Here is a 72,089-nt window from a genome sequence, read left to right on the forward strand (position 1 = left end):
TGAGATGGTGACACATGGCACTACACATAAGCTTGCCATTTGTCTTTTAATCATGTAAGATGATCAAAGTCAAGATTAAATGTAGGTTTGACACTTGGCACAATGTGATTGGGTTAATTAAACTAAGAGCCAATCAAAAGATGACATGTGGCAAGGGTTTTAAGTGATGACCTAGCTATATAAGGGAAAGGATGAAAGAACAAAAAAGAGCAATCTGATTTTCTCAAAGAGGTTCCGCCACCCTTGTTGTCTTCGTTATCTCTTCTTCTTCATCTCTCATCAATTGAAAGAGAATTGCCAACATTCTCTTGAATTAAAATTGCTAGAAATCGTTTCTAGTATCCTACATACATCTATAACATCTCTAAAGGCAAAACCTTAATTTCTAATTGATTGGAAAGGCTTGAGAAGCTATTCAAGGGGCTGCCATTGGTGATCTTGGCATGGAAAAGCTAGAGGGACAACATCTGGGGTCCTAGGTGCTTCACAAAGATACCAAACACAATTACAGTGCATCAAAAGGTTAGTGCACATGTTCTTGATTTAATCTAGGGTTCTAATGAATTAATCTATTAATTCTAAAATCTTAAATGAAAAACATAGATCCAAATACATATTAAAAGAGTTTTAATATGCAATTGAATATTGAAATCAATAGGTAAAAATTGAATCTTGCATGATGCATGAGACCCTAGAAGAAAATTTTTGAATTCAATGTTCTAAACTAATAATTTTTCACGCTTCCACTCATTCAGAATAATCATTGATAAACAATATATGTCTAAGATAGTTGTTCTATTGGCTTTATACCTGCCTATTGGCCATTGTGCCTGATTTTATTACTGGCTTCATGCCTGCCCGCTGGCCTTGTGCCTGACATGACAAACATATACATATTAGACATATAGATGTTTAACTAGTATACTCCGGTGTATCCAGTCTTTATTGTTTGTTATAGGTTACTTGGGCACAGATCTGAGTAATAAGATTTAAAACGATATCAATGAATAAAGAAGATCTTAATAACTAACTTGCTTCCAAAATTTCATAAAACAAGTAAAGGATTTAGAAATTTATGAAATTACACTTAGAATAATTATTTTTAAATTATTTAGTTATTTTCTTTTATTTTATGCACCACTAAGCATTATGCTTAGCGCGTTGGTTTTTCCATCACGTAGCTATAGGAAAGCAGCAGCAGCAACATTAGTAGCAGTAGTGTTAGATAGGATCCTGATCAGATCTGCTACAGAGTGGTTGTCACCTCAGACTGTTATTTTAGTAGGGCTCATGTATAGTTAAATTTTGCATTTTGGTTATTGTATGTAAGTAAACTATGTACGTCATTTTGTGAATGTAAATAAATTATAAATTATTGTTAATAGTATGCCCTAGAGTATATCATTTAGTATGTATCTTGTACATGTTTTATTAATAAAAAGGCAATTTCACTTTTCCATTTACATAATATATTTATGTGTAATAGAAAAGGTCCATTGATATTTTGTTAGAAATTCTATTCTTAAGTTGTTAAGAATATGAGTTACAGTATTTCTAGTACAAAGTATCGTAAATTGGTTCACAATCGAGGATACATCACAATAAGGATATGACTTATCCAGAAAGATTGTAATCATGTTTGTTCTCAAGTTATTTATATGAGATGCAAATAAGATGGAATGGTGAGTCTCATGCCATATAACAAACATAATAGGCACTTATGCATGATATGTAGGCCAAACTAGTGACACTTATGAGAAGCACGTGGAGTTTACTCTTATCAATGCATTGTCATAAATCATATCAGTGCATATAATCTTTAGACCTGAGATAATATAGTTATCTTGTATATAGGTGGTTTGAGTTTGATACTGCTTTCATACTTATACTATGTATGGGTATATGGGCATGTGTTGGCTCCTATCAGTTATATATGGAGATAAGTGTTGATCAAGATGGAATCTATTACCTTAAGTAAATAGGGATAAAATCCTATGTTCATTTAATTGTTCTTGATGTTTCAAGTTCTTAGCCAGGACAGACATATTTAATCCGAAAAGAGTTTCTGATGAGAAAATCTTTTTAATCAAGAATTGGAATTAAAAGAGAACATAATATTCACAGCAAATGGGGTTTGACATAAACCATGACTCTAGATCGAATTGGGATTTTATAATAGGGAGATTCTAGTGCATGATAACATATGATTATAGGTTCATTTAAGGCATTCCTTATTACTGATTGGGTGGCCATGGCATGCTATGCTAGGTGTTAACCATGGTCTATGAGGTGCCTAAAATGATTTAGAGAAATCATTTATGGTAAGAAAAAGTTCTGATAATATTAAGAGTTGATATCATATCTCATTGCCAATTAGTGATGAGCCTAGTGAGTCACACACATACACAAGTAATCACCAAGTTAAATGTAATTTAATTGATTAATTAAAGAGTTTAATTGATTAATTAAATAGGTTTGGTTTGCAATAAGATTGCAAAGTCTCTAGCATGGCTTGAAACCAAATCTAGGTTATTGGATGTATAGTACAAGTTAAATTTATATTTAAAGTATTTAAATATGAATTTAATTATGAGAAATTAATTAATGGAGATTAATTAATTAATTTATATTTTATATAAATTGATTAGAAGAGAAGAAATAATAATTTTGAGTTGAGAACTCAAAATTAAAACACAAGGGTAATTTGGTCATTTCACAGGCTGACATGTGGCACCATGAGATGGTGACACATGGCACCATATAAGCTTGTCATTTGTCTTCCTATCATGTAAGATGATCAAAGTTAAGATTAAGTCTAGCTTTGACACTTGGCTTAATGTGATTAAGTCAATTGAAATTTAGATGCAATGTGGTGATGACATGTGGCAAGGGTTTTAAGTGATGACCTAATTGTAAAAGGGAAAAGAAAGAAAAATTCAGCTACTCTCTCCATTCTCTCTTATGTGTGGTGGCACCTATTTTTCTTCCTCTCCTCTTCATCTTGTCTCATCAATTCAAAGAGAATTGCCCAAATTTATTTGAATTAAAATTGCTAGAAATTGTTTCTAGTGTTCTATACACATATACAACCTCTCTAAAGGTAAGAAACCAATTTATAATTGGTTGGCAAGGCTTGAGAAGCAAGATTGGGGGCTGCCCATTGGTGATCTTGATGTGGACAACCTAGAGGGACAACACTTGGGGTCCTAGGTGCTTCTTAAAGGTCCAATCACATCCATAGTGCATCAAAGAGGTTAGTGCTCTAACTCCTCTTTTAAACTAGGGTTTAAATGAATTAATTTATTAATTCACAATCTTGAATGGCAAACATAGATCCTAATACATATTAAAAGTATTTTAATATGCAATTGAGAATTGAAATTAATTAGGCACATAAAGTATGTAGTATGATGCATGTAACCCTAGAAGAAAATTTTTGTAATTCAATGCTCTAATGAACAACTTTCATGCTTCCGCTCCTTCAATCATTGCATACAAATTTTATATGAATGTATGAAGTTTATATGAATGAAATCAGATTTATTTTCTTGAAAATTATATGAGCTATGATATAATAAAATGCCTGGAAAATTTGAAATGAGCAACGAGATGATGTATGAAAGTATGAAAATGATATAAAATTATTTTTAACAGGTAAATAAGGAAACCCACCATGCACTAATAAAATAGAGGAGACTCTGTCTGTGTCTCCATAAAAATGAAATGGGATAAAAAAAAAAATTTTCTATACATAAGATAATATAATTAAATAGACATTAAATTAATATAATACATGACAAGATAGGATAGGGTGCTCCGACACTGAATGTAGCGCACCTTGCCCGACTACACTGTACACGGGTGAGGGGTATTACACAAATTTACTTTTAATTTCCTATGCCAATTTACAATTTTTGTACATATTTACTTTTCAAGCGATCCACCCATTTAATTTCCAATGCTCAATTTACTTTTTTAGCAATGATTTAATTTTCTCAAAGCAACCATTTACTGTCACACTTTATCCCTTGTAAGGTATGACATGTTCCTATAGCATACCTAATGAATTACCGAACTATAACTATCGATAACCCATTAAATATACTACAAGGAATTTTGAACAAATCATAGCTTTTTATCTTATCTTTATTTTGCAGAAAACTGCATGGTGATAGTTAAAACTTTAACAAAACCCAAATATATAACCTGTTGAAAACATAATATAAGTTAAGTAAAAGATTTCCTTTAACCTATTTCACAAGCATAATAAATTCAATTATATTTCAAGTAGACATTTATTAGAGGAAATAAACTTAATATTACAAAAGTTTCATTTACATAAATCTAAAAATGAAGTGCAAATATTTACAAACTCAAAATGCTTTAGCAATGTAATGCTTTTTGATACAAACTGCTCAATGTCTGTATATTATACATATAGCTACAAAATATATCAAAGGAATTACAGGGGTATACCTAATATAAATACCCAAAGACAATACAAAAGCTGCTCCCAAGTCTCTCACTTGGTAACCTTCTCCTTTCCTTTACCTGTAACAACATAAATAAGCTATCGCTGAGTATATCACTCAGTGGTGTACAACTAATAATTTTAAAACTTAAAGTAAAACATAACTTGTCAAAATATAACAAATCACATTTTCCATAATCATGAAAACATCACCATAATCTCTAAGTCCATAACAACCATTCATTGAAATCACCTTTTTCAATGAAGAGATCATAATTTACAAATCACAAATCACAAATCATAAGTGTTTCCAACATCAACACACAGTTTAGACCATGACATAAAATTTCACGATCAATGCCATATTGTACACCATGACAAAGCAAATCAACTTCACTAACCGTTATTAATGAGGGAAGGGCTAGCTAGCTAATGAGTACTCATATAATCTCACCCCACTAACCGTTATTAATGGGGGACATAATCATAATCAAATATCAAACCCCAAGTAGCCGTTACTATTGGAGAGTTCCAAAAGGGATTGTCATGCTAACTGTGGTTTTAAAACAAAATTTAAAAGTTTCTCAATCAACAATCACATTTGCAAACTAATAAATGTATTCAAATCATCATAAAACCCATATAGAAGTGGCAACACCCAAATTTCTCAAATGCAAGAGAAAAACCATATCTCCTTCAAAATAAACTCATTCAAATCAATTTACAAAGTTAAAAACAAAGAAAAAGGCTAGTTGTGCACAAACCTTCAATAATTCTCCTTTCTCGTTACTTACTTCTCCTTGTCTGTTCTAATCTCTTTTTTTACTAAAAACACACAATTAGAATGTCTCAATACTCACCTCAACTGTTGCCAAGCATTTATTACATGAATGTCTAATGCATCCCTAAGTTAGTTTTGCAATTTCAATGAGTTTTGATTTTCTGGACAGCTTAGTGCTCTAATTTTTGAACCCAATTTTTACCTAGTTCCAAACATAATTTGATGAGGTTCTCTTTATGAAATTTGTTCTTCTTGGTCTCAGCTTTATTTTCCTTTTTGAATTACCTCATTTAGAGTTTTGTAGCTCAAGTTATGATCAAATTACTTTTACTATTCACGTGAACAAATTCTATAGATTTCAGGTTTTCAGAATTTCTGCCAATTTTTCATCTAACGTCCCAGCCTCTTATGTTTATAATTTGATCTAGGTCATTAAAACAATATTGTAGGTTTCTGTCTTAGGTTTCTAACCAATTTTGAATCAGTCCAATTGGAGTTTTGTAGAGAAAGTTATAATCTAATAATCCTGCTGGGGTCATAAGGCCAATCTGCTGAATTTCAGGAATTCCAGCTTTGTCATCCTAATTTTTCCTAACAATTTCTCTAAGTTGCTCTAGGATATGGGTTTTGGTCAAAACACAAAAATTGTAGTTCTATGTGTTATGAGAATTTTGGATTTGCAATCATTGCATTTTCAATTTTTTAGACCAAGTTATGGTATTTTTACCAAAACTGGTTAGGTATGCAAAAATTCAAAATTTCCAGGTTTGGTTCTAGTACAGGGCATATTTGTTAATTTAATTTTATCTAGCAATTTGATTGAGTTAAGTTCATAATTTGGCCTCAAGTTCTTCATATGAAATGTTCTCCTATGTTTCAGGTTTTCATAGGTTTAAGAATCACCTAATTTGGAGTTTTCTAGAGTGAGTTATGACAATTTGAATATTACTATTCATGTGGTCACTCTGTTAGGTCTAGAATTGCCACTTCCGGATTCAAAGCTCATTTAGGGCAACTTATGGTCATTTTCTGGGCACGGTATCTTCATGAAAGTTCTATTCCTATGTCTTAAGTTGCATTTCCAATTCATTTCACACCAATTGGAGTTGTGTAGCTCAACTTATAAGCTACCAAGCACACTGGAATTAGTGTTCCAGAATTTTAGTAGCTCAACACACCACCCATCCATCAATTCATCTCAACAACCAACTTCAATTCATAGTCAATGTACATCAATTAGTCAAAATTGGGATATAAGAACATCAATTTCAAAAAATGGCACAAAATCCCAAATTTTCCAAAACCCTATTTTTCAATTTCCCCAATCCATACCATTCTATTAATTCCTTTCATCAATCCAATGTCAATTCATACTCAAGAAACTTCAAATGACCATAATTAGGTCTTATAACCCTAAATTGCATAACATATCACAAAAGTCCTAATTTCTCATGAACCCTAATTTTCTATTTTCCAATTTATGTAAATCCCATGTAATTTCACTACCCCCAAACATGTATACCACTTAAATTAAACTTGAATTCATCATCAATTTAGCTAAAACACATCAAACCCTAGATTCCCCCCTATTTAGCTGAAAATCATCCCTTCCTATACATGTAAGATTTCTTCAATTTCTTAAGCATATTCCCCATAACTAAACTTAATTCAAGTAATTATGCATGTGATTAAGCTTGGAAGAGAGTTTACCTCAATTGACAACTTCCCTGCTTCTAAGTTTCTTTAATCCTTTGCTTCCACTCTTCTTATCTATGTCCAAGATTAATTTTTTGTCCTAGTAACTATGGGATTTATGGAGGAAATTCAAGGAAAATCAAAAGCTTGGAAGGGCATCAATGGTGGAAGAAGGAAGAAGAAGAAGAAGAAGAGAGAAAGACAGGGAGAAAGGAAGTGTGGCGGCACAATGCGGAAGAGAAGGAGAAGTGCCTTCTTTTTATATTTATCCCTAATTTTAAATTTCTTTAATTCATTAAATTGAGTTGTCCAAAGCCCATTGGTCATTAATTTTTAATTAGGTCATAATAGAATTAAATTCTAAGTTTTCATTTCTTTTATTTTCCCTTACACATTTTTATTTGAATTTTCCTCAAAATTTCTTCATAATTTGATACATTATTTATCATTTAATTTAATTGGCATTTTGGTCAAAAATCAACTCTTGAAGTGAATTGATCAAAATGCCCCTCATCGGGTTATAATCCATCTCTTTCATAATCCCCGATGAGTCCTTAGTTCTTTGATTCACTTGAATTTTTATTGTCTTTATCTCAATTAATTTTTCCTTTATTTTTGATCCCCAAAGTGGCTTTGAATAGTACTATTTACGGACAAAGAATAATACTATTCAGAGCTCGGAGGTTCGGGGTGTTACATTTACTCTTTCATGCACATATTTATTTACCCAAGCGATCAATTTACTTTTCTAATGCACTAATTTTAATTTTCTGCAAAACTCTAAATTTATTTTTTTAATGAAGCACTTAATTTAATTTTTCAATGCAATCTTTGCATTTTTCGCAATGATTAATTTACTTTTTAAGCATAATTTTACTTTTCAATGTATGAGCCTCCTTTCAAGTTTTCTTAAGCAACCAAGTTCTCTTCCATTTTCATAAAAGCTTAACGAGTAAAGAACCTTACGAAGTGCATCCTAGTGGAGTTAAGGAACCTAAGGGAAAATTAGGTCATTTCTTTTTTGCCAATCATTCTGTTTTAAAAGTAAGACTGGTGCACATTTATTTCACATTGAGATCATACGCATCCTTAACATGCCTCCAATTCAGTTCATTGGCAAGGAAAGGCCATACGTGTCTTTTACACATGTAAATTGAGTAAAATCAATTTCATGGAGAAATAGCAATTTGGCACATCTTATGGGACAACATTTCTCCTTAAATGTCAACATCACAGATTTTACACCACTGTTCTTAGCCAAAATGCTGCAAACGATAATTTGGCATGCCTAGTGGGACATCATTTTGGCTTTCTTCTTTCTATACCACATTCCCAAAGATCATAGTTTGCACATAAGTATTTTGGTCATTATGCCCAAAGCAAGAAGTTTTGTGAAAAAGAAGCTATAGGGTCAGACCTTGAAGGAGTAGCTGATGAGGTGAACTCAATTTCAATGAGAATGAACAAACACATGACAACAAGTCACTCACAGAACAAGAACTGGCTCCAATCACATTCGACATAGCCAGCATTGGTGCTCAAATTGCTCAATAAGTCACGTAACAAATTGGAGCCAATATCAAGGTTACTTTTGAAGCTGGTTTCAAATCTTTGTTTGTTCAACTAGAATGGGTTAGCAAAGGGTCCTGAAGAAATTTACTTGCAGTTAGACCACCTAGGGGAAGACATTAACTTTGGTTAGCCAACTATTGGTTAACGAACCTAATTCCAATGAGGTGCAAACAACTCCAACCCAAGAGGAGTTACGCTACCAGCCACTTCATAGGAGAGAAGCAACTCTAATAACTATACCTACTCAAGCAACAAGGTCATCCATTGGTCACCAAATAGGTAATCTATCTGCTAATACTAATTCTAACACTCACCTACATGTATATAATGTTGCACATGTAAATACTATTCTGAATAATACAGCTAATAATATGGAGAATGCTGGGATTAATCATGTAGCACTACCACCACCACCTATGCATGCACCCATAATTCATCACCCAAAACCTCATGTTGACCATGAAGCCCTTAAGACTATAGTCTAAGAGTTGTATGGACCTAATCTCCGACAGGTAGGCCATCCCGAGTTTCACAAACCCTATCTCACCTTGGTGGATAAGAATAATCCCTACCCTAAAAGTTATAAGATTCTGAGTTCACTTTGTTCTTATGAGATGGGATACAATCTACTTTAGAACATATTGATAGGTTTACTATTCAATGTAGTGAATTTGCTAATTATGACACTTTTGACATGTTTAAATTAAGATTGTTTCCCAGTTCCTTAGCTGCAATTGCTGTAACACCCTTTACCCAGTCTACAGTGTAGCCGAGCAAGACATGTCACACTCTATGCCAAAGCATCTATTCTTATTTTACTGCATTTCCTAGTAATAGTATTTCCATTTTGTTAATTTAAATTCAATTATTCGAACGGAGAAACTGACAGAGTTTTCCCTATTTTATTAACATTTTGATGATTTCCCACCTATTTAAAATCTCAACAATAATTTCAATAATTTAAATTTATCACAATCTTAACTCTATCTCATATTTTTCAATCAAATATTTCATCTCCCTTCTCAATTCAAATCCATAATATCATTCAATCACACTTATTCATAAACAATTCATACATGTAATTTTCAAATATTATTTATTTATATCATGTACAAAATTAATGTACAAATTTATGATTTACATTACATGTCCATAATTAATTACAATGTCTAAAAATAAAATACAAAGCTAGCAGACCTTACCAAAATATGCATTATAGAGAGGTGACTCTGGACACTGTGCAGATCAAAATCTCCAACTCCCAGTCTAAGGTCTATTGGGCTCTCTCTCTTGGTCTCTAGTACTACGCATAGCAAAAAGCGACGCACTAAGTATAACACTTAGTGGTGCAATAATAATATAAAAATAAACTAAATAATTAAAAACAAAGAAAATTTTGTCATTAAGCCACACATGATGTATTTTTGTGATAATTGTTTGAAGTATCTTTAATTTATTTCTTTTTCTATTAGTTATTTATTATTGAATTGTCAAAACTTATTTTAATGCCCAAGTAACCTATACAGATTGACTGGAGTAGATAAACGGGTAAACTAGTACTGGGTATCAAGTACCTTGGGCCGTCACACCATCAGTCACATAGTGTCTGCCAGGTGTGCAATAGAATGACTAAAGAGCCATAACGTCAATTGGGCATAAAGCCATGTGTATTAAAGAGTAACGGAATGGTTAGAAGCCATAAGTCACAAAATGGCAATAAAAGCCATAAATCACAGAATGGGATGTAGCCATAAGCAGTAATACAAATCAGAACCCTATTAGCATGCCAACCTATCCAAACCAATCATAAAACTAGGCATACATGGGCACATTAGTATCTTAGGCATTGGTTCTTTACATTGTGTCATAATGGTTACTATTCATAATACTATTTGTCGCAAAGGGATTTTGCGGTCGCCTGGACGATCACTCACCGAAGTGGGAAAAGTGAGGAGTCGCCACCTTAGTTTTGAGGGAAACTAAAGAAAACCATTTGGGGAGATAAATTAAAAATGAAACCACTTCAAAATAGAGATTCTAGGTTCGGGGTCCGTAAACGGGTGGGGAAGGTGTTAGGCACCCCACCTCGTCCCTTAATAAGGGTAAGTAGATTTAATTTTGCGTTCTTTATAAATTAGTTAGGAGGGCTTGAATGGGAATGTTAATCCTTTTGGCTAAAGGAACATTTGATTTCTCACTGAATTTGGATCACCCAGATACACAAGTAAATGAGACAACCTTAGTGAATTGACGTTACGAATTTTTTAGTTTTGAGATTATTTTGCGTAGGGGTTAAGATTTGGTGTGAGAATCGGATAAAAACCCTCCTCCGATCTCTATTTAATAGTTATTAAAATTTTGAGTTGAGACCGGATAAGAACTCTCCTCCGATCTCTATTTAATGGTTATCTATTAAAACTTTGAGTGGAGGCCGGATAAGAACCCTCCTCCGATCTCTATTTAATAGTTATTAAAATTTTGAGTTGAGACCGGATAAGAACTCTCCTCCGATCTCTATTTAATGGTTATTTATTAAAACTTTGAGTGGAGACCGGATAAGAACCCTCCTCCGATCTCTATTTAATAGTTATTAAAATTTTGAGTTGAGACCGGATAAGAACTCTCCTCCGATCTCTTTTAGATTAACAGGGGCCTGAAAGGGACTTTTCCGATCTCCCGGATTTTAGTTTCAGCTACATGACATAAGAGCCTAAAGCTAAGGATTCTGGCATTCAAAGATGCTGGGGATAAGGCTTCTCGATACCTTTTGGCTAGATGGGGAAAACTAGACTTGATTTACCGACCTTCCATGTATTCATTTTACCAATATCTATTAATGACCGATATATTCTGTTTTGTTTATTTTGGTTTTATTCCACTTTATGACCTCTTTATCGAATTGCTGTTTTACGTCAGCCTAATAGTTTGGCTATCTTCCTGACGCGTTATTCAGGTTCTCTCTTTTAAAAGAGACCCCTAAGTTGCAGTTACCTACGTCTTGCCTGACCATTTACACGCTACTAGGAACCAGAAAAACTTGCATTCAGAAATGACGAAGATTAATAAAATGACGGACTAATCACTAAAGAGATAACTCGAGAGTAACATTCTTTTGGGTCCTTTTGCACAACATGAACTTGGAGAAAATCACATACGTAAGAAGAACAAAGAAAGTGCAAAAAATAAATGTAAACACTTAGTAAAACAACAATATGAGCTCTTACCTGTGAGGAGCCAAATCTACTGAAATAGCTACGGGGTGGCAAATAGAGATAAGACAGTGGACTGATTAGCCTGAGAGCTGATGTTCGTCGGGAAGTGAAGGGAGCTTAGCTAAAATATAATCAGATTAAGATAAAAGCCGAGTGGAATGAAGTTTAGCTTAGACAGTGGGAATGAAAACAGAGATGATAAAGGGCTGAAAGTGAGGGTGTGACCAGATAATGAACAAACTGGAAATGTAGAGTTCCAGTATTCAGAATCCTTTTCAAGAAACACTTCAGAAAACTAGTTTCAAAAGTTTTTCCAATCAACACTTCAAAGTAGCGGAATAACAAACTGAATGAAGTTTTCAGAGTTCTTCCGCTATAATAACAGCCTCTCTTTTTGTCCGTCCCCTTTTAACAGTTTTTCATGCAGGTATTTATAGGAATCGGGCGCTCCCCGTGGAGGGTCAGGATTTATTTTGAGGGAGATGGAGGGTCAAGATTTCGAAGGACATGATCGGATGTCCAGGAATTAAAGAGAATCAAAATGAATGGCTGAGATCCCTCTTCAGAACGTTTGTCCTTTTCTTCTTTCAATCTGACGGTCCCAGATCTTCTTGTCCGGAACGATCTAAGGGCTAAGAGCGAAAGATGCTGGTATTGTCGTCTTCTCTCTTGATCCAAGGGTTCCGGGTTTGTCCTTACAAGTGGGATCAACGGTGGAGATTGGGATGTACAGGACTGTCATGACATACCGCACCGCCAAAGATTAAGGCGATTCTTAGGCGCGGTGGAGATCTTGTCTGCAACGCTTTAACTACCTCTACCGATTCTGACGACGGTTATTTGGGATTTGTCTTATTCTTTTTGCCTTCCGATCCCTCCTCTTTTTGATCTCTTTCACATGTTCTTTCAGATCTTTCATGCTGGTCTCCCATCTTCCGATCTATTATTCTGATCTTTCCCTTCCTTAGGTCCGTGCGGTCAAAGCATTAATTGCCCTCGATTCTCGAAGCCTCGTTTCGCTTCAAAGAATAAATGCTCATTTTCCCCTATATATACCCCTGATGCAGACATTTCCTTCATCTGATTTTCCTCTCTTCCTTTCTTATTTTCCCTGTTCTAGCTGCTCCGGTGGAAGTTCCGGCCATGATTGTGGTTTTTGATCCCTTTCCGATGAGCTTCTTTAACCACCGGCTGAAAATTTACGATCCCGGTGATCGCATAACCCTAACTGACGATGGTGAGAGAACTGGATTTGACCGATCTGTATTGCGGACCTCGGTTGTACCGATCTCGAGTTGCTCAACTGAGTTCATTCGGCTTCTCATCACATTGAGTGTTCCGACAGCAGATGAAGCATCCGGTCGGCAATATCCTTGGGATCAGTTATAAACTGATCCTTAGATCAGCCTTTTGATATAATCAGATCTCCAATGTATTCTGATCCTTAGAGATCGCCCAGATGATGTAATCCGTTAATGTAATCAGATCTCTAGAGATCGCCCAAATGATGTAGTTAGACCTTTATTGTAATCCGATCCCTAGAGATCGCCCTAATGATGTAATCCGATCTTTTGGAAATAAAAGTCTTGTTTCTCCAATTATTATCTTATTGATTATTTTTCGATCTCTGATATATTTGTCCGATCTGGTTCCTAACAAAACGACTCTTAACTGATCCTTCATTCAAAACATTCAACTTATTATGTCGATCTCCAGTTAACCGATCTCGGAATGTTCGAGAGACGTGTCAGAACAGCTGGCGAATCCCGTTAACCGATGCACTGCATGGAACCTCGTGAGCATTAAATGCTCGGACTAGTATAAATAGGGATGGGGGGGGTTAGCCATTTGCTCTCTCATTCCATTTTCAGTTTCTTGCTCACAACTTCGAAGTTCTCTCATTTTTCCCAAGTTCTTCCGACGATCGACTCCGGTAAGGGCTTTGATCTTCTTTTTAGTTTAAGTTCTTTATTTCCTTTGAAAATGAGCGGTGTCGAAGGTCAGAGAGCGGTGAGCCCTCCTTCCATTCAGTTCTCATGGTCGTCCGATGAAGAAGAGGTAGTCGGGCCAAGCACGCAACCTGAACCCCCTAGGGTCTCCGTTCCAGCTCGGGGGCGGATCATACCATCAAGGCGTGCACCTGTTTCAGGGAGGGAGACTCTCCCTATAGACGAGCTACCGCTTCTTCTCGAGAATCCGATCTGCAATCGTTTAGCCAAGAATACAACATTCGGCCTGATTCGTACGAGCTAATCAAGTGCCACGGCGATCTTCGTGTCGATCACTCCTTTGAAGAGAATGACATGGTTATGGTGTACGAGGAACAGTTAAAGGCCGGTCTTCGGTTCCCTCTAGATGACTTCTATAAGGAGGTCCTAAAACTTCACCGAGCGCATTGCTCAAATTCACCCTAACTCGTGGCGGATCTTGGTAGCCTTCGAGGTCTATGCCGAAATGAGGGAATCAGACCTACGGCTAAGGTGTTCGCCGAAATGCATGCACTAACTCACGAAAGGATGACGAACATCGGTTCTTTCAGCGAAGCCTCATTGCGGGCTCTTTCCGATCCGCCTCATCCCTTAAGAATTGGAAGAACCGCTTTCTTCATTCCGAGGAGCAAAGATCCGAGCCGCTTTGAGGACTTCCTCAGAGCCGGTGGTACCAGGGCCTTTGCTTCCAAGCATATTACCTGAACCAGAGGAAAGCTTAATAGTGATGGATCTCAAGAGTCGCCGCCACTCAAAAGTATTCTTGTTTGGATGCGTGGATCGCCGAAATGCACCATTGGACTATTCAATCGCCACCGCCAAGACCGCGAACTTCCGCTCTCGACTCGGCATTGGTATTTTCTATATCTCACTCTCAGACCTTAGCGATCTCACCGACCTTTTCTTTGTGCAGGTATGGTGGGTGGTGAGGGTTCTAGGAAGCGGAAGAAGGACAAAGAGATCTTCCGGAAAATAAAGGAGATGAAACGTTCGAAATGCTTCGAACACCTGGTCATGAATCTAGGGAAGTACAAGGGGACCCGCCAACCTTCTGGACCGCGACCACCAAGCCGTCCGATCTCCTCCTAGATTGGAAGAGCAGCCTCCGCTCTTCCATTGTTCCAAGCACGGAAAGGGGTCCTTCTCAATCTTCTCGGGAGGACCTCTTCTCGTGGCGCCAAAAGCTAATCGAGTCCTCAAGAATAACCGGACTGTTCGAGAACCCTGTTTTGCCCAAGTCTTGGGGTCTTCCATCTTCCTTCGGGAGGATCGGACAAAGCTATCCTCGAACAGCCTTGATGATATCTTGACTCAATCCATGAGCTTAAACGTGGAGTGCCCGTGAATCGGACCATGGTTTGGGAAAAGGTTCGTGCAGGTAAGGAGATCAGAAGAAAATCAGAAGTGGCTTCCTCCGATCCCAACTCTCATCCGCCGGGATTATATATCTCAAGTTGAGGGACCGGGCGAAGTACTATGAAGACAAGTCGCCGAGCAGTCTCATGTTCGCCGAAAGGGATCGGGCTCTCGGAGAAGTCCAGCGCTTGTGCCAACGGCTGCTCAGTTGCTCAACTCATCGAGGAACTCAAGGAGAAAGACGAGGAGCTTAAGGAGAAAGATGAAGAGATGGTGACGGAATAGCCGAGCCTATGTGAATGCTCACAAGGATCTCTTGGCCGAACTCCGTGCGTTACCCGTAAGAAGACTTCTCTTGGATGGCCGACTGCCCCGAGGGCGATGAGGACAAAGGAGGAGGAAGCCGAGGGTGAGAGAGAGAGTGAGCAAAATGTAAATCAGTCAGTGACCCTCCAAATAATAGCTTGTACAAAAAAATGAAATCAAAAGGAATGTCTCTTTTGTTCAATGAATGGATGTGATTGGAAAATCTCTGAATTGCCTAAGTATTTGATTGTATGAGCATAGCGAAACAAGAACTAAATGCAATTATTAATCTAAGTATAAGAGATCAGAAAGCACAATAAGTATGAGATCGGTGGGGAAGAAATGCTGAATGGGACTTGATTAAAATTGAAAATTTAACTTGAACCCTTAAGATCGGAATCCTCATTAAACCGAACCAAAACCTTAGCTCTTAATCTTTCGAAAAGGAGATCGGCAATAAAACTGGTAAGAAAAGATCTAGTGCCAGTTCATTTCGTTTATTAGGAATATACTTGACGGGTCCTGAGTTTCGACAATGGGTTTGAGAGATCGGTGAGCGATAGACTGGTAAAGCTTTGACTGATGCAAGAACTTAACAATTTGATTTAATTCTTTGCGGGGAGAGATCGGAATTGTGACAGCCTATCAAAGAGGGATCCGAAATGTGATTAGCTGTCCGAAGGAGACTTAGTACCGGGGATCGGTTTTAAAGTTTTATTGATTTTGGGGATCGGCCAAAATATGGTGTCGACACTATTCATGCTAAATTTTGGTTATGTCATAAATAATGGGAACAGAAGTCCCAAATTCATGCTCATCCCACATTCGGTTCATTAAGTTGTTGGCATTAATTGTCAACCACACATCAAGTCATTCTAAGAGTATTTCAAAAATTTCAGATTTTGTAACCTAAGTTCACTGTTACATTAGGCCAATCTACAGTGAAAATTTGGCTAAACTTTCTTCATCAAAGTTATTCCTTACTATTTTAACTTTAATTCCCTTTTTGAATCACTCCATTTGGAGTTTTGTAGCCCAAGTTATGGCATTTTTACCACAACTGGTCGGATTAGTCAATGTCCAAGATTTTCTGGTCAGTTTGGTTCTGGCAGTTTTGTTAAGCTAAATTTGGTTAGCAATTTGATTAGGCTAGGGTCAGAATTAGGGTTCCTGATCTTCATGAAAAATGTTCTACTATGTCTAACTTTTCACAAGTTCAAGAATCAGCTCAATTGGAGCTTCCTCCAGTGAGTTATGCCCATTTGAACATTCACTATTCATATGGTCATTTTTTCCAGGTCTAACATATAGTTACCCGGATTCAAGCCAATTTTAGGTCACTTTGTGTTGGGTTTCTGGATAGGGTCTCTTCAAGAAAAATGTGGCATTATGTCCTAAGTTTCACCTCCAATTGACCTTACACTAATTGAAGATATATAACCCTACTTGTGATTGCCTAAACCTACTAGACTCAGAGTCCAGAATTCCAGCACAAAGGAGCACTTCTCTTCTTAGCCTTTTAACTCCAAAACCAACTCTATTTTAAGGTCAAACAATATCAAATGGTCATTAATTGACCTCAACAACATTAATTCAATAACAATTTAATAAACCCCCAATTTTCTCCTCCAAACCCTAGTTCCCAATTCAAGATTCATACAACACATACCAATTAAGCATACTAATCATACTTATCATCATACTCAAGTAAGTTTTCAAGTTTATTTGCACTTAAACACTTCCAATCCTACTCCTACAAGAGCTAGCCAGATTTCTTGTTAAGCATATATCCCTCAATTTCCTCATTTATCATGTAATTTTATTGTAAGTCACTTCATTTTGACCATTAGAAGAAGGAGCAAGAGTTTAGCACTAACCTTAGTTGGTCAATCTTCCAAGGCTTCCCAACTTCACTCTCCTTCAAGTTCTTAGTTGCCAAACACTTCTTCAAGACCTAATAACTAATTTTTATATTGGGGATTAGGGGTTTTGTGGTGAAATTGCATGGAATTTCAAGCTAGAAATGAAGAAAAATGGAAAAGCTCCACTCCCATGGTGGTTCAGCCAAGATAGGTGAGGAAAAAGATGAGTTTAGTTTTTGTTTTATTTAATTTCTTTTATCCTTTTATCAGTGTTTATCTTATTTTTATTGGTTAAAGATTTTAATTACATCACCATGACATCGTGCATATGTCATTAATTAAATTTTATTTTCTTTTCTTTCTTTTCCCATTTCTATTTCACACTTTATGATTTTAATTCATTCTTAGGGTTTTAATCTCTCCAATTTTAATTGACATTTAGGTCAAAATTCATCTCTAAGGGTGAAATGACCAAAATGCCCTTCATAGTGTTCATTGCATCTTAATTACCTTTACCAATTGGCATAATTTTTCTTGCATTCCCATGACACTTTTATTATCATTAAACCTCATTAATCCTTCAATTAAGTCCCAGATATTTATCTCACAGGGTTCCCTACGAGTTTGGGGTTGGCAATTGTATTCACAATCGCTTCTCGTTAGGTCTACCTATCGCCACAGCCTCGGCTCCTTTAACTTCTTTGCATTTCATTTCTTTAATGTCTAATAAATTTTTCTTATTCATTATTTATGTTATTTATGGCTCCTTACTTTAGTCTAAGTATAGTTCCAGATACTCTGGCTGTCCAAATAGACATTAGTCATCGAAACAGTAGAATATACGGACTACCTAAAGTGAGGGCGTTACAGTTGCTTTTTCTTAGCATGTTTCATTACTTAGAGAATCTATGCACACTTGGCAAGATATGGAGTACTTATTTTACACACAGTTTTATAAAACTGAACATGAAGTTCTATTGCTAAATTATTTAAGATTTACCAAAGGTCAGAAGTGTAACACCCCTATTTGCATAGCCTAGTGTATTTTACTGTTCTGGTGACTGGTATCAGTCCAGACAATTAAAGGGATTAGAATCACATCAAAGACAACTAGATAAGCCCTGAACACAAATAATTAGTAATTTCCAAATAGTTAAGTATAAAGAAGAAAAACAAAGCATAAAAAGTTAAATGAGCCAGGAGTCACAGCGAAGGGTGACCTTCCCGAGAAATGACTGCGAGGTCAGTCTAAAGTCAAATTTCGAATCGAAAAATGTGACACCATGGTACTTGGGACTATTACGAACACAGTGGAAAAGAGAAAATCATGAAAAAGAATTTTTAAGTAGGTCAAATAATTAGGTCAGGTATCCAGAAGAAATATCGAATTATTTACAAATCGGATCAGACTGGCGAGGGGCGATTTAGTCAATTTACCCCTAGAGCTGACTCCTGACCTAACTGTCCAATAAAATCTGAGAAATAAAAATTTTGAAATATACATTTAAATTAAAGAAGTGTGAAGAAAACAAAATAAAAATAAAAAAAATGAAAATGGAATTATGACATCACCCAAGATGACATCATGCATGACCATAAAAACAATTTCCAATTAATCATATTTTTGGACCAAGTCAAATAAGAGATAAGAAACAAAAATTTAAAAGAAATGAAATTGGTCTTCTCTTCTTCATTTTTTGCCGTGACTTCCTCTCTCCTCTCTCTCTCTTCCTTCATCTTCCACCATTGTTAAAGAATAAAAAGCTTAAATTTCTTTGGTTCCCTTCCATAAATCTCCCAAATCCCAACACTAAATCTCACCCTTAGACCTAGATAAACTCTTTGGGAGCAAGAAGGAAGAGAAAAATTGGAGAATTGAAAAGCTCCATATGAGGTAAATCTCTCTCCTAATTTAAATTGATTTATGCTTATAGAATTAACAATGAACAAGTGAAAATTACTTAGAAAAGTGAAGAATTCATGCTTGTATGGGAATAAAGAAATTTCAGCAGCCATGGTACCCTAGGGTTTTGATGGTGTTTAGTTAGATTAAACATGAAATCTTGGTGAATTGATGTTGTATAGGTGATTGGTATGTTTAAATTGCATGAATTGAGGAATTTAGAAAATTAGTGTTTTTGACTTAAGGTTGGAAAAGAAAAATTAGAAAAAAAGTTGAGAATCAGTCAATTGATGTAAATGACCTTATTTGAGTTGAGAAATGGTCAATTGTGACCATTTGTGGTGTGTGTGAATTGTTAGAAACAAGTTTCAATTCGGATTGGTTAAGGTCAATATGACAGCTTAACCTAGGTCCCTTTTAGGGACTAAAACTGAAAATTTACCAACCCAATTGGTGTGAGGCCAATTGGGAATGAAACTAGACATAAAATGGCACATTTTGCATTTAGGAATCATGCACAGAAAGTGACCATAACTTAGTGAACAATTAGACCAAATCTGGAATTAGGCATACTGACCAGTATAAAAATGACTAAATGAACACTAGTTACGTAAATGACCATACCTTGGTCTAGGAAGGTCCAAATGACCTAAATTTTATATCGATAGAAATCTAAGACATAGCACTACAACTTTTATGAAGAACACAAATCCAAATTCTGACCATAACCTATTCAAAAAGTCACCTGCAGTTAACCAACAAAAACTACTAGTATCCAGAAAATGCCCAGAATTCTGGGTAATACCAAATCTGGCTAGTCTTAGAAAAATAGGCATAACTTGGGTTACAAAACTCCAAATGGAGTGATTCAAAAAGGAAAATAAATTTAAGACAATAGGGAACAACTTTGATGAAGGACACTTAGCCAAATTCTCATAGTAACCAGATCAATGGAACAGTAGAATACAGGGGACCAAAACTGAAAAATTGTAATTTCTCTGAGGAGACTTAGAAATTCAATTGGCAATCAATGCCAACAAAATTGACACCCAAAATGTGATATATGGGTGCAATTAGAACTAATAAACTTATTAAGTATGGAAAAGTCAACATTTTGACTTGAATAGTGCCATGAATAGTGCCACCATACACAAAAATGAGAAAGACCCAAAATTTATAAACCGTAATAGATAGGATAAGTCTGCAAAAATATTATTGGAGTTTAAATATTAGAAATGGACACTGAAGCACTTTAAATTTATGTGTTTCAGTTGGAAAGGGATCTTCGAAAGAGAAATGAAACTTTGAGTAAATTGAGTCGACAAAAGAGGTTTGTGCACAACTAGTTTTTAATTAAATTTGTTTGAATATTTTACGTAATTAAATGATTTTAGTTTTCCTTATGCACTATGTTATCAATTATGGGATTTATTTCAATGATTATTGAAATTGGTATAGCAAGCATGAGTTTAGTTTTGTGAAATATTATTTCAACAATTATTGAATATTGTTTTGGACTAGATAAATTATGTTTTGAATTGTGACGAGCAATTTGCATGAATAAAATACAAAATTTTATTTTAGATTGTGATGAGCATAAAAAATTGTGGAATAATGGAATTGATCTTGAATTAATATTGTGTTGTGATTTATGCTCACAAAAAGGACAAAGAAATGCATGATATAGTTTTATATCTCACTATAGATGCTTGACTAGGTTATTACCCGTCTCTCTCATTTGTTGGGGAGACAATGGAGTTAACTTTGTTTTGTTTTGAATCCCATGGTATGTGCATAGGCTTAGATCCTCCTCTTATTAGAGGTTAGATCTAAGTAATTGTTATGGTCCTGCCAGAAGTTTAATTATTGTATTGTGTACTGTTCATGATGATTCGACCTCCCCAACCATAAAGAGTTAGAATCACCCCGAAAATGGCCCTTTCAGATTAGTCTTGCATAGTTAGTGAGATAAAGAATGGATTTTGATTGATAAGAAATTGTGATTCTAAATGAGATTGTGCATAAATGATTTTGTTAAAATAATTGTTTATTTCCATAATTGCAGGAATTATTTTTATTTTTCAGTTGAGATTTTATAAATTGAAATTTTGATCAAGGTCATTTTAATAAGTGACTATTATTATTAACAATGAAATTTTTGACATTTGGAAATTGGTTAAATTTTGAGATTCCATAATGTTTGGTATAATAATTGTCAATGTATATTGTATTACATTTTAAATTATAGTTGTGCACCACTGAGTTCACCACTCAGCGATAGCTTTGTATGCTGTCGCAGGTGAGAGTAGAGATAGAACAGTTGAGTGAGATCCCTGCAACTGCACTTTGAAGACTGCTTGTGACTAGCATCGGGTATAGTATAGGTATACCCTTGTATATTAGATTTTGATTATGCATGTAAATATATGTGTGTAAATTATTTGAGCAGATGTATAAAACTTTTGTAACATTATTTTGGTATGTAATAAAATGCAAATTATTATAATGTTCAAACTTATTTTTGAGTTTTGTAATGAATGTAAATTAATTTTTCTTTAGTGGAATATGAATGAAGTTATGTAATATTATTTCTGAAGATGATTGAATTGAGAATTGTTTTGAATTATGGAGTTAGGAGAAATGATGTTGATTTATGTTGTGGTAGTGGTTGATTTTGATCAAATAAATTTTTGAAAGTGTTTCTACAGGTGTTTGAAGAACTGTTTTTCCCAAATATATACGGCACTCTGCCGAAAATTTTCTAAAATTTGCGTAAAAATAAAAATGTACAAAAATTTTAACTAGCCTTTAAACTTCAAGTAAAAGTTTTTAATTCCTACCAAAAGTGCTCGCCACCTTTGAAAAGTAAGAAAATTATTTTAAAATCCCTTGTAGTATATTTAATGGGTTACCGGTATGTGAAGTACGGTAATTCATTAGATGTACTACGGGATCATATTACATCTTACTAAGAGGTATGGTGTGACAAGCAGAATCTATGGCCTTATACATGGCTAGGTTAAAAAATATGCACATAGGTGCAAAATATTTTTACCTGAATGTGAGTTTGTAAATTTGGCCTAGGTGGATTAGATATTGAGCTTAGGAAAAAGTTTTAAGGCATAGAATTCAGGGATTTCTTTAAGCTTGCTATGAATGTAGCAGGCTATGAAGAACTGTTTAGGGGAAAAAACTAGAAAAAAAAAAAAAAAACCTTCATGGGCACATAATTTTAGGAAACATTTCATGATTTGGGTATTACTGATTTTATTAATATAGGAAGTTGTGTCTGTCTTGTTTTATCTAAACCAGTAAAATCTCCAAAGCCATGGAGAAAAGCCTCTTCTAACCCTTTGCTACCCCAGCAATAGTACTCTTTTGACATAACAAGGGCAGAAGAGATTTTTAATTTTCTTTTGTAGGAAAAGTTTTTCACTCTTCCATAGGGATACAAGATGCCATCCAAAGAAGAGGTGAAGGGTAAGGATTACTGTAAATACCATGATGTTTGGATCATCATACTAACTACTATTGGGCATTAAAAAATTTGGTACAAGACAAGATCAATAAAGGTTTTATCAAATTCTCAGAGAAAAGTGAAAACTCAATAGTGATAGATGAGGACCCATTTCCATCGATGGCAATGGTCAATATCAATAATGTTAATCTGAAGGCGCTTTTAGGGATTAGGAAAACTGGAAATCAGACACAGAAGGATTCTGGACCAAAGCTAAAGTTGGCTTAGGTGCCTAAATAAGAAATTTATAAGGTTCCTTATAAATAGCAAATTAGACCAATAAGGAAGGTTGCACCTGTGAGAGAGTCTATAGGACTTAGGCATCAAAAGCCAAATGCAACAGAAGAAAAGGTTTAATTTATGGTGTCATCTAGGGGCAAACCTATTGGCAAATGGAATTTGGTTTGACACAAAAAGTTTCCTAAGCCTCTAACTAGGACACAGAAAATAAGGTTACAGTGGTTGAGGGCCAAACAGTGCTACAAGAGGGACTTTGGTACTAATGACAGCACCAAAAATCAAAATCAAAATAAAAAAGAGCCTCAGTTACTATCAGCTCAGGAATGGGATTTGCTTGGTTAACCATCTAGTAAGTTTGAGTTTTATGTCAAATACTCCAAACCACCACCAGCTTACATACCACTTGAATCAATCCAGCCTATAGGATGGGGTGATGATGATGGTTCATCCGAAACTCAATAAGATTAAGAGACACTTAGATTGAATTGTTTAATGGTTGGCAAGATTCTTGTACCATTTAGCTGCATGGTTGCTTTAATCATGTTACCCACATCATTTCAGGTACTTCTAAGGAATAGTTTAGAGACTTGAGGGATAGAAAATAAACAAGAAAAATTAGTTGGAGAGACTGTTAAAGATAAGCCAAATGGGTACATGAGCTCAATTATAGTTCAAAACATGGAAGGAGGCAATCCGAATAGAGTTTCTATAAAAGATAGATGCATGGTTGGCCAAACACTTAAGGCCATTGTACATCAAGGCTCATATTAATGGCAAGCCAGTTTAGAGGATTCTAATGGACAATGGCTCTGCATAAGTGTGATGCCATGAATAATGGTTTGGGTATTAGGCAAGTTAGAAGAAGACCCAGTGCACACAGAAGTTACACTGTCTAGTTTTATTAGAGAAACAACAAAGGCAATTGGAGTTATCACAATGGAGGTCATAGTCAATAACAAGATCAGACTTGCCACTTTCTTTATTGTGAATTCTGAGGCAAATTATCATTACCTACTAGAAAGAGACTAGATCTATTCCAATTTTTATCTCCCTTCTTGCTTACATTAAATGGTGTTGTTTTGGAATGGAGATGATGTGGAGATCACTTCTACAGACCACAGACCATTTGCAATCTCCTTCAGCAATATGGAAGCCAAAAATTATGACATAAATTTCAGCCCAATTGAGATTTTAAAGTAGGCTAAGGGCCAAAAAGGTTCCAAAAAGGACATTATTAAGGACTAGCATGAGTTCCTCAAGAGGAAGGCTTTAGAACTCTTAAAAGCCAATTCTATCATGCCATATAGGCCGATGAGCATTCTAATCATTAAGGAGATCCATGACTAAGCTTTTTAAGGAAGAGGAGGTAGTGGTGGTTGTTGCCATTGCCAAGTTTAAGTTAGAAGCAATGTTTGTCAAGCTGATATCAGAAGAGATAGATGCTTTTAGTTTAGAAATGATATATGATGATGAGTGCTTTGAAGCAAAGGAGTTCGAATTAAAATAGAAGTTACAAGTAGAGGATCGTTAGAAATCATCATCCAAGTTGGATGATGAAAGGGCTGAGGTTTAAGATCCTTTGGAAGAAGTTAATTTAGGCACTACAGAGGACCCAAGGCCCACCTACATTAATGCCTCTTTGGATGAAGTTCTAAAAAAGTAGTTAATTGCACTTTTAAAGGAGTTCAAAGATTATTTTGCTTAGAGCTATAATGAGATGCTTGGACTAAGAAGGGAGGTCGTTAAGCATAGGTTGCTTATTAAAGAGAGATTCAAGCCATTCAAACAGCCTCTAAGGAAGATCTCAACTGAGATTTAGCTTAAAGTCAAAGAAAAGATCAAGAAGTTGCTTAAAGTAGGCTTCATCAGGCTTACCAGATATGTAAAATGGCTTTCCAACATTATCCTTACAATGAAAAAGAATGGGTAGCTATAAGTCTGTGTGCACTTTGAAGACATTAATGCTGCCACTATGAAATATGTGTATATGATACTAGTGGCCGATATGCTAATTAATGGGAGAGTTGGACATGAGTTGCTATCATTCATGGAGATGTTCTCCAGCTATAATTAGATTCCAATTGCAAAGGAAGATATTTCAAAAACAACATTCAGATGCCCAGGGGCAATTGGCACTTTTGAATGGTTGGTGATGCCTTTTGGACTGAAGAATGTGGGAGCTACTTACCAATGGACAATGAATACCATCTTCCATAATATTATTAGTCACTAGATAAAAGTATATATTGATGATGTGGTGGTTAAATCAAAGAAGGTGGTAGATCATTTGAGCTACCTAAGAAAGGTCTTGAAAAGAATGAGATTGTTTGGATTGAAAATGAATCCATAAAAGTATGCCTTTGGCATAAAGTAGAGAATTTTCTTGGATTTTTGGTGCACCAAAGAGGCGTGAAGGTGGATCATAATAAAGCCAGAGCCATCAAAGAAGCTAAGCCACCAACAAATAAGAAGAAGCTACAACGGTTCCTTGGGTAGGTGAACTACCTCAGAAAATTCATCTCAAACCTAGTAGGCAAAGTCAAAGAGTTTAGAGATTTGTTAAAATTAAAGAAGAAGGATGAGTTTTTCTGGATAGATAAACATAAAACTGCTTTTAAGAAAATAAAGTAGTATCTCACCAAACATCCTACACTTATGCCACGAGTTGAAGGCAAGCCACTCAAACTTTACATCTTAGTTGTAAAAGAATCAATTGGGTGTTTTCTGATCCAAGATAATGACCAGGGCTTTGAGCAGACAGTCTACTACCTAAGTAGGGTTCTTTAAGTAACTGAGACAACATATTAGGGAATTGAGAAAATGTGTCTAGCTCTCTACTTTACTTGAACATAACTGAGGCCTTGCTTGATCAAACACTAAGTGTTCTAGATGTCCCATACTAATTTGATCAAGTATATGCTATCAAGGCCACTCATCACTGGAAGAGTCAAAAAGTGGACCTTAGCTCTAACATAATTCTCTCTGGCCTACCATCTTCAAAAGGTAGTCAAAGATCAAGCATTCATAGATTTCTTAGTAAACCACCCTTGCTTGGATGTGAAGAGGATTGAAGGTGGTCTGGAGGTGAATGAGATTGGGATCAATCCATGGGTTCTAAAGTTTAATGGCTCAAACATAGAGACATCCAAAGCTAGAATTCTTATTGAGTCTCTTATTGGATCTAAGACAGCCTTGTCTTTCAATTTGGATTTCGAGTGCACAAATAATAAATGGAGTATGAGGCACTTTATTAATTAGCCTAGAGATCTTACTGGAATTGGAAGCAAAGCAAGTCAAAGTTATGGGAGATTCTGAGTTTGTGCTCAAATAGCTTTCAAGGGAATACAAATGCAATAATATTACTTTGGCATCTTATTTTGCAGTGGCTATTCAGCTGTTAGAAAGTTTTAAAGAGATGGAGTTTGAAAACATACCTTGGGAAAGTAATTGGGAGGTAAATAAGCTAGCTCATACCACCTCTGGTTTAAAGATTTTGAATATCTAGCCTATCGAGTGCTAGTAATTAAAAAAAAAATGCAGCATTCATCTATTCATGAAAGGGGGATGTTGGCAGAAGTACTCACAAATGAAGAGTCGGATGATTAAAGGTTACCTTTCATTAAGTACCTTAAGGACCCTAACTTTAAGGGTCCTTACAAATTGAAGATATGATCCTCGCATTATCTGTTCTTAGAGGGTGAGTTGTTCAGAAAAGGCATTGATAGGTTGTTTTTGAGGTTCTTAGGAATTGAAGAGTCTATCAGAGTGCTTGCCTAAGTTCATAAAGGTATTTATGGAGTCATCAGGATGGGATTAAGAAGAGGTGGCTAATCAGGAGGCATGGTTACTTTTGGCCATCTATCTTAAGAGATTATATTAGTTAGGCTATAGGGTACCAAGCTTGCTAGAAATATAAAGCTATTCAGAGAGTCCCAACATTAGACTTTCATCCTATTGTGATGCCACGACTATTTAGAGGATGGGCCATTGATCTCATTGGCAAGATTCATCCAACTTCATAAAGGGACTTAGCTAAATTTTGGTGGCTATAGACTACTTTTCTAAGTGGGTAGAAGCAGTTCCTCTAAAGAAGGCAAATCAGATAGATGTTCTCAAGTTCATTAAAGAAAACTTGATCCATTAGTTTAAAATTCTTGAGACAATTACTACAAATCATGGTACTATGTTCACTGGAAGCATGGTCAGAGATTTTGCATAAAATTATGGGATCATGATGTTGCAATCTTTACCATACTACACCTAAGCTAATAGGTAGATTGAGTTATCCAATAAGATCATTACTGGTATTTTGGAGTGGATGTTGGAGACTAGTCCTAAGGATTGGCACAACATTCTTTTAGAAAATTTATGGGCCTACAGGACCTCTAAGAGGTCAAGTACTGGAGTAAGTCTATTTTCTTTGGTTTATGGTCATGATGCTATCTTACTTATGGAGGTGATAGTGCCATCCCTAAGGGTGGCACTTCAGCATGGTTTGATTCAGATAAGTGTAATGAGGCTATGGTTATGGAGCTGGAGGATTTGGATGAGGCCAAAATGGATGTTTTTAACAGAATGGTGGCCCAAAAGAAGACAATGGCTTGTGCTTATAATAAAAGGGTGAAGAAGAAAAGCTTTGTGGAAGGTGAGTTGGTGTGAAAGTCATCTTGCCTCCAAGGACAAAGGATAGAGAATAGGGTAAATGGTCACCCAGCTAGGAGGGATTATTCAAGGTGCACGTAGTTCTAAAACATGATGCATACTGGCTAGCTAGCCTTGGCAGAGTTCCCCACAAAAAGTGCATCAATGGACACTATCTTAAGAAGTACTACCCTTGTATCTTAGAGATGGCACAATCTAAAGCTTAAAAAAAAAAAATAGAGCAAGGTTATTAATTTAGCTAACATGAGGCTAGCCTCAAGACCGCCAGGTCTGTGGAATCATCAAAATCAATGTAATAGTATAGTGGGAAAAGTTTTCAAGAAGCTATTCTATTATTCTTATTATGCATAAACAAATTAGACAAAGCATGTAGAAGGGCTTTGAAAAATATTGGGTACTTACTGAAAAACAATTCATATTCAATGAAGTGGGTGATAGTGGCATATCAAAGGGCTCATCCCTACTCAGCAGTTTACAGCAAAGAATAATCAGGGCTCAACCCATCCATTAACAAAAATTAAGCCAAAATCCAAAAGCCAATCACATGGCTATACAAATCTACAAAAGAGATGGGAAAAATAGAAACAAGCATGGCAAAAGGTGGACCTCAACTCAATCATAGGAAACTAACATTCAAAGAAGTTTGGTGGTGTGCTTTCTTCTTTGCCTGGCTATATGTTGGCTCCGTGAGAGCCACTCCTTGGCTTGGTAGCAGCTAGAACTCAGAAATGCTGCTAAGCCCTAGAGATAAGTTTCTTCCTCTAATCGAAGCTTGGAGATGTGGACCAACTTAGCCATGGTGTCATGAGCCTTAACATATTCTTTCTATAGCCTGTAATAAGCTTGACTATCTTCTTTTCCTTGGTTTGGAGTTTAGTTTTGAGCTAAGCAATTATGTTATTATAAGCAAGAATTACAACTTCTACCTGTTCAGCCTCTATCTTACAATTCTGAAACTCTTTCAAATATTGTTCTAAGGAGCTATCCTCAGAAGTGACTCCTTGATAGCTCTTAAAGAGATGTGCCAAATATGTATGGAGAGTGCATAGATAGGCTCAATCATGATCAGATAAAGGAATTCGAAGCAGAAGTGTAGTTAAGCTATCATCATGAGCAAGCTCATCAGCAGATAGTCAGTCCAAAGACAGAGTCAAAAGTTGATAGAGGTTTTATTAAGCTTCCTAGACCTCAGCTAGATCAGCCACAGGATCTGAAGATGGTAAAGTAACTGTCGAGGTGGACAAGAATGAGTGGTTTAATATGGCCAGTGGACTTTTAAACGTGGACAACTCTGGTAATCTAATGGTAGAATGTGGAAAAAAAGGCATCATCGAGACCTGTGAAAGACAAAGACAAAATTAACAATTGATTATTTTAAGGAAAACTAAAAAAGTGAAGGAGATACTTGGTGTTAGTAGTATGCTCTAGAGTATATAATTTAGTATGTATCTTGTACATATTTTATTAATAAAAGGCAATTTCACTTTTCTGTTTATATAATGTATTTATGTGTAATAGAAAAGGTCCATTGATATTTTGTTAGAAATTCTATTTTTAAGTTGTTAAGAATATGAGTGACAATATTTCTAGCACAAAGTATCATAAAATGGTTCACAATCGAGGATACTTCACAATAAGGACATGACTTATCTAGAAAGATTGTAATAATGTTTGTTCCCAAGGTATTTATATGAGATAGAAATAAGATGGAATGGTGAGTCTCATTCCATATAACAAACATGATAGGCACTTACATATGATAACTAGGCCGAACCAGTGACGCATATGACCAGCACATGGAGTTTATTCCTGTCAATGCATTCTCATATATCATATCAGTGCAGATAATCTTTAGACCTGAAATAACATAGTTATCTTGTATATAGGTGGTTTGAGTTTAATACTACTTTCATACTTGTACTGTGTATGGGTATATGGGCATGTGTTGACTCCTACTAGTTATATATGGAGGTAGGTGTTGACCAAGATGGAATCTGTTACCCTAAGTAAATAGGATAAAATCCTATGTTCATTTAATTATTCTTGATGTTTTAAGTTCCTAGCCAGGACAGATAGATTTAGTAAAAAAAGAGTTTTTGACAAGAAAAATCTAATTAATCAAGAACTGGAATTAAAAGAGAACATAATATTCATAGCAAATGGGGTTTGACATAAACCATGACTCCAGCTCGAGTTGGGATTTTGTAACAGAGAGATTCTAGTGCATGGTAACATGTGATTAATGGTTCATTTAAGGTATTCCTTGTTACTAATTGGGTGGCCATGGCACGCTATGCTAGGTGTCAACCATGGTCTATGAGACACCTCAAATGATTTAGAGAAATCATTTATCGTAAGAAAGAGTTCTGATGATATTAAGAGTTAATATCATATCTCATTGCCAATTAGTGATAAGCCTAGTGAGTCACACACATACACAAGTTAATCACCAAGTCAAATGTGATTTAATTGATTAATTAAAGAGTTTTATTGATTAATTAAATAGTTTTGGTTTGCAATAAGATTGCAAAGTCCCTAGCATGGCTTGAAACTAAATCTATGTTATTGGATGTATAGTACAAGTTAAATTTATATTTAAAGTGTTTAAATATGAATTTAATTGTGAGAAATTAATTAATGGAGATTAATTAATTAATTTATATTTGATATAAATTGATTAGAAGAGAAGAAATAATGATTTTAGGTTGAGAACTCAAAATTAACACATAAGGGTAATTTGATCATTTCAGAGGGTGACATGTGCCACCATAAGATGGTGACACATAGCATCATATGAGCTTGCCATTTGTCTTCCTATCATGTAAGATGATCAAAGTCAAGATTAAGTCTAGCTTTGACACTTAGCTTAATGTGATTAAGTCAATTAAAAATAAGATGCAATGTGGTGATGACATGTGTCAAGGGTTTTAAGTAATGACCTAATTATAAAAGGGAAAAGAAAGAAAAAATTCAGCCACTCTCTCCATTCTCTCTTATGTGTGGTGGCACCTATTCTTCTTCCTCTCTTCTTCATCTTATCTCATCAATTCAAATAGAACTGCCTAAATTTCTTTGAATTAAAATGACTAGAAATTGTTTCTAGTGTTCTATACACATATACAAGCTCTCTAAAGGCAAAAACCCAATTTATAATTGGTTGGCAAGGCTTGAGAAGCAAGATTGGGGGCTGCCCATTGGTGATCTTGGTGTGGACAAGCTAGAGGGATAACATTTGGGGTCCTAGGTGCTTCCTAAAGGTGGCAATTACTTCACCAGTACATCAAAAGGTTAGTGCACATATTCTTCTTTCAAACTAGGGTTCAATTGAATTAATTTCTTAATTCAAAAATCTTAAATGGCAAACATAGATCCTAATACATATTAAAAGTGTTTTAATATGCAATTGAGCATTGAAATTAATTAGACACATAATGGATGTGGCATGATGCATGAAACCCTAGAAGAAATTTTTTGAAATTTAATGCTCTAATGAACAACTTTTATGCTTCTGCTCCTTCAATTGGTACTAGAGCTACTATATTTGCCATTTAGATTGTTTAATATGAAATTTAATTGTGTGATTTAACCAAATTTTGATTGATTCGTGTCTGGTTGGAATGATATATGTGGCGGTATGCTTTGTGCACTAATGGTGCGCATGGTTTGGGTTACCCCAAATGGTGTGCATGGTTATGGGTTTCATTGTGCAATTATTATATGATCTAAGGCCCATAATTAGGCCCATACTTAATTAAATTATTTAATTAAAAATTTTAATCACACAATTAAATTTTGATTCAATTGTTTGAATGAGAATCAAATCTGAATTTTTAAATTTGTTTGAATGAGATTCAAATCAGAATTTTTTAAATTTATTTGAATGAGATTCAAATATGAATTTTTAAATTTGTTTGAATGAGATTCAAATTTGAATTTTTTAGTTGAATATGAGATATTCAATTTAATTTTATTATGTATGTTTTATTTAATTGTTAAATGGTAATATGCATGATGGATGATCATGGATAATAAAAGACCAATGTGATTGGATTTATTTCTTTTATTTTTCTTTGGGTTGTAAAATAATTAATTTTATTTTTAGTGGCATGTATTATAAGTGTTGTAATAATGTGGGTTGTAATTTCATTTATTTAAGGACTTTAAAGTCCATATTCTTGTAAATTCGCCTCAGTATGCCGAGGATTACAATGCAATTGGATTGCAAGAAGATCAAGGAGGTCAAGAGCATTGGTGGGACCAGTGGGAGGAATTCAAGATCAAGTGTTAATTATGTACTCCTTCAGTAACTCTTATAAAATGAATGAATGAAATGCACCTAGAAATGCCCTGATTCAATTCTTGGTGGCTCAGAATTGAATCCTTTAGAAAGTCCATGATCATACCATATTTTATGTTTATCCATGTATGCATGAGATGTATGGAAATATATGCAAGTATATGATGTATGCATGCTAATTGGATAATGTGCAAAGTGAGACCATAATAGTAATTAAGCCGACCACTAAATCTTCCAAACAAATGATTAAGTTGGAAATGATATAATTAAGATAATTATATCATGGGCCCTCCATTGAGGTAATTATTTTAAGAAATTTTAAATACTTGCATATGATGCAATTAATTTAAGAGATTTTCTTTAGAATAATTGTTAAGCATGAGATGTTGTAAATATGTAAATGGTTTGGTGGCCAATAATGGATGTGCCTGAGGACATTAAAATTATTTGTATGTTTACTGGCTCAATGAGATCAACTTAACTAATGCAAGATAAGTCAATAATGGATATGCTTGAGATTTTGAGCATTAGGGGCTAGGTAAATGATTGAACCTCACATGAGATGTGATGGGCAAGGAGTTGCTCACTTACAGTTTATTGTATTTCTAATAATGGATGTCACAGAGGATGATCAATTGGACTATAAGAATTCAATCACCCACTAGAAATTCATCCAACTAGGATTTCCGTTTTCTACTTTGGAAGTGTAGGATTCGCTAAGTTAGTGGGAGGACCAATTTGATTAAAAGACCATAATTATTTTGATTAATTACTTGATACATTTACTAATTAATCTAGTTATTTTCTGCAGTTATTCTTCTGATAATAATGAGCACACAACAACCACTACCATCCAATATCCTTGCAAGCATACTTGATTACAATAGGTTGACGGGACCTAATCTTTTAGATTGGCTAAGAAATTTAAAACTTGTTCTGAACCTAGAACATATTGGATATGTTTGTAACACCCTCCCGATAACAACTCCGTACATTCTACTGTTCCGGTGACCGCTGTCGGTCTGGACAGCTAGAATGTCCGGAAAAATAATTAAACTTAAGTGAGGGACCATAATTAACTCAAATATTAATAAGAAACACTTAGTAAAATAAAATACAACCAAGTCAAATGAGCCGGTGCCCAAGCGATGGGTAACCAGAGGGAAGTTGCGGTTCTCGCAACGAGGAGCCCTAGACCCGGGGGAAAAATTAGAAAATAATTTTTGGGACTCCAGAGAAGGGTTATTGAGGTTCCCATGGCATTAGAATGCCAAGAAAATACCTAGAAAAATTTTTCAATCGGTACAGACAATTTTGACCCGTTAAGCCAAACGGAGGGCATTTTGGTCATTTCGCCTTCAGAGGTGATTTTTGGCCGACTTGTCCAGTTGAGTAAATAATTAATATGACATAAAATATGAATAAACATTACTAGAAATTAAATTGAAATTGAGTAGTGATGAAAAGAAAAGAAAAATCAAAGAAAAGCTTATTTATGACATCATTGTGATGTCATTTAAAACTCACCAACCAATCACAAGCTAATAAACTTTCTTAAATACTTAAAAGAGACAAAATTAAGACCAAAATAATTAAATTGCAGCTGCCTTCTTCCTCTCCAATTCCAGCCGAAATCTCTCTCTCTCTCAACCTCCATTAAACCTCACTTCCCAAGCTCCCTTTCTCCTTTGTTTCCACCACTAAACCCTAAACCCCTTCATTAAAACTTAATCACACCTCTTGGGGAAGTGTTTGGCAGCCTAGAAAGTGAAGGAAAGTGAAGTTTTAAGTGGGGAAAAATCTGCCCTATTCAAGGTTAGTGCATATATATACTTAAATCTCCTTTATTCCATGTTAAAGCCTTAAAGTGAGCAAGATTTTGTAACTTAAATGAATGAAATTTATGTTTATGCATGCCTTGAATTTTGGCAGCCCTAATGAGGAAACAATAATGGAGTGTCTTGATGATTTTAATGGACTTAGAATGAATTGGAGATTATGTTTAAGCTATATATTTACATAGATAATGATTTAGTGTGCTTAACCAAGGTGCATGGGTAAATTGGAATGGAAACTAGGGTTTTGAGGGTGAAAAATTGACTTGCTTAGGAAATTGTTAGAGAACATTTTAATGGTAAATTAGTGACCATTTTAGGTAAGTTGACCATCAAATGGACTGAAAAATAGGATTGCAAAGTGAAGTTGCAGGCTGCCCTAGGACAAGAGTGTAAGGACTGAAAATTCAGTCCACTTGCACTGCCATAACTTTGGCTGTGTTGGTCCAATTGGTGTTTGGCCAATTGGACATGAAACTAGGCATATAATGGCACATTTTTGCTGAAGAAACCATGCCTAAAAGACTAAAGCAAGAGTACCAAAACTTGGCCCCAATCCGGACACTCTGCAACAGCCCCTGTAGAATTGACCAAATGAATAGTAACTGTTCATTTGGCCATAACTCACTGTAGATTTGGTCAATTGACCTGAAATTTTTACAGCAACAAGTTAAGACATAGACAAACAACTTTCATGAAGGAACCTACCCCAAATTATGGCCAGAACCTAACCCAAATTGTTCATTTGGCCATAACTCACTGTAGATTTGGTCAATTGACCTGAAATTTTTACAGCAACAAGTTAAGACATAGACAAACAACTTTCATGAAGGAACCTACCCCAAATTATGGCCAGAACCTAACCCAAATGGTAGTGGCGATCCTTTGCTCATGTTCTATAGATATGGTAATTTCTGCAGAATGCAAATCCGGCCAGCTGTGGTTTTTGGACCATATCTGAAGCTACAAAACTCCAAATAGAGTGATTCAAAAACGGAAATTCAACTAGACAAAATAAGGAACAACTTTCATGTTTGCCATTTCTTCAAATTCTCACTGCAACAGTGTCCAATGGAACAGTGAAGTTGGGTCTCAAAAACTGAAATTTTCTGCCCTCTTGGTTTTAAGTTAGAAATGGTATTGGTGACCAATTCTAACAAGTTTTAAGTGTAAAATGTGGTATGTTGGGAGTGCCAAAGTCAATGTACATATTTTCTATCCAAAAGTCAACATTTTTGTTGACCAAAGAGGTGAATAGTGACACCAAAACTTGAAATGCACAAATTGAAGAATTTAAAAGTTTCAAATGCCCTAGTATACCTAACATGATTGGTTTGGATAGTTTGGCATGCCAATAGGGTTCCGTTAGCAGTACTGCATATGGCAATATGCCATTCTGTGATTTCATGGCTTTTAGCCATTCTGACTTTGCATTGAGATTTGGCCTTGTGCCTGAGATTATTCTGACTTGGTAGCGCATTTGCACTGCCGGAGATGCATATGTGACCGATGGTGTGACGGCCCGAGGTACTAGATACCCGGTGCGGTTACCGTTATCCAGCCCAGTCGTCTAGTGTAGGTTACTTGGGGCAACCAAATGAATAAAAGTGGACAAAGTAAACAATATACAAATACCAAGCAAATGAAACATATACATTCACTACACATTTAATTTATTGCTATTTTCTTTCATTATATTATTGCACCACTAAGCATTATTGCTTAGTGCGTTGCTTTTGCCACGCGTAGGTACTGGAGATACAGATCGTGAGCCCAGTAGACCGCAGACTAGGTGAGTCCATCCTGCAGTTCTGCACAGTGTCCGTGTCACCTCATCACCTGCAGTGCATTGGTAGGACATTAGATGTCATTTTGTCATTTTGTAATTAAATATTTGTTTTCTCATATGTATTTGGGATTTATGTAATGTATTCTGAGGTTCATGTAAATAATAAAGATTTATGGTTATGTATGGAAATAATTTGAGTATTTAATTGTTGTTTATATATGAGAACCCTGAGAAATGGATGTTTGAGAAATGAAAAGGTTGTTGAGACCTGAAATTGAAAAAAATGTTGAGATCTTGATATTGAGCTTTGTGATGATATTGGAGTTGAGAATGAATGAATTTGTTCATTGGAAGTGCTTTTAACAGGTTCCGAAGAACTGTTTTCTCCATATTTAGCCGGTACTCTGCCGGATTTTCTTTAAAATTTACGGAACCTCTAATAAATTATGATTTTAATAAATGACTTAAATGAGTTATATTTTACAAGTTATATTCAAAAGCATGATATAAATTAATTAAGGAATATTAGAGTGTGTCGGTACACCGTGTGGCATTACTTACTCGGGTATACTGTACACGGGTAAGGGGTGTCACATTTAGTGGTATCAGAGCACGGTTTAGGCATTTCTGGGCCTAGATTGAGTCCATACCATGCATTGCATTTGTAAGAGTCGAGGTGACACTAACGCAGATCTGTTTATCTTTCTTATTTTGAATAGGATATGGATCCTTCATCTCAGAGAGCCGTTGAGGAGGAAGTGGAGAGTCATGCTCCACACCGCAGTGAGGCCTGGGGCATGAGAGAATGCGCTCCGCCACTCAAGCGAGCTCACCTTTCAGCCTCCACAGGCCATGTTCCAACAAATGGCCGACTTCTTCAGACAAATGGCCGGGGTAATGCCAGCACCACCACAACCACTAGCTCCACAGTAGAAATCACACCTGGAAAGGCTAAGGAAGTTTGGAGCTGTGGACTTCTATGGCAAGAGAGAAGATGACTCTGTTGCAGTCGAGAATTGGTTGAACAGAACAGGCAGAGTACTAAAACAACTTCACTGCACTCCAGAGCAAAACCTGGAAGCTGCCATCTCTTTACTGCAAGATGATGCATATGAGTGGTGGGACACCGTGTCCAGTGAAGTGCAGATAGAAGCTGTAACTTGGGACTTCTTTCTTTCAGAATTCAAGAAGAAATATGTGGGTACTGTATATCTGGAAGAGAGAAGAAGAGAGTTTATTAACTCGAGGCGAGACACAAGTCGGTGGCGAATATGAGAAGGAGTTTGTTCGATTAAGCCGTTATGGAAGGGAGATAGTCCCTAATGAAGCTGAAAGGTGCAAGAGATTTGAAGAGGGACTAAATGACAACATCAAGATCCAGCTCACTGCCTTGGGAATCATAGAATTTACCAAGTTAGTGGAAGCTGCAATAAAGGTGGAAAAAGTAAGAATCAGTGAGCAGACTAGAAGAGAGAGACAGCAGAAGAGGGTCCCGGGTCAGTCTAGTTCAGCCCTGCAATTGGGAAGAAGTTCAAGGGTCCTCCCGCACGAGTTGGGTCAACCACAGGTCGTGGTCGATCTCGGGGCCCAGCCACGCTCACCCCTAGGAGAGGTCGTCCACACCATCGGTGGCGCTCTCGAGGATGGGGTTCAGGGGACAAGCCCCAACATATTCTGCATGTCCGCATTGCCTGAAATGGCACAAGGGGGAATGTTCGAGAGTAACTGGTGCCTGCTTGAGGTGTGGGTCAACAGAGCATCAGTTGAAGAACTGTCCACGCAGAACTACTACAGTTGTTCCAACACAAGCGCATGCACTGCTCTGCACCACCAAGGGGTAGAAGGTCCGTAAATCCAAGCCGTGGGACCATCTCGAGGCTCGCATCCGAGCCCAGAGAGGCGGATAACAAACCACCGTAAATTATGCCTTGAGAGCTCAGGAGGAGCAAGATGCCCCGGACGTCATCAGGGGTACGTTCTCCCTCTACACTACACCTGTGCATGCATTGATGGATCCAGGATCCACTCATTCCTACATTTGCATCAACCTACCCGTAGAAAGGGGGATATTGGTAGGGCAGAGTGACCAAGACATTCTGGTCACTAATCCATTGGGCCACAGTGTGGTAGTGAACAAAGTATACAAGGGTTGCCCGTTGAGGATTCAGGGATATGAATTCTTGGTAGACCTGATTGAGTTGCCTTTCCATGAGTTTGATGTGATTTTGGGAATGGACTGGTTGTCACGTCATCAGGCAATAGTTTATTGCAAATTGAAGAGAATTTCTCTAAAAACTTCAGAGGGTAATGAGATCACAATTGTGGGGGAAAGGACAGATTTCTTGTCCAATGTCATCTCAGCCACAGTTGCAAGAAGAATGATGAGAAAAGGCTGTGAAGCCTACCTAGCACATGTGGTGGATACTAGGCAGGCTAAGCCAAACCTGAGTGACATACCCACAGTGAGAGACTTCCCAGAGGTATTCCCTGAAGAGTTGCCTGGTTTGCCACCAGAAAGGGAAGTTGAATTTGCTATTGAGACACTGCCGGGTACAGCACCCATTTCCATTGCTCCTTATAGGATGGTACCCACTGAATTGAGGGAGTTGAAAACTCAGTTGCAAGAGTTGCTGGATAAGGGGTTCATACGCCTCAGTGTGTCACCATGGGGAGCTCCAGTGCTGTTTGTGAAGAAGAAGGATGGGACTTTGAGGCTATGCATTGATTACCGACAGTTGAATAAAGTGACAGTGAAGAACAAATATCCGTTGCCTAGAATTGATGATCTGTTTGATCAGTTGAAGGGAGCAGGAGTATTTTCTAAGATTGATCTTAGATCAGGGTATCATCAGTTGAGGGTAAAGGATGTAGATGTGCCCAAGACTGCATTCAGGACCCGGTATGGGCATTATGAGTTCCTAGTGATGCCCTTTGGCCTAACAAATGCACCAGCGGCATTCATGGACCTTATGAACCGTATCTTTCATTCACACTTAGATCAGTTCGTAGTGGTCTTTATTGATGATATTTTGGTGTATTCCAAGACCAGGGAAGAACATGATGAGCATTTGAGGATTGTTCTGCAAACCCTGAGAGAAAAGAAACTGTATGCTAAGTTGTACAAGTGTGACTTTTGGCTGAATGAGATTGCATTCCTTGGACACGTAGTGTCAGCTGATGGGATTAGGGTGGATCCCAAGAAAATAGAAGCAGTGCTGGAATGGAAGCCTCCCAGGAATACAACTGAGGTCAGAAGCTTCTTGGGGCTAGCTGGGTATTACAGAAGATTTGTGAAGGGATTTTCCCTAATAGCTGCTCCAATGACCAAGTTATTACACAAGAATGTCAGATTTGACTGGAATGACAAGTGTCAGACCAGTTTTGAGAAGTTGAAGGCTATGTTGACAGAAGCACCAGTGTTAACACAGCCAGTGTCAGGAAAGGACTTTGTGGTCTACAGTGATGCCTCTCATAATGGGTTAGGGTGTGTATTGATGCAAGAGGGGAAAGTGATCGCCTATGCTTCCAGACAACTAAGGCCACATGAACAGAACTACCCTATCCATGATCTAGAGCTTGCAGCAATTATCTTCGCACTGAAGATATGGAGGCATTACTTGTATGGGGAAAAGTGCTACATTTACACAGACCACAAAAGCCTGAAATACTTGCCAACCCAGAAGGAGCTTAACCTTAGGCAGGCGATGGATTGAGTTCTGAAGGATTATGACTGTAATTGACTACCATCACGGGAAGGCAAATGTAGTTCTTGATGCTTTGAGCAGAAAATCCATGACACCTTGAGATCATTGAATGCCCGTCTATCTTTGATTCGAGATGGAGCTATTTTGGTGAGTTGCAAGTGAGGCCAAACACCTTTCAAAGATTTTAGATGGGCAAAAGCGGATGAAAAGTTAATGGCCATTATGAGCAAGATCTCGGAGGAAAAGCAAGCGATTATGGGGTGAAAGCGGATGGGTGCACATGTACTACAAAGGAAGGCGTGTGTACCGGATGATGGGGAATTGAAGACCGTATTCTAAAAGAGGCACACACGGTGTATATGCTATGCACCGGGAAGTACAAAGATGTATCATGATCTGAAGCTTGATATTGGTGGCACAGTATGAAGAGGGATATAGTGACTATGTGACTAAATGCTTGACATGTCGACAAGTCAAGGCGAACATCAAGTTCCATCGGGTTTGCTACATATCGCATACGAATGGAAATGGGATCGGGTCACCATGGATTTTGTAAGTGGTCTACCTCTCACCCGGAAGAAACATGATGCAGCATGGGTGATAGTTGATAGATTGACAAAGTTAGCACACTTTCTGCCAGTTAGGACTGACTACTCACTGGAGAAGTTAGCAGAATTGTACATCAGTGAGATAGTTAGACTACATGGAATTCCACTTTCCATCATATCTGATCGAGACCCAAGGTTTACATCGAGATTCTGGAAGAAGTTGCATGAGTCCTTGGGTACACAACTCCATTTCAGCACAGCTTTCCATCCTCAGACGGATGGGCAATCAGAAAGAGTAATCCAGGTAAATAATTGAAACCAATGAAATTGATACAAATATTGAATTAAAATGATAACAATAACGTGAAATATATGTCAGGTCCTTGAGGATATGCTGAGGAGTTGTGTCATTGAGTTTGAGGGAAGTTGGGATAGATACCTCCCACTGGCAGAATTTGCATACAACAATAGCTACCAAGCTAGTATCCAAATGGCCCCGTATGAAGCGCTGTATGGGAGAAAATGTATAACTCCAGTGTGCTGGATTGAATTGAGCGAAGACAAATTGGTGGGGCTAGACCTGGTGAAACAGACTGAGGAAAAGGTAAAACTAATCAAAGCAAATCTCAAGGTTGCCTCAGACAGACAGAAATCCTATGCCGACCTGAAGAGAAAAGAAATAGAATATGTGATTGGCGACAAGGTGTTCCTCAAGGTGTCACCATGGAGGAAAGTATTGAGGTTTGGAAAGAAAGGTAAGTTAAGCCCTAGGTTCATTGGCCCATATGAAGTCATTGAACGTGTGGGTCCAATGGCTTATAGGCTAGCTTTACCACCAGAGCTGGACAAGATCCACAATGTGTTCCACGTATCCATGCTCAGAAGATACCGCTCAGACCCTTCACATGTCATCTCCAGAGAAGAAATTGAAATACAACCGGATTTGACATATGAAGAAGAACCTCTACGAATCCTAGCTCGGGAAGTAAAAGAGTTGAGGAACAAGCAGATTCCACTGGTGAAAGTGCTTTGGAGGCACCACAACACCGAGGAGGCAACTTGGGAAAGTGAAGAGACGATGAGGCAACAGTTCCCTCAACTGTTTGCATCAGGTAAATTTCGAGGACGAAATTTAAATTAGAGGGGAAGAGTTGTAACACCCTCCCGATAACAAATCCGTACATTCTACTGTTCCGGTGACCGGTGTCGGTCCAGACAGCTAGAACGTCCGGAAAAATAATTAAACTTAAGTGAGGGACCATAATTAACTCAAATATTAATAAGAAACACTTAGTAAAAATAAAATACAATCAAGTCAAATGAGCCGGTGCCCAAGCGATGGGTAACCGGAGGGAAGTTGCGGTTCTCGCAACGAGGAGCCCTAGACCCGGGGGAAAAATTAGAAAATAATTTTTGGGACTCCAGAGAAGGGTTATTGAGGTTCCCATGGCATTAGAATGCCAAGAAAATACCTAGAAAAAATTTTCAATCGGTACAGACAATTTTGACCCGTTAAGCCAAACGGAGGGCATTTTGGTCATTTCGCCTTCAGAAGTGATTTTTGGCCGACTTGTCCAGTTGAGTAAATAATTAATATGACATAAAATATGAATAAACATTACTAGAAATTAAATTGAAATTGAGTAGTGATGAAAAGAAAAGAAAAATCAAAGAAAAGCTTATTTATGACATCATTGTGATGTCATTTAAAACTCACCAACCAATCACAAGCTAATAAACTTTCTTAAATACTTAAAAGAGACAAAATTAAGACCAAAATAATTAAATTGCAGCTTCCTTCTTCCTCTCCAATTCCAGCCGAAATCTCTCTCTCTCTCAACCTCCATTAAACCTCACTTCCCAAGCTCCCTTTCTCCTTTGTTTCCACCACTAAACCCTAAACCCCTTCATTAAAACTTAATCACACCTCTTGGGGAAGTGTTTGGCAGCCTAGAAAGTGAAGGAAAGTGAAGTTTTAAGTGGGGAAAAATCTGCCCTATTCAAGGTTAGTGCATATATATACTTAAATCTCCTTTATTCCATGTTAAAGCCTTAAAGTGAGCAAGAATTTGTAACTTAAATGAATGAAATTTATGTTTATGCATGCCTTGAATTTTGGCAGCCCTAATGAGGGAACAATAATGGAGTGTCTTGATGATTTTAATGGACTTATAATGAATTGGAGATTATGTTTAAGCTATATATTTACATAGATAATGATTTAGTGTGCTTAACCAAGGTGCATGGGTAAATTGGAATGGAAACTAGGGTTTTGAGGGTGAAAAATTGACTTAGCTTAGGAAATTGTTAGAGCACATTTTAATGGTAAATTAGTGACCATTTTAGGTAAGTTGACCATCAAATGGACTGAAAAATAGGATTGCAAAGTGAAGTTGCAGGCTGCCCTAGGACAGTAGCAGAAGGACTGAAAATTCAGTCCACTTGCACTGCCATAACTTTGGCTGTGTTGGTCCAATTGGTGTTTGGCCAATTGGACATGAAACTAGGCTTATAATGGCACATTTTTGCTGAAGAAACCATGCCCAAAAGACCAAAGCAAGAGTACCAAAACTTGGCCCCAATCCGGACACTCTGCAACAGCCCCTGCAGAATTGACCAAATAAACAGTAACTGTTCATTTGGCCATAACTCACTGTAGATTTGGTCAATGGACTTGAAATTTTTACAGCAACAAGTTAAGACATAGAAAAACAACTTTCATGAAGGAACCTAACCCAAATTATGGCCTGAACCTAACCCAAATGGCAGTGGCAGTCACTGTTCATGTTACTGTAGATATGGTAATTTCTGCAGAATGCAAATCCGGCCAGCTGTGATTTTTGGACCATATCTGGAGCTACAAAACTCCAAATAGAGTGATTCGAAAAAGGAAATTCAACTAGACAAAATAAGGAACAACTTTCATGTTTGCCATTTCTTCAAATTCTCACTGCAACAGTGTCCAATCGAATAGTGAAGTTGGGTCTCAAAAACTGAAATTTTCTGCCCTCTTGGTTTTAAGTTAGAAATGGTAATGGTGACCAATTCTAACAAGTTTTAAATGTAAAATATGGTATGTTGGGAGTGCCAAAGTCAATGTACATATTTTCTATCCAAAAGTCAACATTTTTGTTGACCAAAGAGGTGAATAGTGACACCAAAACTTGAAATGCACAAATTGAAGAATTTAAAAGTTTCAAATGCCCTAGTATACCTAACATGATTGGTTTGGATAGTTTGGCATGCCAATAGGGTTCAGTTAGCGATCGCATATGGCAATATGCCATTACGTGATTTCATGGCTTTTAGCCATTCGACTTTGCATTGAGATTTGGCCTTGTGCACGAGATTATTCTGACTTGGTAGGCATTACATTTGCACTGGGAGATGCATATGTGACCGATGGTGTGACGGCCCGAGGTATTAGATACCCAGTGCCAGTTTACCCGTTATCCAGCCCAATAGTCTAGTGTAGGTTACTTGGGGCAACCAAATGAATAAAAGTGGACAAAGTAAATAATATACAAATACCAAGCAAATGAAACATATACATTCACTACACATTTAATTTCTTGCTATTTTCTTTTATTATATTATTGCACCACTAAGTATTATTGCTTAACGCGTTGCTTTTGCCACGCGTAGGTACTGGAGATACAGATTGTGAGCCCAGTAGACCGCAGACTGGGTGAGTCCATCCTGCAGTTCTGCACAGTGTCCGTGTCACCTCATCACCTGCAGTGCATTGGTAGGACATTAGATGTCATTTTATTCTTTTTGTAATTAAATATTTGTTTTCTCATATGTATTTGGGATTTTTGTAATGTATTCTGAGGTTCATGTAAATAATAAAGATTTATGGTTATGTATGGAAATAATTTGAGTATTTAATTGTTGTTTATATATGAGAACCCTGAGAAATGAATGTTTGAGAAATGAAAAGGTTGTTGAGACCTGAAATTGAAAAAAATGTTGAGATCTTGATATTGAGCTTTGTGATGATATTGGAGTTGAGAATGAATGAATTTGTTCATTGGAAGTGTTTTTAACAGGTTCCGAAGAACTGTTTTCTCCATATTTAGCCGGTACTCTGCCGGATTTTCTTTAAAATTTACGGAACCTCTAATAAATTATGATTTTAATAAATGACTTAAATGAGTTATATTTTACAAGTTATATTCAAAAGCATGATATAAATTAATTAAGGAATATTAGAGTGTGTCGGTACACCGTGTGGCATTACTTACTCGGGTATACTGTACACGGGTAAGGGGTGTCACAATGTTCTAGACTCAAATGTTCTTGGTCTCTTACCTTTAGAGGCCACTCAAGAGAAACATGACACTTTGGACAAGTGGAAGGAGCATGATATGAGAGCCAAGTGTTACATGCTTGCTTCTATGAGTAATGAGTTACAGAAGTAGCATGAAAACATACAGAGTGTAAGTGAGATCCTTCTTCACCTACAAGAGTTGTATGGTGAGCATAGCAAGAATGCTAGGTATGAGATATTTAGGCAGCTATTTCGAATGAGGATATCTGAGGGACAGAATATTGGGAATCATGTCCACAAGATGATTCGGCTTATAGAGCAGCTGGAACATCTTGACTTTAACATGGATTTCCAACTGCAGACGGATTTGATCCTTCAGTCCCTACCTGAGTCATTTGGGAATTTTATGACAAATTTCCATATGACTAAGCAGGAATACACCTTGGCTGGTTTACTTAACATGCTTGTTATTGCCCAAAAGAATTTGCCGGGTAATAAAGGAAAGGAGGTAGCTTTGATTGCATCTTCTTCTGCTGGAAAGTCCAAAAAGAAGAAGGGCAATAAGAATAAGAAACCTCAAATTCTTGGACCTTCCAAGAAGATAGCCAAACAGAAGGGGAAGACCAAAGCTGATGGAGGTAATGGAAAGTGTTTATACTACCAGAAGGATGGGAACTAGAAAAGGAATTGCCCAGAGTATCTTGCTTCTCTGAAGGATAAGAAGGATACACCTTTAGAAGGTATGTCTATATCTTATTATTTAGATGCTGATGATGCTCATAGTTTATCTACAGCTTGGGTTTTAGATACTGGTGCCAGTTATGCAGGAACTAGTAAATAGTAGTAGCTTGCTTTTTCGAGATGTTAGACTTCGAATTGGCGATAGCTCAACTGTTGAAGCTTTAGCCATAGGATCTAAATCTTTTTACATGTGTGGACATGTTTTGTGTTTAAATAATATTTTGTATGTACTTGATGCTTTTGAGAACATTATTTCAATATCTAGTTTGACTAGAAATGGTTATGAATTTCAATTCACAAATAATGTTTGCAATATTTATTTTGGAAATAAATATGTTGGCTTGGGTTATATGCATGATGGACTTTATTATTTGGATAGTAATGATAAACACAAATTGAATGCAAGCGATCTAAATGAATGCGATGCCATGATGAAAATAAACTCAAGTTTAAAATATATTTAGCACTTAAGATTAGGTGATGTTGTAGAAGATAGGATTGTGAAACTTGAGAAAATGGAGATTTTATCCTCATTGGGTTCTGAACCTACTCCAACTTGTGAATCCTGCCTCCAAGGCAAAATGACTATATCACCCTTTGTTGGACAAGGACTAAGAGCTGAAAATATTTTAGAGCAAATACATAGTGATGTATGTGGTCCATTTAAGGTTATGGCTAGAGGTGGTTTTCATTACTTTATTACATTTACTAATGCTAAATCAAGGTTTTGGTATTTGTATTTGATGAAATACAAACATGAATCCTTTAAAAAGTTCAAAGAATTTAAATCTGAAGTAGAAAATCAAATAGGAAAAAATATTAAAGCTCTTCGATTAGATAGTGGAGGTGAATACTTGAGTATTGAATTTGATGAATACTTGAAAGAGCATGGCATTGTTTTCCAGATGACTCCTCCAGGAAGGCCACAGTTGAATGGTGTATCTAAAAGGAGAAATCGTATTCTATTAGATATGATACGTAGTATGATGAACTATACTGATATGCCAATCTCCTTTTGGGGATTTGCATTAGAATCAGCTTCGCATATTCTGAATAGGATTCCATTAAAATCAGTTTCTTCCACACCTTATGAGATATGGCATGGAAGAAAATCAAGTCCTAAGTATGTTAAGATTTGGGGTTATCTAACTTATATCAAAAATTTGAACACTGATAAATTGGAAACCAGATCAGAAAAAGGTCGATTTGTTGGATATCCAAAAGAGAGTTTTGGATATTATTTTTATTTGCCTACATCACAAAAGGTTGTGATAAGTAGAGATGCCACATTTCTTAAACAACAGTTTATTCAATAAGGAGGCAAAGGAAGGCAAATAGAGTTAGAATTAGAGAATTCTGACCAACCAACAGATCAAATGGATATAGATCCATCTAGTCAACCTACACCCATTGATGACTACAGTTATTCCTCGCAGACCAATTAGGATATCTCACCCACCAGTGAGATATGGTTTTCTTCTTGAAGATGAACAAGAGTTGTTTACTCATGAAGAAGTAGATCATAGAGATGATCCACTTACCTATGAAGAAGCTATATCAGATATAGACTCTTCAAAATGGATTGAAGCTATAAAATCTGAAATTGATTCCATGTATAAGAATCAAGTTCGGGATCTTATTGACCTACCTGAAGGTATTGTACCTATAGGGAATAAATGGGTTTTTAAGAAGAAAATTAGTTCTGATGGAAAGGTAGAGACCTATAAAGTAAGGTTAGTAGCGAAAGGGTTTCGCCAAAGGCAAGGAATCGACTATGAGGAGACTTTCTCACCTATTGCCATGCTTAAATCAATTAGGATTCTATTAGCAATAGCTGCATACTATGATTATGACATTTGGCAGATGGATGTCAAAATAACTTTTCTTAATGGATACATTGAAGAAAACATTTTCATGGAACAACCTAGGGGTTTTGAATCCCAATATGGTTCCAAGGTATGCAAGCTAAAACGATCCATTTATGGGTTGAACAAGCTTCAAGGAGTTGGAACATCCATTTTGATGAAGCCATTAAGTCATTTGGTTTTATAAAAAATATGGATGAACCATGTATATATAAAAAGGTTAGTGATAGTGCTATCACTTTCCTTGTCTTATATGTGGATGATATTCTGTTGATAGGTAATGACATAGGTATGTTGACGGTTGTAAAGTTATGGTTATCAAATACATTCTCCATGAAAGACTTAGGGGAGGCAACTTATATTCTTGGAATTCACATCTATAGAGATAGAGCAAAAAGAATAATTGGTTTATCCCAAAGTCTATACTTGGAAAAGGTGTTAAAGAGGTTTAACATGCTTAATTCCAAGAGAGGATTGTTACCCGTGAGACATGGTATCCACCTTTCTAAAGAGATGTCTCCAAAGACACCTAAAGAAAGAGATAAAATGGCCAAGATTCCATATGCTTCGGCTATTGGAAGTTTGATGTATGCAATGATGTGTATTAGGTTGGATATCGCACATGCTGTTAGTTTGACTAGCAGATTTCGATCCAATCCAGGTTTGGACCACTGGATAGCTTTCAAGAATATCCTTAAGTACTTGAGAAGAACTAAGGATTTATTTTTGATTTATGGAGGTGGTGACTTGCAATTGGGTGGTTATAACGATTCTGATTTCCAATCAGATATCAATGATAGAAAGTCTACCTATGGGTTTTGTTCATTTGTAATGGAGGTGCAGTCTGTTGGAAGAGTTCCAAACAGAGTACGACTGCTGATTCCAGTACGAGTACATTCCTGCATCAGATGCTGAGGCTATTTGGATATAAGGAAACCTGGTCTCACCAGAAATCCAAACACATAGAAAGGCTCAGAGAAAAAGTTGGGCGAGGCGATGTAGCCATGCAAAAAATAGCATCAGCTAAAAATCCAGCTGATCCATTCAAGAAGCCTATGTCACAAGCTCAGTTAGACCGACATCTTAAGAAGATGGGTCTAAGATGTTATAAAGAATGGTTCTAGTGCTAGTGGGAGATTGTTAGTAGTATGCCCTAGAGCATATCATTTAGTATGTATCTTGTACATATTTTATTAATAAAAGGCAATTTCACTTTTCCGTTTGCATAATGTATTTATGTGTAATAGAAAAGGTCCATTGATATTTTATTAGAAATTCTATTCTTAAGAATATGAGTGACAGTATTTCTAGCACAAAGTATCATAAATTGGTTCACAATCGAGGATACTTCACAATAAGGACATGACTTATCCAGAAAGATTGTAATCATATTTGTTCCCAAGGTATTTATATGAGATATAAATAAGATGGAATGGTGAGTCTCATGCCATATAACAAACATGATAGGCACTTATACATGATAAGTAGGCTGAACCAGTGACGCATATGACAAGCACATGGAGTTTACTCTTATCAATGCATTGTCATATATCATATCAGTGCATATAATCTTTATGTAACACTCTTATTTGCATAGCCTAGTATATTTTATTGTTTCGGTGACCGGTGTCGGTCCGGACAATTAAGAGGATTAGAACCATACTTAAGACAACTAGATAAGCCCTGAACACAAATAATTAGTAATTGTTAATTAGTTAAGTATAAAAAAGAAAAACAGAACACAAGAGGTTAAATGAGCCAAGAGTCACAGCGATGGGTGACATTCTCGAGAAGGACTGTGAAGTTGATTGAAACTCAAATTTTGAACTATAAAATGTGACGCTGCGGTCCTTAGGACTATTGCAAACACAGTGAAAAAGAGAAAATCACGAAAAAAAAAAACTGTTAAGCCAGTCAAATAATTAGGTCAGGGATCCGGAAGAAATATTAAATTATTTGCAAACTGGGTCGAACTTGCGAGGGGCAATTTGGTCAATTGACCCCGAGAGCTGACTCCTGACCTAACTGTCAAATAAAATCAGAGAAAAGAAAATTTCAAAATTGGGAATTAAATTAAAGAACTAAAGAAAAATAAAGGAAAAAGAAAAAAAAAAGAAAAAGAAGAAAATGAATTATTACCTCACCCTTGTGACATCATGCATGATGCAATAAAAGAATAATTAATTAAATGGAAATTGAATAAGTTAAAAAGTAAGATAAATATACAAAAATTGAAAGAAAAACATTATCATCTTCCTTCCCAATCTTGCCGTCCTCACTCTCTCCTTCATCTCTCTCTAGAAACTCCATGAAAGCTCATTTTGAGCTTCATCAAACCCTAAATCCCACCATAGAAATTTAAACTTCCATCATTAAATCTTGAATTCAAGTTTTGATAGAGAACTTGACAACAAAAAGAAGAAGAAAGGAAGAAGTTTTGAAGAGGTGAAAATTCAAAGTGAGGTTAGTAAGCTAAACTTTTAATTCCTACCAAAATGCTCGCCACTTCCAAAATGTAAGAAAATGGTTTTAAAATTCCTTATAAGATACTTAATGAGTTATCAGTAGGTGGAGTTCGGTAGTTTATTAGGTATTCTACTGGATCATGTTATACCTTATAGAGGGATAAGGTGTGACATGTTTTAGTGGTATCAGAGCATGGTTTTTCAATAAATTTTGATTACGTGTATGAATATTTCTTTGATAAGTACAACTGCTCAAATGTCTTTAATTGATACATATAATATATTTACATAATGAATATGCACTAACAGAGGTCAACCTCCTTGTGTTGTTATCAGAGAGTAGAAAATTTCTGGAAAACGGAATGGAAGAGGGATATCATTCCGTAGAGCAATCTGTCGAGGCTGAGGCCCGAGGAGAAGCCCCAGCACTCCAGAATGTGAGTGGGTCAGCCACTCTAGCTCCTCCTCAAGCACCGTAGTTCCCTGCTCAGTTTGCACAGCAGATGGCTGCGTTCTTTCAACAAATGGCGGGAAATGTGCCACCACAAGCTTAGATGCAAGCACCTACAGCACAATCACAACCTCTGGCTCGGCAATATGAAAAATTAATAAAATTTGGTGCCACCGAGTTTAAGGGCATTGTGGATCCACTGGAGGCAGAACAGTGGTTAGAGAGAATGGAATGGGTTTTTAGAAAGCTGCAGTGTGTAAAAGGGCTGAAGTTCGAGTACTCTATTTCTTTATTGCAAGGGGATGCATATGAATGGTGGAAGACCATCCCTAATAGCCTGGTTGAGCCACCTGTGCTGACCTGGTTAGACTTTTTTGAGGGAGTTTCGATAGAAGTGGGTTCCCGATGCTTATGTAGATATAAAATTGCAAGAATTCTTGAGCTTGAAGCAAGGGGACATAACCGTGAGGCTTATGGCCAAAGCGGACAATTCCTCTAGTGGTTGGAGCCCGATCGTTACACTTTAGACCTGAGATAACACAATTATCTTGTATATAGGTGGTTTGAGTTTGATACTGCTTTCATTATTGTACTGTATATGGGTATATGGGCATGTGTTGGCTCCTACTAGTTATATATGGAGGTAGGTGTTGATCAAGATGGAATCTGTTACCCTAAGTAAATAGGGATAAAATCCTATGTTCATTTAATTATTCTTGATGTTTCAAGCTCCTGGCCAGGACAAATAGATTTAATCACAAAAGAGTTTTTGATAAGAAAAATCTAATTAATCAAGAACTGGAATTAAAAGAGAACATAATATTCATAGCAAATAGGGTTTGACATAAACCATGACTCCAGCTCGAGTTGGGATTTTGTAACAGAGAGATTCTAGTGCATGATAACATATGATTAAAGTTTCATTTAAGGTATTCCTTGTTGCTAATTAGGTGGCTATGGCACGCATACTAGGTGTCAACCATGGTCTATGAGATGCCTAAAATGATTTAGAGAAATCATTTATGGTAAGAAAGAGTTCTGATGATATTAAGAGTTAATATCATATCTCATTGCCAATTAGTGATGATCCTAGTGAGTCACAACATACACAAGTTAATCACCAAGTTAAATGTGATTTAATTGATTAATTAAAGAGTTTTATTGATTAATTAAATAGGTTTGATTTGCAATAAGATTGCAAAGTCCCTAGCATGGCTTAAAACTAAATCTAGGCTATTGGATGTATAGTACAAGTTAAATTTATATTTAAAGTGTTTAAATATGAATTTAATTGTGAGAAATTAATTAATGGAGATTAATTAATTAATTTATATTTCATATAAATTGATTAGAAGAGAAGAAATAATGATTTTGGACTTAGAACTCAAAATTACAACATAAGGGTAATTTGGTCATTACACAGGGTGACATGTGGCACCATGAGATGGTGACACATGGCATCATATAAGCTTGTCATTTGTCTTCCTATCATGTAATATGATCAAAGTCAAGATTAAGTCTAGCTTTGACACTTGGCTTAATGTGATTAAGTCATTTAAAAATAAGATGCAATGTGGTGATGACATGTGACAAGGGTTTTAAGTGATGACCTAATTATAAAAGGGAAAAGAAAGAAAAAATTCAGCCACTCTCTCCATTCTCTCTTATGTGTGGCGGCACCTACTCTTCTTCCTCTCTTCTTCATCTTGTCTCATCAATTCAAAGAGAATTGCCCAAATTTCTTTGAATTAAACTGACTAGAAATTATTTCTAGTGTTCTATACACATATACATGCTCTCTAAAGGCAAAAACCCAATTTATAATTGATTGGCAAAGCTTGAGAAGCAAGATTGGGGCCTGCGGATTGGTGATCTTGGTGTGGACAAGCTAGAGGGACAACATTTGGGGTCCTAGGTTCTTCCTAAAGGTGGCAATTACATCACTAGTGCATCAAAAGGTTAGTGCACATATTCTTCTTTCAAACTAGGGTTTAATTGAATTAATTTGTTAATTCAAAAATCTTAAATGGCAAACACAGATTCTAATACATATTATAAGTGTTTTAATATGCAATTGAGCATTGAAATTAATTAGGCACATAATGGATGTGGCATAATGCATGAAACCCCAAAAGAAATTTTTTGAAATTCAATGCTCTAACAAACAACTTTCATGCTTCTTCTCCTTCACTTGAGAGGCAACAATTGTAGAGTCAAAAGGATCCTTTCTAGGATTTTTGGCTGTGTTTATAATTTGGCTTTATAGGATCCTTCTTAACAAATGTAAAACCAAACACCAATCCTTCAACTTGGAGCATTGCATGGATTTCTTTAACAAATTTCATCAGGTTGTCATCCTGACTATTAAGAGGCCAGAAGTCAAAAGAAGTAGGTACGACTGATGACTTCACAACTGAGATATCTGATGGAGCTGAAGGGGCCTGTTCTGGACTATCAATTAGTAATGTCAATAGTCTCTAACAAGCTAAATCCACCTAAAGGTGAACACCCTATAATATGGATTGATCACTGGGGAGGTAAGGTAACCTTGGTAGAACTCTATGGCATGTTGATCTTGACCCTAAATGCAGTGATAATCAACTTTTCCTTCTTTAGAGGTGGAGAGTTTGATGCATGACCTGTAAGAGCATGGTTAATACTTAGTAAAGGAAAAGAAGCTAAGAAACAGAATAGTTTTAAGCTATACCTCATTAGGGAATGAGGAAAGTCTCCACCTGGATCTTCCACCATTCAAAAATTTAAAAGTACAACCAAGGGCCCCAGTAGGCATGTCGCGAGCATAAAAGTGTTTAAGTGCTCTTTGGATCTCACTGGTCACATGAAAGATGTCTTCTACTAAAGTTTATATCGTCCTATCAGTAAACGGGAAGGTAAGGGACAAATTGAACATATCCTAGCTGACGTGCAAACAAACAGGGGAAATATACCTCATAGCCACAAAGAGAAGTTTAAGGCCAGCTGATGGAAACTCCAACACGTAGCCACTAGCTAATAGAAAATCTAGCCCATACCTTAGCAACATTATCAGCACTAAGCTAGAAGTAGCCCCCATGGTATCGAGATCTAGATAGTATGGGACTCAGTCAGGATGGTTAGTAAAGAGATAAAATTATTATGCTGAACGGTCTAGGCCTAGGGACCTAAAGAAGTGGATCAAGTTTAAAAGTGTAAGTGCAGTCCGGTAGCCAACTATAACTATACTATAAGAGGAACAATGTAGTGGGACAATGTAAGAAAATAGCCAAAGATTAGGAACATAATGGAAAGCCTAGAGTAGAAGTAGCCACAAGATGTAATGTCCACCACTAAAAGTAGCATTATCCCTGACCAACAAGCCTAGAGAGGAGTATAGATGGCCTAGTAACATCTCCCCAAGATTTAAAGGTATGCCATCAGCTAGTGCTTTAGCTATGGGTAACAATTCTAAGGATGGTCTACCTAAAGATAGGCAGAAGATGAACTTATTGATGAGACCCCATAGGAAGGGGCCATGTTTTTCATCTGTAATGTCTCCTTTCCCAGTATTAAGTGAGATGAAATTAATAAAGGATGACTAGCTAGGTGGATGCGAACTCAGTAGCCAGAGCTGGTAAAGTTTCTCCATGGATAAATAGGCCAGTAAGAGCTATTACATCTCTTAAAGTGATGGACATAGGTCCTAGTGAAAGTATGAAATAGTTATAGAGACTAGAATAGCAATAAAGCAGTCAACAATGGTTCATCATGGACAATATCAACCAAGCTCAAGATTATCAGCTTCATTAAGTACACATCTTTCCAAGTTTGCTCATATTTGGGGCAAAGGTGTTCAACCCACTCTGTCCAACCATTATGCAGTTGGGTTTAAGATTTCATGAAACTAAGGTCCTGAAAATAGTTTGCTTGCACAGAAGAATTTCATATGAGCTAGACAGTGGGTAAGGCAGAACACATTGAGCAGTTACATCAAAAGTGGCAATTGGGCTAAGACAAGAGCCAGGAGGATTAAAAAAAAGCAACAATAGTGGCTTGTTCAAGTAAGATAAGAGCAAGTTATGGTCTAAGCATGGAAAGAAAGCTTATGGTAGCAATGGTATGCTTACCCTAAATCATCCAGAATCTTAGTAGCAGCCAGTGATGGATTAGTTTGACTATTAGATGGGCTAGTGAAAGGAAGTTTAGCCATGGTGATCAGCGAAAAGGCAATGGTTAGCTTACAAAGAAAGCATGCAAGAAGTAAGTCATGATCCTAAAGAACATACTTGAGATGCAATTGTAAGCGATGCTAAGAACAAGGAGCTGGTACCTTGTGTTCCAACAAAAGAGTCAAATTATGTAAAGAGAGAGAGAGAGAGAGAGAGAGAGAGAGAGAGAGAGAGAGAGAGAGAGAGAGAGATTTGCGTCATACTTAAAAAAAATGAAGAAGTTTATCCCTGTAACACCCTCCCTGTAGCAACTCCATACATTCTACTGTTCTGGTGACTAGTTTCGGTCCAAACAACTAGAACGTCCAGAAAAATATTTAAACTAAAGTGAGAAATATAATTAACTCAAATATTAATAAGAAAAATTTAGGAAAAATTTTAGAAATGAAATACAACCAAGTTAAATGAGCCGGTGCCCAAGCGATGGGTAACCTAGTAGAAAGTTATGGTTACCAGGGAAAAATTCATAAAATAATTTTTGGAACTCCAGAGAAAGGTCATCCTATGGCATTAGAATGCCAAGAAAATGCTTAGAAAAATTTTTCAATCGGTACAGACAATTTTGGTCTATTAAGCCAAACGGAGGGCATTTTGGTCATTTTGCTTTCAGAGGTAATTTTTGGCCGACTTGTCCAGTTAAGTAAATAATTATTATGACACAAAATGTGAATAAATATTGCTAAAATTAAATTGAAAATGAGTAGAGAAGAAAAGGAAAGAAAATGAGATTAAATGACAATTTTGATATCACATGATGTCATCAACCCTTTCCCCACCAATTATAATTAAGCTAATCTATTAAAAAGGGATAATTGAGAAAAAAATAGACAAAAGCAATCAGATTCATCTCTTCTTCCTCAACTAGCCGGCTGCCCATTTCCCTTTCTCCATTGAAAAAGTTTCCACACCTCTTCCAAACCGTTATTCTACTCCCCTAAACCTTAAGTCCACTTCAACAAAACTTGTCTACACAACTTGGCAAGGTGTTTGCTGCAAAGAAAAGCCAAGAAACTGAAATTTATGAAGGGAGAAAATTCTGCTCCAAGTTGTAAGTGACCATACTCTTGCTATTTTTAGTTTAATTCATGTTTAATGGCATGATATGTGTAGGAAATGGAAGAAAATGAAACAAACAAATGTGTGTGTGCACCCTACAAGTTTAGGCAGCTAAGGTTAGTTAGGGTTAGTGATTTTTCTTGATAGCAAAGTGTTGAAGAGCAGCCCTTAGTGCTAAATGCATGGTTGAACTTAGTTGTGTAGGTGAAATGCAAAGATTAGGTATGTATGAACATGGAAAAATATGGACACTTAACAATATTAGGGTTTGCTCATGTAATGGTTCATTAACCTTGTAATGGTCAATTAGTGACCATTTGAATGTGTATAATGAGGAAATGAAGTGAGTTGAGGCTTGGCATTTGTGTATGGGTGAGCTGCCTTGGCTGACCTACAGGACTAAGCATGAGTCCAGCAGGTTTGGGCAATTATAAATAGAGTTGTAGACGTTCAATTAGTGCAAGGCTAATTGGATATGAAACTAGACACATAATGGCACAACTTTGGTATAGAAAGCCTCCTAGAAAACCAAACCAAGTTAACCTAAAAATTGCCCTAATTCGGGTGACCTGCATTCTGCCTGGGCAAAATGACTAAATGAATAGTATTTATTCATTTGGTCATAATTCAGTGTAGAAAGGTGTAATTGATATGAAATTTCACCAGAAGAAAGCTGAGATATAGACCTACAACTTTTATGATGAACATAAATCCAAATTCTGATCATAACCTAGTCAAATTGCCAACCAAACTTAGGTTACCAAATCTGGCAGAACTAGTTTTGCCCAGAATTTTGGATTCTGTCCAATCCGGCCAGTTATGTTGTTTAGGCCATAACTTGAGCTATGAAACTCCAAATGGAGTGATTAAAAAAAGGAAATGTAACTAGACACAATAAGGAACAACTTTCATGAAGATAGCTTTTCCAAATTCCTACTGTACAAATGACCAATGAAATAGTAAACATAAGGCTTGAAATCTGAAAATTGTGAATAATTAAATCTAAGCTTAGAAATGGTATTGGCAACCAATACCAACAACTTTAGAATGCCAAATGTGGTATGTTGAGAGTATTAGAACCAATGTACCTATTGTCTATGCAAAAGTCAACATTTTAGTTGACTAAGGAAATGAATAGTAACACCTAAACCTAAATTTCAAGAATTATAAAGTTTAAAAGTGTAATATGCCCTAATACACCTAGCAAGATTGGCTTGGATAGGTTGGCATGCCCATAGGGGTCAGTTAGCAGTACTGCACATGGCATTATGCCATTCTGTGATTTCATGGCTTTTAGCTATTCTGACATTGTGTTGAGACTTGGCCTTGTGCCTAATGTTAATACAGCTTATTAGCTGTTTTGTTGCACACTGGGAGACACATATGTGACCAATAGTGTGATAGCCAGAGGTACTTGATAGCCAGTGCCAGTTTACCCATTTATCCAGTCCAGTCGTCCAGTATAGGTTACTTGGGCAACCAAAAATGAAAGTGAATAAATTTAATGAAATTATGAATATAACAAGTACAAAATAAATAAGATTACCAATAATGATCGAAAAATTATCTGCATAAGACATCAGAACATACACTGCATATTTATTTTCTGTTATTTCTTTTTATTCTATTATTGGCACCACTAAGCATTATTGCTTAGCGCGTTGCTTTTTGCCATGCGTAGGTTCTGGAGAGCGATAGAGAGCTCGATGAACCACGGTGAGTGAGACCATCTGCAACTCAGATAGTGTCCGTGTCACCCCCAAGCGTCGATTGCATTGGTAGGACACTGGGTTTCATTTTGGGTATTTTGTAATTAACTTTTATTTTCTCATATGTAATTGAAACTTATGTAATGTATTTTGGTATTAATGTAAATAGTGAAAATTGTGTTTATGTATGAAAAAGTGAATATTTATTTATGACTTTTACATGAATATCATATGAGATGAATGATTGAGAAATGGAAATGTTGTTAAAAAATATTGAGATTTTATTGATGAAATGGAGTTTGGGATTGATTGAAAATTTTGGAAGTGTTTTTCACAGATTCCAAGAACTGTTTTCTCCATTTTTAACCGATACTCTGCCGGATTTTCTATAAAATTTGCGGAACCTCAAATAAATTAATGTTTTCCATAAATGACTTAAATAAATTATACCTCACCAATTGTACTTCATAACTATGATAAAATAATAAATAAGGAAGGATAAAAATGAATAAAATAAAATATGGTGTTCCGGTTCATTGTGTGGCATATCTTACTGACGGGCAAGGGGTGTCACATTTAGTGGTATTAGAGCACGGTTTAGGTGTTTCTGGGTCAAAATAGAGTCCATACCATGCATTGCTTTGTAAGAGTCGAGGTGACATTAATGCAGATCTGTATGTCATTCTTATTTTGACTAGGATATGGACCCCACATCACAAGGGGCCTTTTAGGAAGTGGAGAGTCATGCTCCACCTGCAGCAGCTGAGACTGGAGGTAAGGGAGAACCTGCTCCACCAGCTCCAGCAGAGCCTGCTCAGTCTCCACAGGCCATGTTTCAACAAATGGCCAAGTTTTTTAGACAAATGGCTGGGGTAATGCCACCACCACCACCACCACCTCCATAGCAGAAATCACATCTGAAAAGATTAAAAAAATTTGGAGTAGTGGATTTCTTTGGCAAGAGAGAAGATGATTTTGTTGCAGCCGAAAACTGGATGAACAGAACAGAGAGAGTTTTAAAACAACTCCACTGCACTCCAGAGCAAAATCTAGAAGCTGCAGTATCTCTGTTGCAAGATGATGCCTACCAATAGTGGGATACAGTGTCTAGTAAAGTGCAACCAGAAGTAATAACTTGGGACTTCTTCCTCTCAAAATTCAAGAAGAAATATGTAGGTAGTGTATACCTAGAAGAGAGAAAAAGAGAATTCATTAACCTGAGGCAGAGACAATTGACAGTGGCAGAGTATGAAAAGGAATTTATCAGATTGAGCCACTATGGAAGGGAGATAGTCCCTAATATGGCCGAAAGGTGTAAAAGATTTGAAGAGGGATTAAATGACAACATAAAGATCATGATTATTGCCTTGGGAATCACAGACTTTACCAAGTTAGTGGAAGTTGCAATAAAAGTTGAAAAGGTTAGAATAAGTGAGCAGACTAGAAGGGAGAGACAGCAGAAGAAGGGCCTGGGTCAGTCTAATTCATCTCCTGCACCAAGGAAGAAGTTCAAAGGTCCACCTGCACAAAGTTCAGGTCAACCACAAGGTCAAGGTCAGTTCTAGGGGCCTAGGCTATAGTTCACCCCTAGGAGAGGTTAGTCCACACCATCAGTGGGCAGCTCTCTAGGGACGGGGTTCAGGGGACCAGCCCCAGTATCTTCTGCATGTCCGCATTGCCTGAAGTGGCATAAGGGGGAGTGTTGGAGAGTAACGGGTGCCTGCTTAAGGTGTGGGTCGACAGAGCATCAGTTAAGGAATTGTCCACGTAGAACTGCTACAGCTGCTCTAATATAAGCAGACAGACCTGCTCCTGCACCACAAAGGGGTAGGAAATCTGGAAAATCTGAGGCAGTTGGACCATCACAATGGCCTGTATCTGAGCCAACCAAGAGGCTTGAGGGCAGAGCACCTGCCAGAGCCTATGCCACAAGAGCTCAGGAGGAGCAAGATGCCCCAGACGTCATCAAGGGTATGTTCTCCCCCTACAATACATTTGTGCATGCATTGGTGGATCCAGGATCCACTCATTCATACATCTGTATCAACCTACCCATAGAAAGGGGGATACTAGTAGGGGAGAGTAACCAAGACATTCTGGTCACCAATCCATTGGGCCACAGTGTAGTGGTGAACAAAGTGTACAAGGGTTGCCCATTTAGGATTCAGGGGTATGAATTCATGGCAGACCTGATTGAGTTGCCTTTCCATGAGTTTGATGTGATTTTGGGAATGGACTGGTTGTCACGTCATCAAGCAATGGTTGATTGTAAATTGAAGAGGATTTCTTTGAAAATTCCTTAGGGTAATGAGATCACTGTTGTGGGGGAAAGGACAGATTTTTTGTCCAATGTCATTTCAGCCACACTTGCAAGAAAACTTATGAGAAAAGGTTGTGAAGCCTACCCAGCACATGTGGTGGATACTAGGCAGGCTAAGCCAGATCTATGTGACATACCCACAATAAGAGACTTCCCAGATGTATTCCCTGAAGAATTGCCTGGCTTGCCACCAGAAAGGGAAGTTGAACTTGCTATTGAGATACTGCTGGGTACAGCACCAATCTCTATTGCTCCTTATAGGATGGCACCCACAGAATTGAAGGAACTGAAAATCCAGTTACAGGAGTTACTGGATAAGGGGTTCATACGCCCCAGTATGTCACCATGGGGAGCTCCAGTGCTATTTGTAAAGAATAAGGATGGGACTTTGAGGTTATGCATCGATTACCGGCAGTTGAATAAAGTGACAGTGAAGAACAAATATCCGTTGCCTATAATTGATGATCTGTTTGATCAGTTGAAGGGAGTATGAGTATTTTCCAAAATTGATCTCAGATCAGGGTATCATCAGTTGAGGGTAAAGGATGCAGATGTGCCAAAGACTGCATTCAGGACCCGGTATAGGCATTATGAGTTTTTGGTGACGCCTTTTGGCCTAACAAATGCACCAGCAACATTCATGAACCTTATGAACCATATCTTTCATCCATACCTATATCGGTTCGTAGTGGTCTTCACTGATGATATTTTGGTGTATTCTAAGACCAGGGAAGAACATGATGAGCATTTGAGGATTGTTCTGCAAACCCTGAGAGAAAAGAAGCTGTATGCTAAGTTGTCCAAGTGTGACTTTTGGTTGAATGAGATTGCATTCCTTGGACACATAGTGTCAGCTAATGGGATTAGGGTGGATCCCAAGAAAATAGAAGCAGTGATGGAATGGAAGCCTCCTAGAAATACAACTGAGGTCAGAAGTTTCTTGGGGCTAGCTGGGTATTACAGAAGATTTGTGAAGGGATTTTCTTTAATAGCTGCTCCAATGACCAAGTTATTGCATAAGAATGTCATATTTGACTGGATTGACAAATGTCATACCAGTTTTGAGAAGTTGAAGGCTATATTGACAGAGGCACCAGTGTTAACACAGCCAATGTCGGGAAAAGACTTTGTGGTCTATAGTGATGCCTCTCATAATGGGTTAGAGTGTGTATTGATGCAAGAAGGGAAGGTGGTCGCCTTTGCTTCCAAGTATCTGAGGCCACATGAACAGAATTACCCTACCCATGATCTAGAACTTACAGCAATTATCTTCGCACAGAAGATATGGAGGCACTACTTGTATGGTGAAAAGTGCTACATTTACATAGACCACAAAATTCTGAAATACTTGCCAACCCAGAAGGAGCTCAACCTTAGACAGAGGCGATGGATTGAGTTCCTGAAGACTATGATTATATGATTGATTACCATCCTGAGAAGGCAAATGTAGTTACTGACGCTTTGAGTAGAAAATCCATCACAGCTTTGAGATCATTGAATGCCCATCTATCCTTGGCTCGAGATGGGGCTATTTGGCTGAGTTGTAAGTGAGGCCAAACCTGCTACAGCAGATTTTAGATGGGCAAAAGGTAGATGAGAAGTTAATGACTACTGTGAGTAAAATTGCAGGAGGGAAAGCAACTGACTATAAGGTGAAAGCAGATGGGTGTCTGTACTACAAAGGAAAAGTATGTGTACCAGATGATGGGCAATTGAAAACTAGTATTCTGAAAGAGGCACACATCAGTGTTTATGCTATGCACCCAGAAAGTACAAAAATGTATCATGATCTGAAACTTCAGTATTGGTGGCCTGGTATGAAGAAGGACATAGTTGACTATGTGACTAAATGCTTGACATGTCACTAAGTCAAGGCAAAACATCAAGTTCCATCGGGTTTGCTATAGCCTATATGCAAACCTGAATGGAAATGGGATCGGATCACCATAGATTTTGTAAGTGGTCTACCTCTCACCCAGGAGAAGCATGATGTAGTATGGGTGATAGTAGATAGATTGACAAAGTCAGCACACTTTCTGCCAGTTAGGATTGACTACTCACTAGAGAAGTTAGCAGAATTGTATATCAGTGAGATAGTTAGACTGCATGGAATTCCACTTTCCATCATATCTGATCGAGACCCAAGGTTTACATTGAAATTTTGGAAGAAATTGCATGAATCCTTGGGTACACAACTCCACTTCAGCACAGCTTTCCATCCTCATATGGATAGGCAATCAAAAAGAGTAATCCAGGTAAACAATTAAAAACAATTAAATTAATACAAATATTGAATTAAAATGATAATAATAACATAAAATATATGTCAGGTCCTTGAGGATATGCTGAGGAGTTGTGTCATTGAGTTTGAGGGAAGTTGGGATAGATACCTCCCACTGGTAGAATTTGCATACAACAATAGCTACCAAGATAGCATCCAAATGGCCCCGTATGAAGCATTGTATGTGAGAAAATGTAGAACTCCAGTGTGCTAGACTGAATTGGGTGAAGATAAACTGGTAGGGCTAGACCTGGTGAAACAAACTGAGGAGAAAGTAAAACTAATCAAAGCCAATCTAAAGGTTGCCTCAGACAGACAAAAATCTTATGTCGACCTAAAGAGAAAAGAAATATAATATGCGGTTGGCGATAAAGTGTTCCTCAAGGTGTCACCATGGAAGAAGGTACTGAGGTTTGAAAGAAAAGGTAAGTTAAGTCCTAGGTTCATTGGCCCATATGAAGTTATTAAACGTGTGGGTCCAGTGGCCTATAGGCTAGCTTTACCACCAGAGCTGAATAAGATCCACAATGTGTTCCATGTGTCTATGCTAAAAAGATACCGCTCGGATCCTTCACATGTCATCTCTATGGAAGAAATTAAAGTACAACTGGATTTGACATATGAAAAAGAACCCATACGGATCCTGGCTCAGTAAGTGAAAGAGTTGAGGAATAAACAGATTCCACTGGTGAAAGTGCTTTGGAGGCACCACAACACCGAGGAGGCAACATGGGAAAGTGAAGAGACGATGAGGCAATAGTTCCCTCAACTGTTTGCATCAGGTAAATTTTGAGGACGAAATTTAAATTAGAGGGGAAGAGTTGTAATGCCCTCCTTGCAGCAACTCCGTACATTCTACTATTCCGGTGACCAGTATCGGTCCGGACAGCTAGAACGTCTGGAAAAATATTTAAACTAAAGTGAGGAGCCATAATTAACTCAAATATTAATAAGAAAAATTTTAAAAAAAATTTAGAAATAAAATACAACCAAGTTAAATGAGCCGGTGTCCAAGCGATGGGTAACCCAGTAGGAAGTTGCGGTTCTCGCAACTAGGAGCCCTAGACCAGGGAAAAAATTCATAAAATAATTTTTGTACTTTAGAGAAGGGTCATTGAGGTTCCTATGGCATTAGAATGCCAAGAAAATACTTAGAAAAATTTTTCAATCGGTACAGACAATTTTGGTCTGTTAAGCCAAATGGAGGCATTTTGGTCATTTCACCTTCAGAGGTGATTTTTGCCTGACTTTTCCAGTTAAGTAAATAATTATTATGACACAAAATGTGAATAAATATTGCTAAAAATTAAATTGAAAATGAGTAGAGAAGAAAAGGAAAGAAAATGAGATTAAAAAACAATTTTGACATCACATGTTGTCATTAACCCTTTCCCCACCAATCACAATTAATCTAACCTATTAAAAAGGGATAATTGAGACAAAAATAAACAAAAGCAATCAGATTCATCTCTTCTTCCTCAACCAGCCGGCTGCCCATTTCCCTTTCTCTATTGAAGAAGTTTCCACACCTCTTTCAAACCTTGATTCTACTCCCCTAAACCTTAAGTCCACTTTAACAAAACTTGTCTACACAACTTGGCAAGGTGTTTGGTTGCCAAAAAAAGCCAAGAAACTGAAGTTTGTGAAGGGAGAAAATTCTGTTTCAAGTTGTAAATAACCATACTCCTACTATTTTTAGTTTAATTCATGTTTAATGGCATGATATGTGTAGGAAATGTAAGAAAATGAAACAAACAAGTGTGTGTGTGCACCCTACAAGTTTAGGTAGCTAGGGTTAGTTAGGGTTAGTGATTTTACTTGATAGCAAAGTGTTGAAGAGCAGCCCTTAGTGCTAAATGCATGATTGAACTTAGTTGTGTAGGTGAAATGCAAGGATTAGGTATGTATGAACATGGAAAAATATGGACACTTAACAATATTAGGGTTTGCTCATGTAATGGTTCATTACCCTTGTAATGGTCAAGTACTGACCATTTAAATGTGTATAATGAGGAAATGAAGTGAGTTGAGGCTTGGCATTTGTGTATGGGTGAGCTGCCTTAGCTGACCTACAGGACTGAGCATGAGTCTAACAGGTTTAGGCAGTTATAAATGGAGTTGTAGAGGTTCAATTGGTGCAAGGTCAATTGGAAATGAAACTAGACATATAATGGCACAACTTTGGTATAGAAAGCCTGCCTAGAAAACTAAACCAAGTTGACCTAAAAATTGCCCTAATCTGGGTGACCTACATTCTGCTTGAGCAAAATGACTAAATAAATAGTGTTTATTCATTTGGTCATAATTCAGTGTAGAAAGGTCCAATTGATCTAAAATTTTACTAGCAGAAAGCTGAGATATATACCTACAACTTTCATGAGGAACACAAATCCAAATTTTGACAATAACCTAGTCAAATTGCCAACCAAACTTAGGTTACCAAATCTCGCAGAACTAGTTTTGCCCAGAATTTTGGATTCTGTCCAATCCGGCCAGTTATGGTATTTATACCATAACTTGAGCTACAAAACTCCAAATGGAGTGGTTCAAAAATGAAAATGTAACTAGACACAATAAGGAACAACTTTCATGAAGATAACTTTGCCAAATTCCTACTGTACAAATGACCAATGAAACAGTAAACATAAGGCTTGAAATCTGAAAATTGTGAATAATTAACTCTAAGCTTAGAAAAGGTATTGGCAACCAATACCAGCAACTTTAGAATGCCAAATATGGTATGTTGAGAGTATTAGAACCAATGTACCTATTGTCTATGCAAAAGTCAACATTTTAGTTGACTAAGGAAATGAATAGTAACACCTAAACCTAAATTTCAAGAATTGTAAAGTTTAAAAGTGTAATATGCCCTAATACACCTAGCAAGATTGGCTTGGATAGGTTGGCATGCCCATAGGGGTCAGTTAGCAGTACTGCACATGGCATTATGCCATTCTGTGATTTCATGGCTTTTAGCTATTCTGACATTGTGTTGAGACTTGGCCTTGTGCCTAATGTTAATACAGCTTATTAGCTGTTTTGTTGCACACTGGGAGACACATATGTGACCAATAGTGTGATAGCCAGAGGTACTTGATAGCCAGTGCCAGTTTACCCATTTATCCAGTCCAGTCGTCCAGTATAGGTTACTTGGGCAACCAAAAATGAAAGTGAATAAATTTAATGAAATTATGAATATAACAAGTACAAAATAAATAAGATTACCAATAATGATCGAAAAATTATCTGCATAAGACATCAGAACATACACTGCATATTTATTTTCTGTTATTTCTTTTTATTCTATTATTGGCACCACTAAGCATTATTGCTTAGCGCGTTGCTTTTTGTCACGCGTAGGTTCTGGAGAGACTGATAGAGAGCCCAGTAGACCATAGACTGGGTGACACCATCTGCAGCTCTGCATAGTGTCCGTGTCACCTCACCGACGTTAGTGCATTGGTAGGACACTAAGTTTCATTTTGGGTATTTAGTAATTAACTTTTATTTTCTCATATGTAATTGAAACTTATGTAATGTATTTTGGTATTAATGTAAATAGTAAAAATTTTGTTTATGAATGAAAAAGTGAATATTTATTTATGACTTTTACATGAATATCATATGAGATGAATGATTGAGAAATGGAAATGTTGTTGAAAAATATTGAGATTTTGTTGATGAAATAGAGTTTGGGATTGATTAAAAATTTTGGAAGAGTTTTTCACAGGTTCCAAAGAACTGTTTTCTCCATTTTTAGTCGGTACTCTGCCGGATTTTCTATAAAATTTGTGAAACCTTAAATAAATTAATGTTTTCCATAAACGACTTAAATAAATTATACCTCATCAATTGTACTTCATAACTATGATAAAATAATAAATAAGGAAGGATAAAAATGAATAAAATAAAATATGGTGTTCCGGTTCACTATGTGGTATATCTTACACGGCTATACTTTAGACAGGTAAGGGGTGTCATAATCCCAACTAAAACAAATGGTTCAAAAATAGACAAAGGAGTCACTGCAAGCAAAAATTAAGTCACAACAAGTTCATTGTAAATAAAGAAAATTAGAGGAGGTACCTAGAGTGATAGTTTTGTTAGTAGGTGATGTCAATTTAATGAAGGCAAGTAGAGCAGATGATATGAGTGAAATGGACAAAGATACTCACTAGATTTGATGGATGAAGGCCTATCCATATTGGTGATACTGGGTGGAGAGAAGTTTGTCAAGGGTTCCAGTGAGATGCCAACTCAATTCTAGTTGTGAAAGGACAAACACAACTATCAATAAATCTTGAAAGGTATTTCTCATTACCCCAAAGTTTCATTACTTAAGGATTTTGGCTATGCTAGATTAATTTCTGGTGGGTGAACCTAAAATGACAACAAGAAGTGAGATCTTATTAAAGTGTGTGTGTGTGCTCTATATGTTGAAGTTGAATAATTGGAAGTGGATTTGGGAATCTAGGTTCAATTGTAGTGTGTCTTAAGGTTTAGATTTTTAGTATTGGGTATGTATTCCATGAGATTGCCTTACTAGAATATTCTTGGGAACTTTCTTACATTTTGGAGAGGGTTCTTTTAGGATGTATTAGTTGTTTTTATAATGTGGCTTGATTTCCTAATTTGTGATGGAGGCTTTGTGGTTTGGGTTGATATAACTGGACTAAATTTTGGTACCATGAAGTATGGAAGTGTGCTTTAAGAATTTGTGCAAATTAGTTAATAGATTGGTACAAAAAATTTAGTGGAAGACAGTTTGGAAAATAATGAAGGACATTTATGGTATGTAAAACAGAAGGCAAGTGGTATAGCTATGCAACAATATTTTTACAGTTTATCCATATTAGGCAAGCAGTAAAATTGTTGGTAGTACTATAAGTCAAGTTTACAAATAGTTTAGTCTAGAATTTTCCAAAAAAGTACTCAAGTGTCAATTTTAGAAAATTAATGTTATAAGGTAGATTTTAATTCTATAGAAATTTTGACAGCATTTCCTCTAAAAATGTGTTGCGCCAAAATTCTCTCAATGCCTTAAATGGTCATAATCATGTCCATAAACTACAAACAATGAAGATGTTGTTCAAAGTTTGTAAGTTTTTGGTCATAGAGTTCAGAAGTTCAACATATGATCAAGGTTTTCTCAAGAGTCAAAGGTCCAGAAAAATTTATAGAAGCTCAATTTGCAAGTATTATCTATCAATTATATGATACAGATAAAAATCATGCAATACAGTATCAGTTTATCTAAAGATGCATTACCAGAAAATTTTGATACTCAAAATTCATTGACTTTATTCAAAGGCATGGTGCCTAAAAATTTTCTGATACTTAAATTTCATCTTTCCCATTTAATTCTTTACCCAAAAAATTTCAGTACCTAAGTTTGTCAGTTCTATTAATTTTTTATTACCTGAAAAATTCTGATACCTACATTTATCAGTCTCATTAATTCTGTTCATTACTTGAAAAATTATAATACAGAAAAAATTAATGCAATCTCATCAAATTCATTAACAATTCACTAGCTGTAAATTTGTTGATACATAGAATTATGCAATTTCATACCATTCTCATCAAATCAAGCAATTGTTTGTTACTCGAAAAGTTTCTGAGACACGAAAAAATTACTAAAAGTTTGCGAAACATACCTATTCCCTTGGTTTCTTTCTTTTTCCTTCTCTTTTCGTTCCTTCTCTTTCTTTTCTTTCCTTCTCTTTCCTTTTCTTCTTCTTTTTCTCTTCTTTTCTTCCTTCCTTTCTTCCTTACTGCTACCATTTCTTCCTTCTTTCCTCCTTGCATTAAGCCTAATTTTCAAAGATAGTTGATGATCCATTATGTTTGGGTAAGGATATTGTGAGACTGGGTTTATCATTTATGGGTAAGAGAGTTGATGGGTCCATTATAATTGGGTGAGAGAAAAAATAAATTGCAAGTAGGCCTTTGGGAATTAAAATAACACATTATTTTAATTTTTAAGTCTATGTGGGTTGAGAGAAAAATTGATCCATGGGTTGTGAAAAGAAGAGTAGTGTGTATATATAAAAAAAAAAGAGGAAAAAAAAATAAAGAGCTGAGAAAAGAATGCAAGCTTAGTCATAGGAAAAATTCATAGCTAATTTCATTAGATAAATTTTGGCTGGCACAATGCTATTTCATTTTTATTTAATAAAATTAAAATGTCCTTTTGTTTATTTTATTGGACAAAATTTGGCTCTATCATTATTGTAGATTTTTATTTAATAGATTAAATTCAAGTCTAGTTCAAGTCAGACAGTCGAGTGACCGCTAAGATGACATCCAATTTTTTCTCTACATGTGCTCAAGTTATACACATGGGGGGCATTATTTACCACAATTTAATCTTAATATTTTTGGGCCTAAGTTAATTAATGGGTCTAAAATATTAAATTAAATTGCCTATTTAATATGACCTAGCTCATAGCTCAAGCTGGCAAAAGACTAACAGTCAGTGGGTATTAATTACGTGGAGTTAGACCAATTAAATAATTACCTATATTGATGAGTGTTATTTATTAGCAGTTATGGATATTTAATGTCTAACATATCTATTGAAGATGATGGGCATGAAAGTGGAGAAGTGGGAAAGTGGGTGGTTATGGGAGTTAGTGGGTGATTTTGGTGGTTACAGGTGGTTATGGATAATGGAACAGTGGTGGAAAAAGTGATAACTACCAAACTTAGCCACCAAGCAACTCTTTCTCTATAAATTGACATGCTGGACTTCATTCAAGGACAAAAAAATAACAACTAATCAGCCAATCAACACCTGACAGACACAACATCTTAGCTTAGTTTTTCACTAGTTCAGCCAATTTTTTTACACTTTCAAGTAATCTTTTACTCTTTAGTCTAGTGTCATATTTAATTCTAACCTTTATTTTCAATTCAAGCAAGCAATTTACATTTTCTCTGTGAAAATGTCAATTCTTGTAGGCAATCTCTTCAGTTTTTAATATAATTTATAACTTTTTTATTTATATATCAATTCTCACAAATCTCATTTTATTTCCAATGCCAATTTACAATTCTTGTACATATTTGCTTTTCAATTAATCTGCCTATATAATTTTCAATGCCCAATTTACTTTTCAGCAATGATTTAATTTTTTCAATGTGACCATGCACTTTTTCATGCATAGATTTATTTTCCCAAGTGATTAATTTATTTTTTCTGTGAAGCAATCACTTTACTTTTTCAATGCACATATTTAATTTTCTACAAAACTCTTAATTTACTTTTCAGTAAAGTGCTTAATTTACTTTTTCAATGCAATCTTTACATTTTTCACAATTATCAATTTACTTTTTAAGCACAATTTTACTTTTCAATGAACAAACCTCCTTTTAAGTTCTCTTCCATTTTTACAAAAGCTAAATGAGTAGAGATCCTGATAAAGCTCGTCCTAATAGAGTTAAAAAACCCAAGGAAAATTAGGCCCATTCTTTCCTATCAATCATTCTATTTTAGAAGTCAGACCGGAGCATATTTATTTCACATTGAGATCACATGCATCCCTAGCATGCCCACAATCTAGTTCACACGTGAGGAAAGGTGTTTGCTGGTTTTATAACCCCACAAGTGCACGGATCACGAGCAAGTAATAAAGTAGTGAGTAGAGTATCATCCCACGAGGAATTTAATTAGTAAATACCAAACTACACAGTGATTTTGGCTATCTAGGCTATCGAATAAAATGAGAGAATGAAACTTATCCATTTTAAACACTAGAATAATAAACTTAAAATGAAATAGTCTATTTTGAAATAATTCTGGAATTAAGATTTAACACTTTAATCTTACTATGGATGTAATCTTGTCTATTTACTGGACTGAGAATCATTTGCCTTGATGGAAATTAATCCTAAGATATCCTAGGTCCTCTCTTCAGGCACCTAGGGTGTATTTTAATTAACCTGAACCCTACTTTCGTGGCGATTAAATTAATTAGAACCCTTCAAGATCTTTGACTAATTTCGAAACTCCACAAAGTTCATCAGCCTATCTCTAGGTCAGATTTCCTAGATTTAAAATCTTGATTTTCTAATATTAATCTTCACCTTTCAGTCCTTCAATTAATATCTGTAATCAATACTAAGTGGGTACCAACACATAGCATGTATTAAGATCATAAGCAATTAAATCAAGGAACAAATCTCAAATCCAATAAAAAAAACTTAATGTTTGTCCATAATAATAATTACAAGCATTACTCTCCTAATTCCAGAATATAAAAATTACTCACTCATAGTGAGTTCAGCAAACATGATAAAAATAAAGTAAAAGACAATAAAAAATCCTCTAAAAGAAATAGAACGAAAGAACCGAAGAGGATCTACAACTTTGACTGAAGGCTCCTCCTTGATACTGATGTCCTACTCTTCTAGACGGCTATGAGAAAGTGATTATATAGCTTTGGAATTTCCCCTTGTCTTCCCCCTATTGCTGTTATCTATAGCCTCTATTTATATTAAATGGCCTAGGGTTAGGTTTTCAGAGTCCTTAAGGCGTTAGGAGTCTCTTCTCTCTGTCAAAAACTGTAGCTATAGTGAAATCAGGACGCTAGCTGTTAATTGATACATGGCCTATGTATCACTACACAGCCTAAGGCCGTGTAACTAACTGAAGTTCTGAAGGTTTGCATCTCATGATGTCATAGAAGGTTACACAGGGCGCAGCTGGTTACACAGGTCTAAGTACACGGCCCCTGTACTTTTGTTCTTCAGAGAATTCTTCAAACCTAGCCAGGCAGAGACTTATACGGGTTGCTATGATTTACACAGGTCTGAGTACAGGGCTCGTGTGCTGCATTTCTTCCTTGTCTTTCTCAGCTTTCCTTTGGCAGCAGGTTACACGGGTCTGTGTCTATCAGCAGCACTTCTCTTCCCTTTGTATTTTTCTAAGCTTTCTTTTGTACTTTTATACCTTGAAACTTTATCCAAACAACTGAAATGATGCAGAAAACATAGAATTTAGAGTTTATCAATGGAAATCACAAAAGTTAATGAAATTAATGACTTTACATGAGATTGTTTGCCTATATGCTATGAAATGGTATACAAATGTGCTTAAAAACATTTATACAATACAAGAGTATAAAATACTCCCAAACTCAAACTTTTGCTTATCCTCAAGCAAAATAAGACTCTGTTTTAAAACATATTTTATGGGATAACCTAGGAATATAACCAACGATTTGATAAGCACATAATTGAACTCCTACAATCCTTGTAACACCCCAAAGTTCAGTAGTGCGTTCTACTGCTCCGGTGACCAGTGTTGTTCGGACAGCTAGGATGCCTAGAACTACACTTTGACATGAGGGAGGAGACATAAAATAATGAAATACAAGAAAAGAAAATACAAGAAAAACAAAGGAAAAATAATAGCAAAGAAAGGTAATCAAGTTAAGCAGTAGGAAACCTAACGATGGGTGATAAGACCTTTGGGAAGTCACGGCGTGGACCGTTGACTAGCTACGGACTACGGGAACCTGGAAAACATTTTTAGGACTTAAATAGACCCTTATTGAAGAATAAATATCATTAGAAAGATCAAAGAAAAATTAAATAATTAGTACAAAGAAAAGTGAGAAATTAAAAAACAGACAAAACCCGGTGTTACCGAAAAATCGGGAATGCAACCCGAACAGGGGCATTATGGTCATTTGACATCTCGAAGTGTCTTTTGACCTAAATTTTCATTAAAAATAAATAATATTACACTTAGAAAATAAAATGAAAAATTAGTTTAGTGGTACCTAAAGTAAATAGCTAAAATCATGGGTTAATGTGGGATTAAGTGAACAATTAGATTATTATATGATTATTTGGAGTTAGTGGACCATTAATGGATTAATTAAACACTAAATGGGGGCTGATGTAAGTCCACTAACCAGATGAACTTCATCTTCCTCAAGGTTCTCTCAACATTGCCGAATTGAAGGGAGAGGAAACTCCATGGGCGTTTTGCATGAGCTCACTTAACCTCTCCATTTTCAACTCCAATCCCTTAAGTGGCTTCATGAAAGTTTGTCTACTCATCACAAGGAAGAGTTTGATACCAAATTTGAGAAGTTTAAGCAAGGCTTAACAAGCTTCAACCATAAGGTAAGTTAGTATTTTTGAAGATAGCTTTGTTAAGTTTTGTCTGCATGTTATGGGTGTTGGATTTGTGAAGAAAATTTTTGATTTTGAAGAGTTATTGTTGTGTTCATTTTGGACAGCCATGGAGTCATGTAGTTGATGAAATAATTGTGCATATATTTGATGAGAAATGGTGTTGATCATGATGATTTAATAACCTAGTGAATTACTTCATATTTATATGGTGATTTTTGGCACTTGGATGGGAATTGATGAATTGTAGAACAATTTGGTGTTGAAGAAGATTTTCGGCAGCTTGGGGACACTTGAATAAATGTATGTATTCATGGAAGTGTTGGCAGAATATTGACATAGAAGGATTGATGGATATGTATATGAACTTGTTGTGTAAAGAGTATGTAAAAACTAGTAATGTTATGTGTATGTGTAATTGTGTTTGGACTTTGGGAATTAGAGTTATATTTGGTGTATTGAAGATAATTGTAATCTGCCCAAAGTGATGTTAATGTAAAGTAATATATAGTTTTGGTAATGTACCAAAACAGATTTGGTAGGGAAGTAAACATATTGCAAGGTAAATGTGTGTAATTGATGTGTGTTAAGCAAAGTAACCAAGGGCAGTGTACATTTTAGCCAATAAGTTTAAATGTGTAACCTCAATTGGTATGAGACCAATTGGAGGTGGAACAAGGCAAAAAATGTGCCAACTTTCATTGAGAAAACATACCAAAATTCTGCTTGCAAGGTGACCTAAGAAAATGACCAATTCGGATTAGGTACAATTAGGACCTGAAAAATGACCAATTGGGTAGCAGTGAGTGTTTAGGCCATAAATCACTCAAAACAGGTCC

Source organism: Hevea brasiliensis, chromosome 9 (genome assembly GCF_030052815.1).
Source record: "Hevea brasiliensis isolate MT/VB/25A 57/8 chromosome 9, ASM3005281v1, whole genome shotgun sequence".
Taxonomy (NCBI): domain Eukaryota; kingdom Viridiplantae; phylum Streptophyta; class Magnoliopsida; order Malpighiales; family Euphorbiaceae; genus Hevea; species Hevea brasiliensis.